This window comes from Microtus pennsylvanicus, chromosome X (genome assembly GCF_037038515.1).
Source record: "Microtus pennsylvanicus isolate mMicPen1 chromosome X, mMicPen1.hap1, whole genome shotgun sequence".
Classification (NCBI taxonomy): domain Eukaryota; kingdom Metazoa; phylum Chordata; class Mammalia; order Rodentia; family Cricetidae; genus Microtus; species Microtus pennsylvanicus.
This window is the reverse complement of record NC_134601.1, coordinates 135,948,567-136,020,655: the sequence shown is the minus strand read 5'-3', so window position 1 is coordinate 136,020,655 and position 72,089 is coordinate 135,948,567. Positions and strand designations below refer to the sequence as shown.

Below are 72,089 nucleotides of genomic sequence, written 5' to 3'. Positions count from 1 at the left end.
AAGCTGTCCTTTGGCCTCTACAACAAACACACACACACACACACACACACACACGTAGCATACACAAAAGTAGAGAATATCAAGTAGTAATTCAGGAGTAACTGATCTAGGTGCCTAGTTAGTATCATGAATTTTGTACCCTGCCTTTGCCTTTCTAAGTAGTATCCTACGTTTTTTTTTTTTTTTTTTTTTTTTTTGAGACAGGGTCTTAATTTGTAGTACAGGCATGCTAGAAACTCATGATGTAGCCCAGACAAGCTCACACTTCTGGTTAGCCTCATTCCTCAGCCTCCTGGGTGTTGGGATTATAGGTGTGAGCCATCAAGCCTGACTCTTATTAGTTTTTAACTGGGCTCTTTTTCCCTATGGCAACCATGATCTTATCTCCTAGGAGCTCGAAGGCATCACTGGGGAGACTTTTTCTTTCTCATTGTTTCTTTGGGCATTTCCTGGCTCGTACATTTTACTGATGTAGCTTGAATAATGTACTGAGTATGACCCAGCTCCTCTGGTCAGAGGGATACACGGGGTGCTCTAATTGACTAGGTCTGGGGCTGGAAGTGGCATGATCTTCATTAGAATCCCATGCTGGAGAATGGAGAAAGGTAATCTCCAAACAAAAATCTATGTTGGGAGAAAAAATAGATTCTGTCTCAGTTAGCTGAGACATGTAACAAACCATGCTAAAACTTCGAGGCTTGGAATGGTTCTTCTGACTTTAATTTGTGGAAGGAATTAGTCACAAGTTGGTGCTTCCTGGTCCACATGCTAAATGAGGAAATAACACGTACAGAGGTTCTGAGTCTGGAGAGCTCTTGCTGTCTGACAAACCAAGGTAAACCAGTGTCAGGGAGGATGAGGGCGGCAGGGAGAGCTTTGCAGCAAGTGACTCACAAGCAGGTCTTTACTGAAGAAATGGCTTCTACAGATCCATCTCTGACTTCCGGGTGGAGAACTGGGTGAGAGACTAGAGGGGCAAGGGCTGAAGTGAGAGGCGGGTTTCCCAGGCAAGGCAAGCAGACAGCCAGAAGGAGCAGAGATGGCATGAGGTGGGTGTGGTTGGGAGGCATTTTGAAGATGTGGCTGAGAGTTGCTTGGACCACTCTGGAGAGGGAGGAAGCCAAGCGAGGAGACTTCTGACATTGGGCCCTAGCACTACATCAAGGAATGCCTGCGAAGCTCATGGGCCATAGGACAATTGCACACTCCCAGGGGGCTAGTGGAAGCACTAATTACTTCATATTTGTCTGCATATTCTCAGATGAAAGAGGCTTTATAGTCCTCTAGTGATGCATGAAATTCTGAGCTGAAAGGGGCCATGTAGTGCAAATGAAGATGGGAATGGTGGTGTTGGGTGGACAGGGTCATTAGTCAATTACAAGGAGCTTGAATCCACCCAGTCAGTGTCTCTCGGAGAGTGGGCATGTCTGATGGCCACCAAGGGCCTATTAAATGACCAACCTCCACTCCAGCTGTGATGGGATCTTTTATTTCCTCCTGCCTAAGAGCCCTTTCCCTGAAGACCGCACCTGCCATCAGGTTAATGCCTTCAAAAAGGAAGGAGGAACAAAAGGGAAAGATTTCAGGGGTTCTGGGCAGACTCTCAGACTCATTAAAACTTCATTTCCACCTGAGGCAGCGTCAACATTATTCAGAGACTTGTGGGTGCTGGCGAGGAAAGATGAGGGACATAGAACGAAGGCCAGAGGCAGGCTGGGAGGCACAGAATTCTTCCTATGAAACAATTCCAGTGGCCTAAGACTAGATGTAAAGTTTCATCCTTGGATAGTTGATGCTTGCCCCTCTTTTTTATCCATACATTTTTTTTCAAGTTGCTCAGATAAAACGTCAAGGGGTGTATTAAATTGTTAGTTAGGGAACATCACCCCCTACAAACCCTGTTCATCAAAATGTTAGTACTTTCTCTAGGGGCCTTGCGTTCAGTTTGTCAACAAGCTGAAGCCGTTGAGCTGGGGCTCCGTGAGGCCCAGGAGCATGATTTAATTAATATCCTACCCATAATACCTTGCTGGGTTTATGCAAACAAAGCCCCGTCACTCCTCACCTTAAGATTTCCCCTCTCCTTGAAGCGAGCATTTATTTACCCACAGTTTGACCTCATGACGGTGCTCAGCAGATGTGCATCTTACTTATTTGCATTGTTTTGTGACAGTTGCAAAATTCATTAGTGGCTCAGGGATAAATCCTCAGTGGACTACCCCAGTGATAGGTGGAGAAAGAGGGCTGACACTAAGTAATCCTCCTCTTTGGTGAGATGTATGGGCATTGAGGATGAGCTAGTACCCCCTTCAAAGACTGTTTGCAACCGACTTGAAAGTTGGGTACTTGCTCATCCTCAACACCCATACTGACTCTTGGTTACCTGGAGTCAAATGGGACCTTGGATACTATTGAGAGCTTGGGATGATGGAAAGACCATAGTTCTGGGTAAGAACTAACTGGGCAATCAATGAACAGTGTACAAGTGTACAGCACTTCTGGGCAAGTGAATGCCTTCTAAGTGTGTTTTTGGCCCCGTGTCACTCCACACTGGAACCTCCCAGAGCACTGAATAACATGATGGCCCTATAATGGATCATGGTAGTGATGGAGAAGATGCTTTGGCTTCATGGGCTCTAGATGGGCCCTATGGCCATTTCTACCATCCATTCATAGAAGCCGTGTAAGCAAGTGAATTTCCTGTTAGGATAACTGGTCAACGGGTGAGCAACTAGAAGACAAAGAGTTACAGAAGGCTAATTTTGGACAGCCAGCCAGCATGCTATGTATTGTCCCCGAACCCATGTTCCTAAGGTCTACAAGCATTGGACCTTCTGTTCCAAAATGTCATGTCTGAGGCCAAATGAGGGGAAATGGAATTTTCCCGCTCAACGAGGAAGACTTGGCTTGGGATGGGGGTTAATGGTGTCTAAGCCCACCTTCTGTTTAGGTCAGCGTTCCTCGGGGCAACATAATTGCAAGTCATACAATACTCAGAATTGTTGTCTTGCTTTGTACAGAGCTAAAGATGGCTCTCCTTCCATGCCTCTCACTTTGCAGTGAGATGTGTCCATGTGAGAAACTCCCATCAGACCCGCGTGCTTGTTGTCACCTGTGCTGAAAATGAAAAGGTGGAATGGAGGAAGTGGGCTATGCTGACTGAGCAGTCGCACGATGAAATGTCTCTTCTCCTCATCATCATACTTGGGCTGCATGCCTACGGCGTGCAGGCTAGCTGTCAGGCCTAGAGGAGTCTGCAGGCTGTGTTCTGGAGCCAGGCGAGCATAGCAACCCAGTCCCACAATCGCGTGTCGTGGCTAGGCACCAGTGCCTCTTCGGAAGTAGTTTGTTCCAGACTAGAGAGTCTTGTCTGCAAGGGTGGGAGAAGATAGCCATTATTTAAAAAGCGCCTTGGACAAGGCCTCTGGTGCAGGGTACTATAGTCTGGATCTGGAATGTCTGCTAAAGACCTATGTGGTAAAGTTTGCTTCCTAGCCTACAACACTGTTGGGAGATTGTGGGACGTTTTGGATGTGGCCCTACTGAATGGTTTTAGGCCACCGGAGACATGTGAGCCTTGTCTTTTCTGCTCCATTCCTGGCTGCCATGGCATGATTCACTTCCTTACCACATGGTTCTGCCTCAATACAGGCCCAAATGAGGCCAAATGATCATGGGCTCAAAGCTATGAAATAGGGGCTAGAAATAGCTTTTTGGTGTGTGTGTGTGTGTGTGTTTTGAATGTACTTGCTAGTGTGTGTGTGTGTGTGTGTGTGTGTGTGTGTGTGTATGTGTGTACTTGCATGTGGAACCAGAGGTTGATACTGATACTGGCTGTCTTTCCTCAATTCATCTCTACATTTATTTTTTTTCTTGAGGGATTATCTCTTATGAACCTGAAAGTTATTGATTTTAACAGGCTGGCTGGCCAATGAGCCTCAGGAATCTGGCTCTCTCTGTTCTTCAAAACACTGGGGTTATAAGTATGTGCCACCGTGCTTGGCTTGTTGTTGTTTGCTTTGTTTTAAACATGGGTTCTGGGGATCTGAACTTAGGCTACAATGCGTGTACAGCAGGCACTTTACCCCGGCCCAAGCCTTTCTCCAATAGAAGCTGATTATCCTAGATATTCATGCCAGAGCTCTGTCCAGTACAAGGAAGAAAGCCAAGGCCGGGATGAGGGAGTGGAAAGATTTTGAAGTCCTGAACACATTGAGAGCAGAGGTGAGGATGCCTTGAGCATGCTCTGTCTCTGTTCTACCCACGACTTCCTGGAATGGAGGAAGGAAAGGAGGGAAGAAAGGAGGGAGAAAGGGAGGGAGGAAGGAAGATTGTTGGTTTTAGAAGGCTTATGGAGCAGGACTAAGATGTGGCACATGGCCTAGAGTCTTTGAAGGAGAAGATGACTTAAGCTTTCCCCTCAGCTTCTAGAGCTTCCCAGCTCCTTTGGGATTCTGATGGCTTCAAAATGTTTATCTCATGGACCACTCCAACTGCACACAATGGTCAATAGGCTTTTGAATTTCTACTCTCAATTTGCTTACTTTCCCACCAATATTTCCCATCCCAGCAAGTGGCAAATCCCTCTGCACAAGAGCTTGGCCTCAATACATCCCGTCCACCACTCCTCCCACCAAGAGTAAACCTGTTACTAAATTCTGCCAACTGTCCCACCACAAACACCTAGGTCATGCAGAGCCTGGCCACTGTTCTGTTTCCATGGATGCTGTCCTAACGCAAGCTCCCTTGGCCTGCCTCCCTTTCAGTGACTGAAGTCTTGCTTTTCCTAACAAGTATTCAAGTGCACTCCAGCCCACGCATCAATTAGAGGGAATTTTGCAAATCTCTCAATCATTTTCTCAATGCACGTAGAAGCAAATCTCAGCCCCAAGTCGCTCAGGATGTGTTAGCCCAGGGCCAGAGCTGTCTTCTGTCTGTGCTCCAAACGTCGCCACCTTAACATAGCCCAGGGAGTGAATACTAAAGGGGGTCCCCTGGCTGGAAACCTGGACGTGTTCTCCAATTCATATCATTTTGCTGGGCTTTGAGCTCATCAACCCTCACGATCACTTTTCATGGGAGGACAAGCATCTTTTCCTTTTGAGGCCAGATGGTGGGATGGCCAGCAGTCAAGCTACCAGGATCCCTGGTTTCTAAGAGACGTTTTAGCAATTGAATGAACTATCAGTGCTTGATTCGTTTACTTTACAGAGAAGGAGGAACCAATGAAAAAAAAAAACTACCCAAAAAAGAGTTCCCGAAGACATAAATATCAACTGCTGTCAGAAACAAGAGGAGACTTCCATACCACACTGCCTCCCAGGCTGCCAAGAGAGTGATGTAATCTGACCCACGAATTCCCCTCTGGAAGCTGCTCCAGCCTGTCTATCGGAGAATAAAAACAGCCACAGATTCAGTTGACATCTTCTTTTGCTCCCTAGCCTGTCGGAGCCAAGGTTGAATGGTGCCAATTTGCCCATGGTGGTTTTTATGATGTGGGCTGGGGTCATTGGGGACTGTTCTGAAACCATCAAATTCATTTCAATTAGAAGCGTAACTTAATGTCCAATTTTCAAACCAGATTCTCTGGGTAGAAGGAGGCTGTTTGGTTTGCTGAGCTGCTTCAGTCCTATGGGCAGTACCGACGGTGCCTGGCTCTACATCCTGCCTAGGGGGTTTCTTCAGGTTAATATGAGGTGCAAGTCAGGCTAAAGCAGGGATGAGGAAAGAAATGTGGAAAATGGAAGGGGGGGGGTCGCGTGAAATTTGAACCAGTACAGATCAATTCCAGAACACTGCCCAGGGATTCCTAAAAATGAACCCAGGGAAAAATAAATATATCTCATCCTTATTAACACTCCAAGCCTTAAATGAGGCCCGATGTTAATGCCAAAGCGATGTCTAAATGCCTCCTTCAAATTGCCACCCCACTTGCCCTATAAAACAACATGTACTTCTTTTTATTCTCCCCATGTTCAAAAAATTAAGGAAATTCCTTTTGCAGTCTAGGGCCAAGGAACAACCCTGGCCTGGCTTTGATTACTGAGAGCTGGAGACTTTTGAGTGAAGGCTGCAACCGGCTGCCAGCCTTGTTATTAGCAATAAGCATCAAGCTGCTCTCGGGAGAGCAGGGCCCTTTGGAGAACGTCAACCAGCAGCGGCCCCTCCCTTAAGGGCACCTGCAGTCACCACTGGAGGTGTGGGCCTGCCCAGAACACCATTTCCTCTTGGCTGAATCGGCAGTACTAATCAACAGAGAAATAAGCCCTTCTATTTATATAATATCTCCCCTCAAGCAGCCCAAATTGCCATGCTCCTGTTTAAGAGTCTACAAAGGCTCCCCATGGCCCCTCAGACCAAGTCCAAATGCCCAGGTTCATTGTTCCAGGTCTCATGACAACAGAGCCCACCTTGGCAATGTGGGAGCTTTCTTTCTTTCCTCCCTTTCATTTTGTAAAAACAGAGTTCCAGCCAGGGCATTCTTCCACAGCCCAAGAGGGTTATTATGGCAAGATTGGAAGGGCCTGCTGACTCCAAGGCCCGCTGCAATCCCAAGCTCTGCTCCCAACTTCAGCCCTGGCTGAGCACTCCCGAATCAGGACTCATTTCCCCTCACATTGGTAAAGGGGGGGGTGGGAGCATGAGCAGAGCAGGTGACATGACCCACCACGTCCTGCATGAATCTGAGATCATACAAGGCTTCGTCTCACTCGGAGCGAGTGTGCCTTGTTTGCTTTTCCCTTCATTGCCTCTGTTCCAGAGGCTAGGGAAGAATAGATTCAGTTCACCTAGCCTCCCTTATATCCAGACCAATCTGGATGGTTCTGACCAGTGAGGCTCAGGAAAGTCTAGCTGGAACAGGTGACTTTAGTGCCCTGGGTTCCTCGTCCACAGCCGCTTTGGAGTGCTGCAGCAGGTACGATGGGCAAATAGTGCGCTTCTGAAGCCCTTCATCCTGAAAGTGTCTGGACACAGTGCAAGCCGTGCCTTGCCCTTCTATCTGCTCCCAGGCTTCAGCAACAGTGCAGAGGCCCACCAGGCCAATAACAGCCAAAGCAGGCCTGTATTGCTCTCAATCCTTAGCTAATGGAGGACAAGGGGCATGTGTTCCCGCCACCTACTTTTAAGAGGTATTGTGTATTCATTTCAGGAAGCCAAGGTGTAATAAACCCCCTGTTGTTCAAGGCAGAAACCTCCTCGCCATGCACTCATAGTGATTTCTTCCTTTTCAACCTTCCTCCTTCCTCCCACACTCTTCTTCCAACTCTTCCTCTACCTCTACCCGCTGTTCCTCTACCTCTAGCTTCTCCTGTTCCTTCACCTCCCATGGCCCCTTTCACCTGCTTTCCTCTTCCTCTGTAGCCTCCACTCCCTCCTCTGCATTTTCCTTCTCTTCCTCTTCCTCCATCTTTCCCTTCTCTTCTCCATCTCTTCCCCTTAGACCTCCTGTTCGTTTTCCTCTGACACGGCCTCCTCTTCCAGCTCTGCTATCTCCTGCTTCTTTGCCACCTCTCTTACAAACGCTAGGCAAGTTCTTCAGCTGGGCTCCCACTTTCTGAGTACTCTCCTGAGACAGGGCTTCATTAGTCACTACAATATAGCTTAGGTAAGCCTTGAATTCAAAACCCTCCAGCTTCAGGTGCCTGAATAGCTGGAATGAAAGGCACATGCCACCATGTCTGGCTTTTGTCATGTTTCTTACTCTCTCTTACACGTCCAAAGTTAGCAACTAAACTCTCAGCATCCAAGTCCTTGGCTTGAACTCTACTTTTGGCGGGACTCAATCTCTAGTAGCTGACATAACTCATCTTCCCTCTTTCGTCTTAAATGCAGATGCCGATGTGATGGTCAGCGCTAAGCAACCTTCTTGGAATCAAAATGAGAGTAAGGCTACAGAGGTGTCAGAAATGCCACGTCTGGAGTCTTTGATTGGCTGACTCAATCAAAGTTTTCTGTCTGAGACTCCATGAAAGCAACCCCTGTTTATTCAAGCTGTTGCTCCTTGAGTTGACCACAGTCTTCACTGCTCCGTTGCACTCCAGCGTGCTAGCAATGCTGGCTCTCCGTGCCTTTGCTCATGTTGCTCTCTGCCTGGGTCTCCTTTCCCATTTCCTTCTGTTGCTCTCACTTGCCTGCTTCCAATAAACCAAACCGATACTCATTTTCTCCCCCAAACCATGTCAGTTTCCACTTGACGAGTCTTTAAAATATTTATATATAGAGAGAAAAAAGACAATCTTACATTGGTTATGAGGTAGCCCTGGAATGGCTCCAAATTAAGATTTTTTAAGGGGATCTCACTTAAATTGACACTTTTTTGAAAATAGAGGCTACATGTGTGTGTGTGTGTGTGTGTGTGTGTGTGTGTGTGTATACATGTGTCTTGTATAGATTTCCACACATGAACAAGGCCCCTGTGTAAATAGAGTGGGGGCAAAGAACACATGTTTTATTTAAGCAAATTCCCTTCATGCTAGGGAAGAGAGGTTATGTGACAACGATGGGAGAGAGTTGTATTCCTCCTGGGATGTTGGTCATGGGAACACTACTGAAAAAATGGACACTGTTTTTCACTGTGCTGTATCCCCAGGAGAGATGGAGACTTCGTGTGATGGGATGTGGCCCCATGCATAGTTTCCTCTTTTCTTCTGTCCCGAGCCATCTTTTCTGAATGCAACCCCTCTCTGGGTCATGTCTTCCAGTGTCAAACGCAGCTTTCTCTCAAGTGTCTGGATCCACACTGTTGGGGGCCTGCTCTGCATCTCCCCATGTACTTACTCAGCACAGTTCTCCTGTACAATGTGGCTTAGTGACTGGTCCATGACCCCAGTCCTAGATTATCACTCAACGCTTCCTGCCAAGGCTACAAAAATGATCTCTTAACTGCCCCTTCACAGTGTGCCATGCCCCCGTGAGCTGTCGAGAAGTTATCCCTGGAAACAGCACTGTGGAGCAAGACAACTCCTTGCTGGGACTCTTTTCTTACTTCCCTTCTCCCACCAGATACAACCTTTTTTGGTTTATTTAATTTTCTAGCCAACAGGAATACGCCACTGATGCATGAAAATCCCTTCTACTCACAGGTCTCCGCACGTGGGTTATAGGACCAGAGCTTCTCTTCCTGCCAAACTTGCCCTTCCCCCACAACATTCCACTCGACCTTTGACTGTTTTGCTCATCCTTCCAATATGGCACCCTGCCCCTGAGATGACACGCTTCTTCAGTTACATTAAGAGCCCCCACCCCTGCCTGCTTCCTGTGAGCATTGGGCACTTCTGCCGTAGTATCCATCAGGCAGGCTTTTGTCTTTTCCTCACTTCGGCATGGAGACAATCCTGCGGTGGGGTGCTTGACAATTTTGCAAACCTTACTACAGGGAGCTTTGGCTTGTGTTGCCTCTTTTACAATAGAAGCCATAGGCCATGGTTTCCCTGTGTTCCCTATGTGCTGTGTTTGCCTCATCCTTGGGCGTAGCTTACTGGGCTTCCATAAGTGTATGAGGAGACCGAGAGCCCCCTTTCTCAGAGGAGGAAGCTGAGAGCTGAGTGGATAGAGTCACCAGCCCAAATTCCCAAGACTACCCAAGACTAACAAGTGATAGAGTTGTGTCCTATCTTGGTCTGTCACCCTGACAGATGCATGCTGTGAGAACCAGACTGTTCTAGGAGTCATGGATGGGTTCTTATTTGCACAAGAGATGAAAGAGTGTCCGCTCTACAGAGGGAGCATTTTCCTGAGAACCAGCCTAGTTGGGCCATTTTACCAGCTCTGCATGCTGCTTTGCCAGCCATACCAACACTAGCAAGAGACTTCTCCGCACTGAGCTTGAAAATATACCTTGACAAGTTAAGGATCAAAATCACTCCAGTCGTCTCCAGCTGAGGAGGTACTAGGCATGAGTTCAGGTCTATAAAACTCTTCTGACAGGGAACAAAACAGACACCTTGTGTAAGACAGGGACAGAGGGCTGCCATGGAAAGACAGAGAGACAGGTGGTGGAAGGTGGGGCGGGTCATAGTGAGGAGAAAAAACCTGGCTGTGGAGACATGGGCCTGGGGACGCTGCGCCACAAATCTATTCCAAATCTTCACATTTTTCAAGAGCAGATTGATGGGCTGATGCTTTTAATGCGCAGTTGATAATTGCATATCTTAGTGGGGGTATGACACAGTGTTTGGGAGCTTCATACCCAGTGGATTGGTCAACTCAGGATATGCACTTATTTCCCATCGCAAATGCTTATCATTGCTTTGTGGTGAGCACATTCCAAGTCCTTCCTTCTGACTGTTTTGAATTATACAGTATGACACTGTTGACTGCAGCCACCCTTCGGTGTAATAAAACAGCAGAATGCATTTCTCCTGTCCAGCTGTGACTTTGCGGCCATTATGCAATCATTTGCCCTTCCCTCCCTCATCCCCTCCAAGGAGGATCCTGTCCTTGTACAAAGGAAGTTAAGGATTATTGCCTCCGCCAGTTAATTGTGAGTGTATTTTCTTCTGCACAAGAGTGCTAGATCATACAAATCTGTCGAAATACATTTAAAAGGACTCTTTTAATAACTACACAACAAAAATCCTAAGAGGTATGAAAGCCTTGTATTAGCAAATAGTGTCATATTTTTCATGATTGGTACCTATCATATTGGTATATCTTAAAACTGAGCAATCTCAGACTCAATAGAATAAGGGGCATGAGAAGGGGCCCCTGACCTTTTCTTGAGCATCTGGGAGGATTTCCTTGAAGAAGTGACATCAGTTGAGACAAATAGAGGGGAAAAATCCTAGAAAGTGACACTTTACTCTTCTTAGGAAGAGAGAAAGGCAAATAGTCAGAATTTCCTTTCTATAAAAAGCCGATTTATTTATGTTTAATTTCAGGCATATAGGTGTTTTGCCTGCATGTATGTGCACTATATTATGAAGTGTCCATAGAGGCCAGAAGGGGGCGGTAGATCCTCTGGAGCTGAACCTAGGTCCTCTGGAGAGCGGTGAGTGATCTTGACCACTGAGCCATCTCTCCAGTCCCATCTGCATTTCCTCCTATTGCCATGAAAACTTCCCCATATGAGATGTCCATGTAAGGTCAAGGTTAACTGTGCTTTGTTCAGTAATGGCCCTGCCTGTTAATCTGGGGATGAATAACACTGACCAGAGCAAGGAGAACCCAGTTTTGGGGTGGGGGGCAGGGGAAGTAGAAAACTAGTTCCTCCAGCTTATAATGTCTCGATGCTACTGTGACCTCTTGACCTCCATATAAGATTTTGACTTTTTGCCGGGCAGTGGTGGCGCATGCCTTTAATCCCAGCACTCGGGAGGCAGAGGCAGGCGAATCTCTGGGAGTTCGAGGCCAGCCTGGTCTACAGAGCTAGTTCCAGGACAGGCTCCAAAGCCACAGAGAAACCCTGTCTCAAAAAACCAAAAAAAAAAAAAGATTTTGACTTTTGACTTTTCATATCCTAAGCATTCTTTGACCTTGGGAACCTATTTGTGCATGCTTGCAACCTCAAAAAATATTACTAGAGATTTTGAAAATGCTTTTGTGATGAGATTTTATTTGTGCTGTAACAAATAAAGCTTGCTTCAAGATCAGAGTGCAGAGCTAGCTACACTAGTTAGCCGTAGAGAACATGCAGCACTGGCTCACACCTTTAATCCCAGCACTCTGGAGACAGAGGCAGGTGGATCTCTGTGAGTGCAAGGCCACCCTGGGCTACATGAAATTGAATCAGTCTAAAAGAGAAAGGGAGCTCACACCTTTTTTCTTAGCCTTGGAATCATATAGCTTTAATCCCAGCACTAGGGAGATGGAGACAGGAAGGGATATGGCTGGGTGGAGAGAGGGAACATAAGTTGGGAGGAGGCAGGAGCTCAGAACATTCAGTGTGAGGATTCATAGAGACAGGATCTTGTAGCCTTGATTCTGAGGATTTTTGGAGAGGTAAAAACTAGTGGTTGGCCACCCTGATTCTCAGATCTTTCAGCTTTCACCCCCTAATATCTAACTTCATATTTTTATTGCTAGGATCAATTAGAAATCATGCTACATTGCTTCCTTGTCAAAGCAAAAGAAGCTACTCACTGTCACAGCTGAAATCTGAAATACCTTCCAAGGCTGATGGGTTTGAACATGTGGGCCCCAGTTGGTGACTCTGGTTTAGGAAGTTGTGGGGTATGGCTGGCTGGTTGAGTTGGTTCCACATGGATGGGCATTTTGGAGATAAAGCCTTGCTCTATTTTCATATAGTTCTGAATCTTCTTCATCACAATATGAATACAACTGTTTCATCCTGTCACCACCATGGGTAGAGTCATCTCCACAGTCATGCATTTCCTGCCATGATGAACCTAAATTCCCAGAAACCATGAGCCTCCCAAAACCTTTCCTTCCTTAAGTTTCTTCTGTCGGGTATTTTGTCACAGTCCAAAGAGTAACTAAATATATTGATCTTGCGTCTTCTCAGAAAGGAATCAGTAAGAGCCTCTGGAGGCTTCAGTCTTCTTCCAACTAGAAAGGGGACAAAGGTGAGATAAACAAAATGTCATCTTTATAATAAATAAAAATCAACGGGCTAAGTAAGCTATAATCACCCAGAAGCAGTGGTGTTGGTATTTCTCCATTCTTGCTCCTGGAAGATATGGCTAACTCATCGTGGGTCTGTCTCCTTTTATGCTGGACATCTCATCACACTGGTATCAGGCAGGCCTTGCTAAACAGAGCAGAGAACCGGAATCATAGCCAAAAACTTGGCCAACGGGTCAAGCATTGCTTTCAGCCAGCCACGTGGCCATGAAGAGTAATTGAATTTCTCTGAGCCTCAGCTTGCTGGTTTGGAAAAGGAGGGGATAGTTCCTATGCTGTCTTAATCCTTTTCTGACTCTCATCTTCTAGTCTGAAAAGCAAGGAGCAGTGAGTGTGGAAATCCATGTGGGCCTAGAAATCCCAGCAGCAGATTGACGGTCTATCATGTATTCATCGTGCCTCTAAGTACCCTGCAAAGAAACAGAGAAAGGTAAACTTGGACACTCAGGAGACTGTGGTCAGGTTTGGAAGGTGATGCTTGTGTTTATGAAAGAATGAGGAAAATGAGAAAGTCCCATACAGAGAGAGAGAATGAGAATTGACAGCGCAAAAGTTTATCTTGGGCTTGATGGAGTTGTATCTGTCTGCTACTGCCATAAGAATGCTGCGTAACAAAATCTCTACAGTGTCGTGGTGACCTATAACAATATGCTTTTCTTTTCTTTCCCAAGTGTGTAAGTTTCAGTGACTGTGGGCTGGACATGTGTGCCTGCATTTACTGTCATCCATGGGACTTTGCTCATTGTCGCTAGCCTTAATCATGTGTCCGAGGGTTGGCTTTTTGTCAGCCCATCTAGAAGGGTTTTGCTTGGTGTGACCCGGGTGCTTTGCCTCTGCTCTTTTCATCACTCTCTTTCTGGTTTTCTATAGCCTGCTGTCATGATAATAGATTTAGCGGAAGCACACAGACAGAGACACAAGAGTGCTTATTGCTGGCATTACACAGCTGGTTCTCATGGAAAAAGGCAGCCATTTTCAGAGTGCGCTCTGGTAACTCGAAGCTGTGCTGCCCTGGAGCTGCGTGATTATTTTCTTCACATGCCAACTCGCTGAGCCTCCTCTGTACATGACGGGCAATCTGCACAGGTGGTTAAGATGCTAAACTCCAGAACTTTCGAGCATCATAAGACAGTTTAAGGAGTCAATGGAGGAGGATACTTGGCCTTTTCGGCTCTGAGCCTGCATGAGATGGGACTGAATGGACAGATCCTTAAGTCCATTGCTTTCTGATTTTTTTGAACGGGCACACAGTGATCTTTCCAGTCCAAGTTTAAGCAGCAGCATCTTTTGCTGAGTGTTGTTGATCCCTACCCCCACTCCTTGCCCACTCGTGCTTCCCAACCTTTCGTGCTGCCTTTAGCTCTGAAGTCCTGCTTTGCCTGGCCGCTGGGCTTTCAGCTTGGTTTTGTCTTACCCAGTGCAATGTTTCGAGCATCAGGTCAAGATCACAATGGCTTTGGCTTCCCTAGAGACTCCTAAAGAGCCTTTGAATCATGCTCTGGATGTACGGGGAGACACATACCCTGAGGGTGAGCTGGGGTAAACAGCAGAGAGATAAGTCATCGGGAGTGATGGGCATTTGGTGTCCACCTACTGTCAGATGGCTCCAAATGCAGGGTTTTCTGCAGTGTCCTTGAAGGTTTGCGGTGTGACTGAGTTGTGTACTCTGTGTCTCTATCCTTGATTTGCCTTCCTTCTCTTCCCCCTCATCCTCCCAGAGCTGACTTGGGAGCATCTCCTCTCTACAGCACTAGCAAGGAAGTTGACCACAGCCTCAGCTTCCTTGGAATCCCCAGCAGTGGCACCAATTAAATGTGACTTTGACTGTTGGATTCTTCCAGCACACAAACGCAGAGAACGGGATCCAGATCTACTGAGACATTTTATCACGCAGTCCTTCCTTGACCTCAAATATGCAGACAATTTTGGTGAAATTGCATTTGGGATTTCAAATGAGTTTCCTGCTAGGCTGTACCAGGAAGGAACAAACACCAGGAAGAGAACACTGGCGGATTAAATGTGTCAGGGAGCCTGAGCTCAGGCCTTTGGCCTGAAGACCAACTTAGGACAAAAGCAAGAGTCAGAATGAAGATTTTTGTTTTGGCATCTCCCTCTCTGACTTCCTTTGGGCTCTCTGTTCATCTTCCTGCTCACAGAGGCCCTTTTCAGCATACGTCTTAAATTCAGGCAGAGGACACAGCCACAAATGTGCGGTAATCCTGGGTTTGAGCGAATGTCCATCAGAACTCCAGGCATAGCTGTTACCCAGGACTTCCCACTCCACAGAGTGCATCAGTTACTTTTCTGGTAATGGGCTGAAACATCTAAGCAAAAGGAAGTTAGAAAGTTAGCCTTAGGTTTCTAGAGGGCACACAGTCCATCATGGTAGGGAAGGAGGGCTGGCAGCATGGACGTAAGGGCAGCCTGGCAATGAGGAGGGAGACAGGGATGGAGGGAGGGAGAGAGGGAGGGAGGGAGGGAGGGAGGGAGGGAGGGAGAGAAAGAGAGAGAGACAGAGACAGACAGAGGCAGAGAGAGACGCAGAGAGATTATAAACAGGAAATGGAGCCATACCATAACATACTGTAAAACTCTGCCAGGATGTGCTTTCTCAAGCTAGGCTCTACCTTCTAAAGGTTACACGACCCTATCACACAGTGCCACCACCTGGGGACCAAGTTCACACCCATGAGCCCACAGGGACATTTTATATTCAAACCACAATAGTAGTAGACCTTCGAAAACAAGATTATCTCCCTAAAGACACGAATATATAGTACAGCAGTTCAGTCACCCTAATAGTAGGAAATTGAGATCCTCTGGGGTGAGCGTTTGCTTAAGTGACACTACATGGGTGGCTCATCTGTTCCTCGCCCCCTTCCGGTTTGTTCTATGGCAAGCCAGAGGCTCTTGATTCACCAGAAATTGAAAGGTAACATTTTTTGGCCAAGCTCATTCAGCTAACTAGTATCAGAACTTAGACCATCACTTCCTCTTCTACCACTCCCCTAGGATAAAATGAAGAAGCAAACATTGAGTAGCCCTGTGGAATACTTCTTTACCCTGTGTTAACTTGTTTCGCTGTGATAGAGTTAATAAAGAAGCTGACTGGCCAATAGCTGGACAGGTAGAGGTTAGGTAAGACTTACAAGAGAAAGAGAGAGAGAGAGAGAGAGAGAGAGAGAGAGAGAGAGAGAGAGAGAGAGAAATGGTACCAAGCCAAGTAGTAGAGAGCGGATAAAAAAAATATGGGTTAATTTAAAATGTAAGAGTCAGCTAGTAACAACCCTGAGCTATCAGACAAGCATCTATAATTAATAATAAGTTTCTGAATCATTATTTGTGAGTGGCTGCCAAGACACAGAAAAACTCTGCCTACATAGCCCCTCTCCGTATATACAATAGAAGTTCTCTGCAATCTGTTGGATTAAGAAAATCAGCAAATATAGATCAAAAGCACAGGTGGGCCGAGAGTGGCTTTTGCATCTTCTTCCTGGACCAAGTCCATGATTCCAAAGGGTATGGCTCTGGTTCCAGCGGTAACATCTGAGCAGTGTCTCATCCCCAGGCAGAGAGGAGAGAAACTCCTGGAAGCAATAGACTTGCTTCTGTGTGAGGGGGTCCTCAGTTTGCAGAACCAGGAACAAAGCAGCTGTGTGCATGGGGCTGCTTCATTTGCCAGTATGCTGAGAAGTCCAGGAAAATCCCTTTGGCTTCTCTGGGCCTCAGCTTCCCCCTCCCCCCCAAAAAACAGCACGAAAAGAAAAGAAAAATAAACATGGAGGTAAGGCTTTCCTAACCAACCTAACACCATTGCTATGAGGAGTTGCCAAGAAAGTTCTAAATTTAAGCACTACACAAATCCAAGATGCCAAGGGAAACTATGACCTTTTTGCTCGCCAACTCACTCAGTGCCTCAGTGGAAGAGGACTATAGGGGTTGGCAGTTGTCCCTGTAACAGATGTAACCATGGAATCAGTGACTTAAAACAACACACATCTAGTTTGACAGTTCGAGGAGGCAGGCACTGAAAACCAGTCTCTCTAAGGTTCCAGCTAAGGTCCATGGAGACCTGATTCTCTGTGGAGGCTCTAAAAGGTGCAGGCCCCACTGACTGGCCTTTCCCAGCTTCCAGAGGCCACCTGCACGGCGTGCTGCATGGCCCTTCTTTATGGCTCCCTCTCAGTTTCCAATATCATATCTCCTATTGTAGATACCAGGCCAGGGTGCTCCCCCCATTCCTAAGATTGCTAATTTCTTCTACCTGCAGTGTTCCTTTTGTTATGGAGAGTAACACAATTCTAGACTCTGGGGATTAAGACATAGAAGTCTCTCTCTCTCTGTTTCTCTCTCTGTCTCTCTGTCTCTCTCTGTCTTTCTTTCTTTCTGTCTGTCTGTCTCTCTCTCTCTCTCTCTCTCTCTCTCTCTCTCTCTCTGTGTGTGTGTGTGTGTGTGTGTGTGTGCTAGCTATTCATTGTACCACCTCTAGAATGTGTCCCGGGCCAGCCTGCCAGTATCCTTACAACATCCCTATGGGATCAGACATGTTTGCACATGTCTGTTGAGAACCTTGCCGTCTGTCAGCACCTGCCTTTCCACCCGCAGGCTTTGGTTGCTGTACTCCGGGGGAATCAGCACGTTAACCCTGGGAGGAGCCTTCTCTGATGCCTGATAGGACCCAGGAAGTCAATGCCTCGGCTGTCCTGACCCTTGAGTGGGGTAACTGGAGCTCCTTCTATTCTATCTCCCAGAACTCCTCAGAGGGACAGGCAGCCATCAGTTAGTACCTGACCTGTCCTGTCCTGTTTATCTTCTACTACAATCCCTCTGGGTGGTTTCTAGAAAGAGATCACACACACACACACACACACACATACACCACACAATACTGGCACTCAAATCCTTACTTGTAACGCTTCTTGCTAATATTTCTTCTTATAAAATAGTATTTTATGTATATGGGTATTTGGCCTGTATGTATGTCTGTGTAGTGTACCCCATAGGTATAAAGGTTAGAAGAGGGTTCTGATACCCCAGAACTGTCACAGAGAGTTGTGAACTGCCCTGTGGATGCTGGGAATCAATCTTGGGTCCTCTATAAGAGAATCCAGGCTCTTAACTTCTGCGCTATCTCCTCAGACTCTTGATACTAGCGTTTACAGACCTTGTATGGGTTATCTTCCTGCTAGAACAGTCCTTTTTGTCTTGCACCCACCTATCTACCTCTCCAAGGCTTCCTCTTCTCTAGTGCCTTCCATTTGTGCATAAGCTTCTTCTCTTCCTGCCCATTTGAAGAGGTCTCAAGAGATAGCTGAGGTACCAGATAATTGGGAGAGATAGTACATCATACAGATGAAAGCGGGTGCTCGAGAGATGGCTGGGTGGTTAAGAGCACTGACTGCTCTTCCAGAGGACCCGGGTTCACTTCCCAGCACCCACATGGCAGCTCACAACTGTCTGAAGATCTAGTTCTTGGGGATCTGACACCTTCACACCAATGCACATAAAATAAAGTTAAATAAACCATAAACATATTTTTTAAAAAAACAGATGAAAGCGGAGCATTCTGAAGAAGCTAGAATATGTGTGGTGAAGCTTCCTTCACAAGTGATTAACTGAGTCCTGACATGTCTAAATCTCAATAGAAGGATAGTACTAGAACCTTCCTCCTAGGCTCAGAGTGAGTGACAGACCTTAGCCCAGATGGCCTTCTGAGAACAGTGCCTGGCCTACCGCAAGAAACACCTCAAAATAATAGCCATTAGTGATCTCTTTAGCAAGTTAGGAAGCAGTATGGTCAAAACATTTCAGATAACTTTTTCATTGGTGGGATGTGAGGGGTTGTCAAGAAAAGGTTTCTCTATGTAGCCCTGACTGTCTGGGAACTCACTGTATAGACCAGGTTAGCCTCAAACTCATTGAGATCTGCCTGCCTCTGTCTCTGTCTCCCGAGTGCTGGGAGTATAGTTATGCACCACCACTGCCCAGTGTGTTTCAAGTACTCTTTTCATTTTCTGGTAAAACTTGGGTGAAAACAGCTGGTTTTGTTGCCAGCTCAGCCACATTTTTCTGCCGTAGATTGTCAGCTATTCGAAAGCAGAGACCTGTCTGTGCTATCTCAGTCCAGCCTCAATACCTCCAGCAGACAGTTGGCATTTGATAGTGTTGTTAAACCTTCTAAAGGTGGGACAGAGAAAGCAACCACATCTAAAATATGATGTGTAAGTGGGGGTGCAGGGACTCCACAGGAAGAGGCAGGCAGCTTCTCCAGTAGTTCTGTACAAAGCTCATCTGATACCTCACAGGGCAGGTGAAGTGGGCCGGCCTGGAGGTTTCCAGCAGCTGGGAAGCCCTGGGCAGCACTTATAGCCGATTTTGCTTTCTGGAGCTGTGATAGACAGAGATGTACTGCCGGGATTCTTCTTCAAGGAAGGCCTTTGCTACCCAGCTGGGAGGAGCATGGTCTACAGACAGCCTACAGCTGTCAGCTCCTCTGGCGAGGCACCTCTGCTGCTGAGAGCTTTCTGGCCCCTGGTCATGCCTTCTTCTGGGGTGGTCTTGGTTCTGCATCTCTCTCTCTCTCTCTCTCTCTCTCTCTCTCTCTCTCTCTCTCTCTCTCTCTCTCTCTCTCTGTGTGTGTGTGTGTGTGTGTGTGGTGTGTGTGTGGTGTGTGTGTGGTGTGTGTGTGTGTGGTGTGTGTATGCGTGCACGCGCGCATGTGAAGGCTCAGCTATTTCTGCCTAATACAAGGCTTTTACCAGGCAATCCAACTGCAGAATACCATGGTGGGTATTAGATAGCAGTTTCTTGCCTTCCCCTATCCGTACTGGCAGCCCCCACCTCTGTCCACCTCTATCCACCTCTGTCCTCTGTGCTTTGTCCTCTCCTACCCACAGGTGTGCCTGTCCAACAATCCTATATCATAGACTCCACCTCTGCTTCCCAAAGGCACAATCTTGGGACAGGAACAAAGATTTCACCTCTTTCCAAATTTGAGTGAATACTGAGGCTCTCTTTAAAGTTCAAGAACTATGTTGCCTTTTTCCTTTCTGGGAGTTTAGTACCTTGGGAGTAGGTTATGGATCCTTATTGCAGCCTGGAATGTTTGGAGCTCTTTGTCCTATTGCCCAGAGAAACAAGGGCTGTTTGATTTCCAGCTCCACGTAGGATAGTAAGTTTTAAAAGTCTCATTAATACAGGCTGTTCTTCTCTGGAATTTGTGATGATTCAGAGAGATGCCCAATGAGCATTTGTTTATTTTCACGTGATGAGGGAGGAGGAGTTTGCCAAGCAGAGTGCATCGCAAGATGCTAAAGGAATTCTTCTACAACTTTACTGAGGGGGAAACTTCCCATCACTTTTGACACAGCTTACAGGGCCCAGATTCACACAGTATTCTTATCAGTTCATTCACACCAAAAGTAGCAGTCTTTTCGCGCAACCCATTCGTGGTCTCTTTGGCACATCTCTCCAGACTTGTCTGTCCTTTGACACCTACCAAATTCCTAGTCCCTGAAGCTCCTTGCCCTTTCCCGGCCCTGCTGGCATCCCTAGCTTCTCCTGATCCCTGTCCACCATGCTTCCTTCTCTCTCTCGCTCATCATCTTGTTTCACAAACTCTGTCTCTGTTTTCTCAACCTCTGCTTCCTGAAGGCATGGCCTTCAGACAGGGGAGCACGTGCTAGGTTCCATAGGCTCTATCAAGAAGAAGGCAACAGAGTCTCAACAGGTTTATAGTAGCCACCCACATTATATCATATCTGCATCAAGCTGCAAGGTAGCTCATTGGTAGAGCACTTGCCTGGCAAGCCCTAGATTTGATCCCTAACACCACAGAAAAGGAAAAGCAACACTTCCTAAAGACAGCCAAAGGAATCACCGGCTCAAAGAGTCACATGCTTATTGTGACACTCTCCATAATACCCAAGATATGGAATCAGGCTGAGTGCCCATCAGTGTTGAAATGGGCAATGAAAATGAGGCGCTTTTGGCAATTGATGATGGCTGCGGTAGAAGGGAGAATCCGTGTTCTTTAGAAATTGTGACCTAGAAGCTGTTCCAGTACCTACACCCGTGCACATGTAGGCAGCACTAAGTGGATTCAGTATATTAAAAAAATAGAGAGTCCATGAAGTTGGTGGAGTCAAGGAGAGACTTGGGAGTAATGGGAAAGGAAGGAAGACAGGAATATTTGTTCAAAACACATATGCATGTATGAAATTCTCAACCACAGAAAATGTCATCTAATGTAATTTTCATGAACCAGATAAGGTTGGAGATCGTCATACTAAACTAAATAACCAGACTCTAGAAGAGAGCTGTCATTGCATTTTCTCAGTGGCCCAACCTAGATTTTACACACACAGGCAGGCCATGAAGTACAAACCGTTTGCTGTGGGGCAAGGGGGCTGAGGGTACTTGACCAATGCTTGAACAAAAATGCCAATCCCAAACCTACCATATTATACAATGAACACACACCAACAACAGATGCTTTCTGGGAGACTGAGGCAGGAGGACTGCCATGAATCTGAGGCCAGCCAGGACGGTAATCCAGTAAGACTCTGCCTCAGAAAAAGCAAGCAAGAATAAAAAGCAATCTAAACATTTAGCCCCAGCCTCCAGCTTGGTATATGCTAATTATACAGTAAGTCCTTGTCGAATGGGAGAATTTGAAATTGGCTTGACAGCCTGCGGTCACTGGTCACCCAGAGCTGGTGCCATTTACTCCCTGGAGCCCCGGCAGGTAATTGGCTCACTCCATGGTGCTGCCGGAGTTACCCTCCACCCCCAACAGCTAGCTGACATCACAGAGGAAATTCTCACCTGCCACGATCTGCTGTGATCTCAAGCTTTCAGAGAAAGGGCCCCCTTTAAAATGGCAACCATGACCTTGGCTCTTTGTGATTCCTGGGGACAGAGTTGGCTGGGTTTCTGGCCTGCGGCTCAGCCTGCAGGCACCCCGAACTTCCAGACAATTACAGTTCCCCTGGAATTGCCCTCCGTCCTGATTGCTATTGGTTAATTACAGAAATCTAGGCTCCAGACTCTATTACCCTCCCATATGTCACATCCGATGTCACTAACGAGTTCTCAGCAGCACAGGATTTGGGGATGTGCGCGGCAGTGTTGTTAAATTTGATGCCCTACTATAGCCGGCATGCTTCTCTCTACAGAGAGGGGTTCCCTTTCTCCCTTGTGACTTTTCAGCCGTGGCAGGGCAAAGCTTGAGCTCTGCCAGCTGCAATTCTGGAAATTTCAGTGTCACCCATGAGGCTTTTACCTTGGTGGTGCTGCCTCCAACTTTTTCTTCTGTTAGCAGCTTCTTCTTATCCAAAAGCCTGAAACACTTCTTAAGCTCTCTCACTAGTATTGGGAGTGGAGGAGGGGACTGGCAATCCTCTCTCATTAGCAAAGCAGACTACGGAAACAGGCCTAGGGAGACTTGTCCTGCCAAAATTGAGTTTATTGCCTTTTGTTCATTTCAACAGGATCCTGACACCAATCTAGGAGCTCTGGAGACAGTAGACAGACAGAAACTTGAGTGCTGTTGTCATGCTGGACAAGCAAAACAAAACCCCAATCCCAATTGCAGGAGTATACACTTCATTCGGCGGACACTCACTGAGTCACTTAAGGTAAAGACAAGCCACTGTGGCATAAAGTCCCCTTTAATGCTGCGACTCACCAAACATACTTCATTTGTTCTACCTGTGACAATCCTGAGGTCAGTAGCTCAGCTCTATAGATGATTATTCTGGAATCTAGGATCCGCTTTTCTGCTCTACCATCTGCTAAAGAATTGCACTCATTATAAGGTCAAAGCCAGACTAGGACCGCGCTTGTCTTCTAGCTTGTAGTAAATAAGGTAAAGGAGAAAAGCAACTCCAAAAGCAAGTGTGTCAATGCACACACACGCACGCACGCACGCACACACACACACACACACACACACACACACACACACACACACCACATCCTACCAGTAAAAGTTAATGCATGACCACATCTACCTGCAGAGAAGGGTGGGAATTGTCACCTTAGTGACATATGTCCAGATTAAAAAAAAAAAAAAAGACAGGTTTGGAGAAACATTCACTGGTCTCCCCTAACTTTCTACTATATGCTAGTGACTTTTGTGCCTACAGCAGAGATCAAGAAGTTGGGGTGCTGACCTCAGAGAGCTTACATTCCAGCAGGCAGGAGAAGAGTTAATGAGCTTCTGTAGCATGGAGCAGGATGGAATCCAGATCTGACCCCAGGGCAGGTGCTCCTAAGCCTTGTGCTCCAGGAGTCCCAGACTTCAAAGCTGTGTCCTTGCCAAAGCTCTTAGGCTTAACATTGGCCAAAGATTTGTGCCAAGCTCAGGATAAAATCCAGATTCTGTGAGTGGCACCCTGGGAGAACTGGCCCCTGCCTGCCTACATAGCTTACGTTTGTGAGCAGATTCCTTTCAAGTTCTTGGCTTCAGTCATGACGGACTACTTAGGGTTTCCGGAAAAAAAGATTATGCTTTCATCTTTCTGTGCCTTTGGCCCCAAATTGTCCCTTGGCTTATAATACCGGCACGACCCCTAAATGTTGTCTGACCTACTCTTTCCATTCCTTCATCTCAACCCACTGCGTTCGCTTGGCTCCGTTCATACCTGGTGCATGTCTGGGAGGCCACAGACGACGTCCTTGAAAAGGCTCAGGCTTGGGAACCAGGCAGAAGCGCACTATGCTCAAACTTCACCTGCTCTGGCTGTGTGACTTTGGAAGGGTATGTACCGTCTCTACCTGGAGAGAATGCATGAGGAGAGGAACTGGGTTAAAGTGGGCTCAGTCGTTGGTGCCTGGAACAGAATGGATGCTCAACAAAGGGTAGTACCTGTGTTGCTATTGTATGACTCTAGCCCCTAAGAGATGCGGTTTCTCCAGTATGGACCTCACTTTGGGGTTCCAGGCTTTGGAACTAAGGGTTTGCCCCATATGTGTCTGTTAAATGAGCAAATGTGTTGATTATGTTGATTTGTATGAAGATGCAAATAAGTTACTTTCATAGGACCTCTTTTGGGGCACCTGGGTTCTGTTCCCAACACTCATATCCAGTGGTTCACGATATTCTGTAACTCCAGCTCCAAGAGATTCAATTCTCTCTCTCTCTCTCTCTCTCTCTCTCTCTCTCTCTCTCTCTCTCTCTCTCTCTCTCTCTCTCATAGCATGAGTAATAAAAACCCAGAGACAGACAGATATTGGGGTTCAAGCTGAAGATCAGAAAAGCAAAACCACTAGAGAAGTCTTATCTCTACCAAGACTGGGTGACTGCAGACTGAGCCTTGAGCCTTTGTCTCCTCCCATTTTATATTCCCCTTTAGTGCTGGGATTAACGGTGTGTGATTTCCTAGTTCTTGGATTAACAGTGTGAGCTGCCACCACCTGGATCTGTTTCTGCGTTGATCTTGTGTAGACCAGATCCGTCTGTCTCTGTCTCCCAAATCCTGGGATAAATGGTGTGTGAGACCGCTGCATGGCCTCTAGTGGCTTACCCTCTGATCTTCAGGCATGTTTTATTTATTAAGACAGAAATAAAACTATCACCTCTCCCTCTCCCTCTCCCTCTCTCTCTCTCTCTCTCTCTCTCTCTCTCTCTCTCTCTCTCTCTCTCTCTCTCTCTCATACATACACACACAGAGAAAAAATTTAAATTTTAAAGGAGCAGCTGGAGAGATAGCTCAGCTGGAAAAGAACCCACAGCTTTTCTAGAGGACCTGAGTTTACTTCTTAGCACATTCGGTGGCTCACAGTCAGCAGCTCCAGGGGATCCAGCACCCTCTTCTGGACTCTGCAAGCATACCACACACACACACACACACACACTCACACACACACACTCACACACACACACTAACTTGTACATGAATGCAAACAAAAATAATCTTAAAAATGTAATTTAAAAGGACTATATAAAGACTAAAATGTTTAATCCAAATAAATGATTTTCTGGTAGAAATTTAAATAAGCAGTTAGAACAAAGACTCCTAGTTAGTGTGACTCTCAGCAATAGGCTAGCTACCCCTTCCAACTATTGCTAAGTTGTATTCTATTCATGCGACTAACATTTATCTCTAAAATTATTCTGTCTTCTTCCCCACCAGGGATGTTCCTAGCTGTTTGGCATCCTGCCCCAATGAAAGGGAAGAAATATGCCAGAATAATTAATGTATATGAAACTTACAAATGTTGGGACCGGGGGCAAGGTCAGTTTGGGGCGGGGGAGTTAGAAGGTGTGGAAGTCTGTTGCCTCTGTCCTTCAGGAGCTATGTGGCTTTGGCCAAGCCCCCTCCAGTCTGTGAGCTTTACTTTACCCTTCTACAGGTGAAAATGGTTCATTGAGGATGCTGATATCAAAAACCCAAGAGACACCTTTTCTCCAGAAATGAGACAAGTCGTGATATGAGAGAGCATCCACACCTTGGTCCATTTCTCAATTCATTCTTGGATTAGAAAGCCCCGCAGTGCTAATACTGCTCCAAAGACTGTGTCCTTCCAAAGTCTAGACCCCTCCCTGCCTGGCCTTTCGGCCGTCTCCCCTCAGCTGCCTCTGTCTAAGCTCATACTTGGCTGGCTTCTCTGACTCCAGCCCTGCCTCATCAGCCTGTTCCCTACTGTCACAAACTGTCACCCCCTCCCCTACTCCTCTTTGTTCAGGCCCATATCAGTCTTGCTAATTATGATGCAGCCCAAACACCTCCGTCATTCTGGCATTTTCATTGATTCAAATTAAGAGTCAGACATAATTAATGCAAACTGTCCCCTCGTCCTCACCCTCTGACTGATGGATTTTCAGTGTCAAAACATTAACCTTTAGGTTTGGGACCTTGATGCATTCAAAGCCCATAAGCACCTGATAAGCAAGCAAACTATGGAACCTATCCCTAAATCAGCACTTTCTCACTCCTCAGTCTTTATTTGTCTATGCAAAAAGGTATTTATTTGAGGAAAGAAAAGAAACTTGTGCTCACAAAGACACATACGCAGAGAATCCAACTGTCCCTTCTTATGGCAAAGGTGGAATTGGAAAGCTGTTTAGTTGCTATTCCTGATAACAACAGGATTGGAGGCAGAAATGCATTGAGGCAGTGTGAAGAACCCCATTAGGAACTATGCCAAGCCCAAGAAGTAGAAAGCATGCCTCTGAGTGTGACTGCGGTGTACCAGTTATCCATCGCTCTGTGGCCAAGCACCTCAACATCTGTGGCTTCAAAAATAGCAGGCATTTATTTGCTCCTGATTATGCAATTCAAGCGATATTTGATGCAGAAGGCTTGTCTCTGCTACACATCACAGTTTCTGGGACAATTTATCAAGGAGGGTTGTGGGGAGGAGCCATTTCCAAGATGGTGTCCCCATGTGCTTGCAAGATGGTGCTCCTGTTCCATTAGCTGGGGCTGTGGTTGAGAGCCCTTGTGCTAGTCCATGTGGCTTGGGCTTCTTCCAGAAGGTTCTGGGAGGGAGTGTCCAGTAGTCAGTGTATAAGAAGAAAAGCACTGATATGTAGATGGGAAAGCTGTATATAAGGACGCTTCTGCTCAGGTCTTGCTTGCTAGTGTTAAGCCTACTGAACATGGTCAATCCCAAAGTTGGTGAGAGAGGATTCCTTAAAGAAGTAAATGCTAATAAAGTGTGGCTTATTGGGCAGGGGGGATAGGGAACAGTCTACCACAGGTGGAAACCCAGCACGAGATAGTAACATGAGTTTTCTTTAAGTACAACCACTACACAGTTTTTTAAATGTGGATGATCTTTTGTTGCAATTTTTATTTAATAACATATTTTATCAAGGGAGGAAAAAAAGTAAGATTGCATTAGTTTCTTTTAGCTTTATTGTTTACAGTGTGAAGGAGTCTGGTAGCTCTGGAGATCTCCAAGCTCCATTTTGATTCAAATGTGCCATGACACTTAAACACAATGACTCTATGCTTTTCTTTCAAATTCTTACATTCTCACTCCCACTCAGTGATATCTTCCTCATGCTTCAGCCTCAAGATATGATGGAGCTTTAACATGCTGGGTAGTTGGATTGAAAACAGACACCTCTTGATGTACGGACCCAGAGAACTGGAAGGAGGCCACATCATCATCTGATCCAGTCCCTCACTCGAGAGATGGGAAGACTGAGGATCTTTCCTTGAACAGAAGCTGGGTCTAGGCCACCTTAAAACAGAGAAAAAAGATGAGACCCCTAAGTTCAACTGTTCTTTGGGGCTGATCAAAGTCTGAACTCTCCTATAAAGCCAAGGAAATTACACAAAATCAAAGAGAGAAAATACGATACTGTAACAATTAGTAATACAAACCAAAAAGCTGGAAAGGGAGTACAAGAAGCTGGTAAATGTCATCTTGAATACTCATCCCAAAGACACACATGTTTCCAGTGAGCAAGAGCATCATTCCCCTAAGGCTCCAGGACCAAATTCACTCTCCTTAGTAAGTCCAGCTAGCTGTTCATTGAACCCAGATCTGAATGGGAACCTATTTGCTACTGGAATAAATCCATTGATGCCACTAATAAGGACAGGTTTAATAGTAAACCTGGCCCCCAAACCATGTCTGTATTTGGAGTACTAGAGTAAAAGTTTGGTCCCAGGGTGCTCTTGGAACCTGAGCACCAGTTCTCCTAGTGGGTCGGTTTTTCAGCAGCTAGTAAGAAGTTTAGCTAGAAAAATCTCCCCTTCAGATGGGCCCTGCAGACACCAGATTCATCTGCTCAGCAGCAGCCCCATGACCTATATTCGCCACTTGCTCTTGTTCTATATCCAGACCAGTGTGGGATGAGTTGCGGCCCTCTCATTCCTGCCAGGATGGAAGAACTGTAGCTTGGTGTGTGATTCTTTAAAATGACCAAGTAGAGGTATCACTTTTGGCTGAAATTTCTGTAGCTATTGCTCTCTCTGACCAATTTACCAAGCGCTTGGCCAGTATCTCTCACCTTAACTTGAGATGACTATTGGCTTCAGGAAAGATATTGAGCCAAGTGCTAGGACTCCATCAGGAAGCAAGCTTCACAGAGGAGGTAGACTAGGCATCAACAGATTCATAAGTCATGCTCAATCCATTCTTGCATGGATCCATAAATCCTTAAATCCATCTATCTGCTCACCCACTCACTCATCTGTCTGTCCATTCAATTATACAAACACACAATCATTCACCCATCTGTTCGTCACTGCACCCAGTCAACCATCCTTTGAATTTGTACTTAGTGGGTGATAACTAAATTTAAAATATTCCATCTAAGAACTTGACAGCAAGCTTATAATCCAATAGCTGTCACCAGGCCAGATAAAGCTTAGTTTTACATAGAGTTCACAGGTAGCATATGTGATCGGAAGAGGATGAGTTGCTAAGCACAGGATTCAGATATCGTGAACTGGCATTTAAAAGAAGGCCAAGGTGAAAGGGCTCAAAATAAGTGTTCCGGGTTTGGCCAAACTCACCTGTAACTTCCTTCCTTTGTATTCTCTTCCATAACCTCGCAATGTCGAATATGTCCATTTTACAACTGAGACATCTGGGATCCAGAAAGTCAAGCGACTTTAAACAAGACCAAATTGTTTATCCATAGTGGAAGGGGAGCTAGAGATTAGGATGGTTTAGACCCAAAGGCACTCTTGTCCATTGTAACCTACTGCTTTCTATAGACAAAAGCTGAGTCCATTGTTTTTCCTGCTTCATGCTCTAGCCCTTGGAGGGCCCAGCATTTGTAAATGTAGAGATAGGTGTGTAGGAATAGGCCCCGGTATCCTCAGGATATATTCCACCTCAACTGTAGAGATTAGCTCTTTGCTGTTTGAAATGGTCTATGGACCAGTAGGGTCTGCATCACCCAGGGACAAGTTAGAGGTTTCTAATTCTGTGTTTTTCTCAGAGTTCTTGAAAATTTACCTGAATTTTAACAGGATCTTCGAGTGCCTCACATGCCCATAGAAACTCAAGGATCCCCGGTTTTGAAGTCATGCATGGAGCTGTCAATTTTAACCAACATAAAGTAGTACACCGAAAGAAGAACTGTCTGAGCTTTGTGGACTTTATCCTTGGTTTCTACTACTTGTTAATATGATCTTACATATGCCTTCTCCGGAACGTACCCTGCATTGACATGTGTAGCTGGCAGCAGTGTTCATCTGTTGTGGAATAGTAGGCTTAAGTTGGACACAGACAAGACATGCTGTCGATGGGGAGCAGAAGGCCAGAAGGCTAATCCATGGCAGGGACATTTGGAGCTCTTCTCAGAAAGAGCGCCTGGCAGAGCCTGTGGGTGGAGCACACTGGATCCCTAAATAAGGAACCTCCCTTGATCATCTCTGCTCTGTCCCGGTAACCTTAGGGACATTGTTGGCATGGCAGCAGGCTTTAAACCCTCTTATATGTAGCTTTGGGCTCCACTAGCCCCTGGTCATCAGGAAGCATCTCTCAGGAAGAAGGCAAATGTGCTCTGAAGATCCACCATCCCCCAGATTCATTTCCACCTTCTGGGCCTAACTTGGCCCCACTCAGTATGACTGTATAGAATAGCAGAACTTCCTCCCTTCCTTCCTAAGGGCCCTAGCATGTTATCTTTACAGCCATACCACAGTTGCAGAGAGCAACTGTCCACGTGGCTTTCTCCCTCACTCCCCATGGCTTAAGACTTTCTCCTGGGCTTCGGCATCTCACTGGGTTTACGAGCATATCTGGTTCACTTGCTATTATTATCTTGTATGCCTTCTAGTGTTCCCTCTCCATTTCCTCTCCACACTCCATTCCTCTTCACCCTGTATTTTATTTGCAGAAACTGTTGTTTTCCCTAATGGCGGACCACAGGGAGGAGTCTCGCCAGGCTGATCCCAGGGCACATAGGCACAGAGACGCTCAGCAGCTCAGCTAACTGTTGCATGAGCTGTTTGCACATCCAGGTGAGTGTTCTGGGAAGCCTGTGGTTGGAGAAGCTTGCTTGGGAGAGTCGTACAGAAGGAGGCTCCAGGAAGCTGCTGGAGGGAAGGAAGGTAGCCCTGCTCCCTACAGTGGCCAAAGGAACACAGCTTTCCAAGAGGCCCAGCCTTGGAGGTTTCCCTCATTCACTGGTTTCCCTCCTTGCCCTGAGGACCTGGGCTACAGCTTGTGTCTGTTATTCCTGTCAGGAATGAGTTAGTGCCGCCACTAAGTTTGGATGGTAAAGAAATAGGTAATTTCTAATGAAATGTTTTCATTGGATCAAGGAGTTCTGAGGAATCCTCTGTCTCCTTCACATCACTGAATTCCTGGCAGGGTCTAGCACTCCCAAGTTCTGCCTCTTCTCCTTCAGTTTCCCCTCTTGACTCTTTGCATCCCCTCTAGGTCTTTCTTAGTCTTTCTCTTCATCATTCTTTTCATTCTACTCTTCTGTTCTGTGTCTGTCTTTGCTCACTTTGTTGGTATCTATTTGTCTGTGTGTGTGTCTTATTTTGTTGGGCCTAAATTACCTCAGGGCCTGTACCTTGAGGCCTACAGGACAGAAAAAAAAAAGTTCGAGTTCAGGGCCTAGACTTTGAGGCCTGTAGAACAGAGAAAAGCCTGGCTGGAGTTTGAGTGAGAAGGAGACAGCAAAAACTAGGTAAATGCCCCTCCAGCCAGAGGGAGGTTTCAGCTGCCTCTCATTGGCTGGAGGTACCCTTACATCACAGAGTGTCTCTTAACGCGGGTGCTCACAGTAATAAACTGAGTTCCTGCTTTGACTGGACTCCCTATCGTGTCTGATTGTCCTGCATCATGGGGCTGCAGAATGGGCTGATAGTGCACCCACCTTTCCCTAGGGAATAAAGAGGCTCAAGAAAGCCTAGCGTTATTTCATCTCTCTGCATGCTGTTGCCTCTTTTTGCTTCTTTTGTTTGTCTCTGCCTGTGCCCTACTATGTGTGTATGTGTGTTGGTTGGTTGTCTATGTGTTCTGGTTGGTTGTATGTGTGTCTGTGTGTCTTTGTTCCTGTCTGATTTATATTTTGCTCTATGTAAATCTTCCCCTTCTCCCTTTCTCTTTCCTCTCTGAGATTCAGTCCCCTTTTCAGTCTCTGGTCATGTGTATTCTGTTATTGTTGCTGTTTTGTTTTGCTTTTCCTGTTGTTGTGATAAAACACTCTCACAAAAGCAACTTAAGGAAGAGGTTCATTGAGTTAACACGGTGGCAGGGAAGTCACATTGGCAGGTGCTCCGACTGGCTATGCTGCATCTACAGTCAAGAAGCATAGAGACAGGAGAACATACGCAGCTCTCCTCCAGGTTATACAGTCCGCTTTGCCCTGCCTGGAGAACGGTCCTGCCCACAATTAAGATTTTTGTACACATCAATTAGCATAATCAGGATAATCCCTCACAAGCACAACCAGAGGCATCTCCCAGGTGGTTCCAGATTTTTGCCAAGTTGACAGTCAACACCATTCATCACATCAGAATCTTCCTGCGTCCCTGTATCTGCACTTTGCCTCCTAACATTGTTCTCACTCTGCCACTTCGGTTCCCGAACTGCCAGCTCCCAGTGAGTGGCTCTGGAGCCTTCCTCATGGTTTTTCTGTGGGCAGATCTGCTGCTCATTCTTGCTCTGCTGTATCTATCCCCCTAGCACTGGCAACGGCTGTCAAGTTGGGTGGTCAATGGTGTGTGTGGCAATTCAGCATGGAAGCCCAATTCCAATCGTGAGAGCAGTGACCACAAGCATACATGTTATATATTCATGGTTAGCTATGAACATGCTTGCACACACGCATTTTGGTTGACATGCTGACAGATTACTCTGATCAGCCTCCAGGACTGCTGGCAATGCCACAGTAGACTTAGAAGAAGACGCTGCTACTGCTTCTGGTCATATGCAGAGAATGATTTTAAAAGGATTAAAAAAAAACTTCACCATCTCCACCCAGTTCCCAAAGAACATTCTAGCTCCATGTCTCCCTGTGGGCTTGGTCAAGTCCATTAAGCCTTCTTCCTAGAATCTAGGCAGCTTGTTCATTCTCTTTTTTTTCTCTCCCTCCTCCCCCTTCCACATACTTCTATTTAATTTTCTTCTTTTGCTGATGCTCAAACCCTGCTGCCTCTCTCCTTGGATCTCTTCTTTTTCATCTTTATCCCTGGGCAACTCATCATGTCTGTGTTTCTTGCCCCCACAGGCCCCAGCAGCCTGCTTTAGACCTTGTAATTGTCTCTCCAATTGTGCTAGAATCTTTGGCAGTTCCTCACCTCACGAATTCATCAGCACACTGAAAGACCATGGATTTAGGAGGGAGAGGCTCCCTAGTGAAAGCCATTCCCACACCTTGCAATGCAGTTACCTGGCTTGGGAGGAAATTCCCAGGAAGACTGCCCCACAGCACAAGAGGTGGCATCCTGTTTCTGCCATGACATGCTGCAGAATTCAGAGTGCTTTGAAATCTATTAGGTGGATTAGTTACTCTCTCTTGGCTTTTTGCTTTTGGTTCTGTCGCTGGCTGCTGCCTCTTCCTTTTCTTCCTCCTTCTCCCTCCCCCATTCTCCTCCTCCTTGCTCTCCTCCTCTTCTCATGCTGAACTCAAAAAGCTTCTGTGCTGGTTCCTTGTTGGATAGTAAGTAGAGAAGAAGCAAGTTCCCTAGAAAGTAATAAAATCATTGTTCATCTCCTCAAATATTCAGGAGTCATACCTATGGATTAACACCATCCCATCGTGCTAGCTGTGGCATCCAATAGCCCATTTCTCCTTGGGCATGAACAAACTCGGGTTTGGATCTTACACGCTGTGTGACCTTGGATAAATTCTCAACGTGCAGGGTGGATTTCTGAGCTCCTCGCTGGAGGAGAGGGCAAAAGAACAGTCTTCCCAAGATGCCCGTGGGAATGAAATGAGGCACTCAAAAGATGAGCCAGGTTGGGGGCTCAGTAAATAGTAAGAGTGCTGCTTTGTTTTGTGGTCTTTTGTAACAGAGACATCTAATCCAAGCTCTGCTTATCGGATTGGAGGACTTGTGCAAATCTCTTAAATGCAGGAGACTTCCATTTCCTCCTGAGAAGAATAGCTCTTGATTTCTGAGTTCTTTTCTGCCTCTCAAATGCAGCTCTCTCACTGCAAGGCCAGCTAAGAGGTGCATGGATGGTAGCTTACTCCTGTGGACAACTGCAGGCAATGCCAGGGGGTTCTGTGGGGGCCACTGGGAGCGTGCTTCAGAGTTGCCTCACCCGGAGACTTAGCAAGTTAGGCTTTGAGCGACTCTTTTAGTTTGTTTTCGGTTACTACAACAAAATCTCAGAGTCTTGGTAATTTCAAACGGAAGGGGATGTGTTTGGGCTCTCAGTCATGGAGCCTAAGTAGCACCAGGATCTTCTTGCTACATAATTTCCCGAGAGGAGAGCAGAGAGGCAAAATAGGCACATATGGAGGAGCACACGGAAGAGGGAGAGCAGGGAGACAAAGGAGAGTAAATCATCAGCCGAATAGATTGACAAGCACTGGGAATTCTGCTTTCCTTCCCAGTCTGTGCTGTCACAAGAACAGTTTCACTCCTGGAGGATCATTCCTGGAGGATCTTTCCTAGTCTGCTGATTGACTGGAATCCCACTGTCTTCTCCACCGTTTCTGTGCAGGGTACCGAGCTTCAGCATGAGTTTCGGTGTGAATAAACTGCATCAGAACATAGCAGGCACCACTTTCCTGTCTGACACTGGTTGAGAGCTATTTCCTCTGCCCACTTAAATTGTTTAGGCACCAAGCCACAGATCTCTCTAGGATGAAAGTCCCTGCCTCACCTCATTTGTGAGAGTATACTTAGGGGCTGGGGAGGTCAGAGGGCTCAGCATGGATGGTGCTTGCTGTAAATTGAGTTTAAGGTCCGCAGAATCCACCTGAAAAGCTGGGCGTATCAGCATATGCCTTTAATCGCAGCTCTGGGGAGACAAAGACAGGAGGATCCCAGAGGTTTTCTAACCAGCACAGTCTTCAGGCTCCCACGCAGCTGGAAACAGCAGTCTGTGCTTGGGGCCTCTGAGTCTCATTGGTTCTGAGCAGCAGGCACTCAAGGGGAGCTTGAAGGAAAGGCTTCAGTGTGAGTGCAGGCAGGCAGCTCCAGTTGTCACCTCCTAGGGGCTCTGGGGCAGTAGAAGCAGGCACTGCTGGGATCTAAAGGGCATGCACCTCACACTCTACCTTCTGCGTGGAATTTGACTGGTGTTCCTGTTCATCCCCCAACACCTAGATGGTGATAGTGCCTCTCCCAAATGAACAAACCCCAGCACTCATCTCCTGCCTACAGCATAATCTAGACACCTTTGCCCGTGAAGCACACAGGCAGCTGAGCCCTTATTCTAGCCAGTAGCATTTTCCCAACCTTGGTTCTTGTTTATCAAGGCTTGGCAAAAGGATAGGTGGAGAGGAGAGGAGAGGAAGGAGAGAGAGAGAGAGGAGAGAGAGGAGAGAGAGAGAGAGAGAGAGAGAGAGAGAGAGAGAGAGAGAGAGAGAAGGAAGGAAGGAAGGAAGGAAGGAAGGAAGGAAGGAAGGAAGGAAGGAAGGAAGGAAGGAAGGAAACACCAGGAGGAGACAGAGGAAGGATACAGAAGCATATAGCCCTAAAGGCTTGAGGAAGGATTCGCCTCCCTCGATTTAACGTCAGGGCTGAGAAGGAGGACAGGCATAGTTATCTTCTTGGCTCTTTGACAGAAGTCTTTCAGCTATATCTGATTCCTGTACCCCAAGGACATCTGAGAACGAGCCGGAGATGGTGGCTGCTGCATAGCTGTAATAAGGACACTTGTGTATTTGGACAGAGGCAGAGGAAGCATGAAGTGTAGCCCTCTGGGTGTGCTCTATTGATAGATCTCAATCGAAAACAGAAAATGGCCCTAGCCACAAGGATGTCACCAATACCAAGACAGCCATGGAACTGAGGAGCATAGGACAATTCAATGCCTCTCTTGACAGAGAGCAGAGGAGGCTGCCATCATATCCCTCTGTTTCAAGCCTGCATTTGAGCAAAGAAAACTTTACTCTCCTTCTTAGTCTACTGATGGAGCAGGAGAGGGTCTCTTCTGAGAGTCAGGGGCCAATCCCGGGGCTAGACACACAAATATGTGGCTGACTGTGCCTGGGCCCCCATCCTCGAGACCTGCCTTAGTTTGCTTGGGTTATTGTGCTAAACACTAAACAAAAGTAACTTGGGGAGGAAAGGGTTACAGTTTGGAGTCTAACCTGAAGGGAGAGGACAGGAACTAAAGGATAGACTATGGAGGAGCACTGCTTACTGGCTTCCTCCCTCTAGCTTGCTCCGATTGCTTTCTTATACAACTCAGAGCCACTTGCCAAGTGGTGATACCACCCAGAGTGGCTTACAGAGTTGCCTGAAGGCCAGTCTAATGGAGGTGAGTTTTTTGTTTGTATTGCTAGACTATGAAGTCTTTGACACAACAGTGCTGTTTTAAGAGGCCTTAGTGAGAGATGGTCTACCTCTGGAAAAACTTTTAACAGGGTCAGGTTGAGACATTTTAGAAGTCACAGAGAGCCTGCAGTCCGTTGGTAACCAACTGCTGGACATAACAGTTTTGGCAATAGCTGGAGGCTAGGGTGGGTAGGCCATAGCTACCTTGGACATATTGGGAGCCAGTGGTTTTCTAATTGATTGGAGGAAGTAGGGGTCTCTGATGGGGATGTTCTGGAACTGACAGGAAAATGCCTGGATAGCTTACCTTTCCATTCCAGCCTTGATGGCCCAATATATAAAATATAAGAGAAATATCTCACTTCAGTGTAGGCAGAGACTGCAGTCATTTCACGGCTGCTCAGACCTGAATAATCACATAGAAATTATATTAATTACAACACTGCTTGACTAATGACTCAGACATATTTCTACCTAGTTCTTGCATCTTGAATTAACCCACTTCTGTTATTCTGTGTATCACCATGAGGCTGTGGCTTATCGGTAAAGGTTCTGGGCATCTGTATCCTTCAACAGGTACATGGCCTCTCCCTGACTCTGCCTACCTTCTTTCTACATCTCTGTTTACATTTTCTGCCTGGCTTTGCTCTGCTAAGCCATTGGCCAAAACAGCTTTATTCATTAATCAATAAAAGCATCACATATACAGAAGGACATCCCACATCACCTCCCCTTTTTTGTCTAATTAAAAAGGAAGGTTTTAACTTTAACATAACAAAATTACATAAAACAAACAGGTATCATGCAAGAATTACAGTTATGATATTTCATTGTGGGTCTAAAGTTTCATATCTATCTTTTATCACAACTAAGGAAAACTGTAAGTGTAATTATCTGTCTTCAACTCAAGCAAAAACCCCAGAAGGATATAATATTACCTATGTAAACAGGAAGTTCATTGTAAGCAACTTCCAAATCTCTAGAATTGACAGAGGCATCTTGCTGCCTGGATAATCACCCAAAGTTCTTCTGTAATGTTGGGGCATCCATCTTCAGCCTACAGACTCATAGTGTCTGACAGACAGACTTTTCCATGAAGCAGGAAATTTGAATATTTGTTTTGCCTTATAATGACAAAGTTATCAGTTGCTTTCTTCTGTGTCCTACAGAATGTCTGGCAGACCCTTTCATGAAACAGGAACCCTGAAGGATCATCTTGCCTTCTTTAGGCAAGTTCAGCAGCCATTTTTCTGTGAGTCCTGCTTGCCCAGTTCATACAGCATATCCTCAAGCAGTCCAGACAAGAGCAGTTTCTTGCCCAAATGGCTAGCAAACTCCATAAGGAGCCTCTTCAATGCCCATCATCCTCTTGAAGTAATTGGTGCTGCCAGAAGCAGACATGTCTTACTGTTGAGTAAAAGTCTAAGTTTTTAAAACCTTTTAAATCCCATGTTCTGTAGGTCTTTGAAAGATCTAAAAAAATACCTAATGCAATTATGAGACACGTGGATGTCCTAACTACTCTCTAGATCTTCTTTCTGGAGATTCAGAGGTGGGGGGAGAGAACAGAGGGCTAGTTCTTTTACTACAGGGAAGACAGTGGGACCTGGCCTTGAGTAGCATTGCCTCTGCTCTGATGTACCTTTAAGAGGGTCTTTAGAAGGATGTGCCAGGTCACTGTGCCTTTTTGTGTTTTTTTAGACACAAATGACTCATGGCTTCTTACCGTTGAAAGAAAGCAGGGCACTGGCTCCTGACTGTTCTTCCAGGAAGGAGCATTCTCATTTTCATGTCAGGTGCAGGGTGGAGACGGGTGTTTAGACAAAGGCTGTTTCCCTTTGCTCCTTGGTAACAGAACCATAGTTTGTTCAGTGGCAATGTATGCAGGCTCCAGGGATAGATCGTACTTACACCAAGGCAACTAGAGTAATTCTGCTTTCCTTCACAATTGACTGATACCTTGTACCATAGTTCTGAGCAAATAGATATAAGAAAATCATGGCAGAGGGATACTGAGAAGTACTAGCTTCTATAAAACAGAGACCCAAAGAAAAAGATGCCCTGTTTTCCCTTGGTTGTTTCCAGTTTGGTATGTTAACATGTTTGGGTGCTATCTGAGGCTTGCGATCATGAGGTAGCAAACCTAAGGACAGAGGTATTAGGCTGAGGATTATGTAATTGGAAAGTCATCACTGGGTTTCTTAAGCAGTTCAGTGGACCTGATAACTGTCCACCTTTAGATTATATGCAAAATAGAAATAGGCAAATTCATGGTAAAGGCCACTGTTAGGTAGGCTTTTCTGTTGTACTGAAATATATCCTGACTGCTACTCCATACTAGTGATGGAGATTGGGAAACAGAAGAGTGAATAAAATGAGCATGCATACAATGAACTCCAGCAGGTGGTGAAGACAAGTTATTACCTGCTGGATGGAGCACTAGACTTCCCTGACATTTCCCCCTTTTGTATATATATTTGTGAACCAATGGTTTTTGTGTGAGTGTCCGGAGATGCTGGTTTTGGACTTGACTTGACTGTGGCATTATTCTCCTTCTCTCTATATAGAGGAAACAAAACAGACTGAAGTCGACTCAAAGTCTTCTGACATTCAGTTGGCATTGGTTCGGGACAAAGATCTTTGTTTTGCCTCTGAAAACCTTCATGTCTTAAAATCTATAAGATTATGAAACTCATTTTAAAATAAAATATCTTTAATATGAGCCAACTATTTACAGGAGTGGGAAGAGAAATGAGAGTTGAGTTTGAAAAGATTTGTTTATTAAGAAATTTGAATAAATTTATATTACATCTATATAATTTTAATTGATCCTTGGATCCTTTGTGGAGAATTTAGAGCTTTCTCATCTAGCAGAGTTTGTGTTGAGGAACACAGAACTAGATGGACCTTTCAGCTTTCTTCCAGCACTAACATTCGGATTCCACGTAGGTAGTGTGTGTGAGTGCTTTATCTATACAAAGAACCAAAATGTTGGCCTCAGCTGGCAGTGCTCTCATCTTGGGGATCTCACATCAAGAATTAAGATGGCATCCTGTCCTGGCTTCATGATTGTTGTCGAAGGCCGCCCACTGACTTTCTGGGTCGTGGGGGGCTAGTTGCCAATGCATGTGTCACTCATGACCCTGGATGAGGACCAGAACACATCGTTCTTTGCAAATATAACAGAAAACCCCAATTTAAGAATCCTGTGAGATCCTGGCTCATATTAAACCTCTTTTCTGTGGCCTTTTCATTCTGGTTTCAGTAGAGCAGGCTGAATGGCTGAGAGTCCAATTGTCCAGGAATAGAGAACTATTTAGCAAGTTCTGCTATGGTCCTAGTGCCACATGGAGACATAGCACCGTTTTTAAGGATGTCTGTGTAGCCATAGTCCAGAGCAGTTGTTATTATAATAGGCAAATCCCAGGTTCTTTTGGACAGGAGGAAAGCAGCTGACACATAAATACACAGACATAATTATTTTCCTCTGGAGTGGGACTGCTCTCTGATTTGATTAAAGCAGACATGATTAGCCCATCTCAATGACTGTTGAGGCTTCTCCCTTTCAGTGTGGCCTCGGAGAGCCTCTTAGATTGAATTGTCTTGACATAAAACCACAGCTGAGCTTTGGAAATGGAGCCCAGCGTCCCCAATGTATTTCAGTGAAAGCCTAGGAGTAGCTTTTTAAATATAGAAAGCCAAGAATTTAGCACATCATGATTTCTTACCACAGGGCCAGCCATCTGCAGGCAACAATCTGGAGTCCCACTGGATGACCTGCATCCTTAACCCCGAACAGCTACTCTCTAGAGAAGGTGTCAGCTTTGCTCTTATGGAGGCTGGCAAAGGTTCTGGAATTATCCTTCAAAGCTTTGTGTGAGGGTAGCTTGGCACCCAGTGTACTAGGGTAGGGGTGGCGGTTTCTAAAGAGATGATTAAGTAATGGGAAAAGCCCTCTCTGAAAGGGTTAATATAGCTTTCAAAAGACTGTGCTAATTCACTCACAAATGGATTAGTACAAAAGAGCGAGCTTAACCTTCCTGGGTCTCTTCCTTCCTTGCTCTTACACACCCATTGGGCATGTGGCCATTTTCTTTTCCACTTCTCCGCTGTGTTGTGACACAGCCAAGAGGGTCCTTGCCAAACATCTGCCAAGCTGTTTGGACTTTCCAGCCACCTGAATCACGAGCCAAGCAAACTTCTTTTCTTTATGCATTACTCACGGACTCCAATTTTGTTCTAGCAACACGATAAAACTAAGACATCTGGTCTGGCTCTCACTGAGGATATGGAGCAAATGGACAAGGCTGGCTGAATACACCTACGAGGGCTGTCTTAGAGGCAAAGGGAGCTGAATAAGAAATAGAAGCGGTCTCAAAGGACACTGTGAGCAACAGAAGGTCAGCAGAGCACTCTCCCATGAAGGAAAAGACTGTCTGATACTGAAGCTAAAGCCAATGAGAAGAAAAGGAGATGGGAGAAAGGAGGCGGGTTTCCCCCAAGGTTCACACAAAACCTTGATTACAAGGTCTATAAACCACTAGACTCCTCTTTTTCATTAAAAAAAAATTAGAGTCAAGTGGACCGGATATGGTTCCAAAAGTCTAGCTCCATTTGCAGGAAGATAGGCAGAAAAGTAAACCCTAGAATTTTCAAGAAGGTCAACTAAATCAAGAAATAAAACAGTTGGGCACAGAGATTGAGAAACACAGTGATGATAATAGAAAGGTTGGAGAGGTGCAGAGTGCTCTGGCATTTCTGAACCCTCATCAGCTCTCAAAAGCATACAATACTGCTTTAACGTGATCTCAGCCACGGAGTACTACAGAATGGATAACCCCAACTCAGATCTGAGTCCTGTATGCTTATGAATGCAATCTAAGACGGCATTAGCTTGGTCACAAATGGTGTATCTTAGTGCAAAGAATCGGATTGCCACAAGTTTCCATGGGTTTGGTAGGTTGAACAGTTACTTTTATCCTCTCTAAATTTGCAGAGGGTGGCAGAGGGTACATGTGCCATTGTGTGTGTGTGTTTATAGATGTCAGAGGACAACTTTATGGTGAAATTGACTCTTCTACTATGTGGGTTTCAGGGATCTAATCTAGGTCATCAAGTTGGTGGGAAGCATCTTTACCTTCTTAGCCAGCTCACCATTCTCTGTTTACTTTGTTTTGCTTTATTTTGTACAGCACTTGGCATAGGGCCTATGCCACTGAGCTACACCTCTAGCCTCAAATATTGTTAATGATTACACTCACTGCAGGTATAAGGAAATATTCAGGCTCACCAAGAGGGTAAGTGGCAGAGCTGGGAATGGAACAAACCATCTGAATTTAAGGCTTACAGGCTGAGTACCACCCATACCAAGAGTTATTCATTCATCTCTTTATCCCCCTGCCTCCATCTCTAGCCTTTCTCTGTTTTCCTTTCATAATGTTTATTCATCAGCATATCTGTTCATTTAGGTTCATTTATTCAGTATTTATCAGGCTTTATTTTATATTACAATGTTTTAGATTCTTGAGATAACAACAACAACAGAACAAAACTTACGCTTCCCCAGGCTTTAAGGGCAAAGGAAACACCTGAAAATTAGTATCTGAGCCAAATTACTCCCATAAATATTCTCTCCATAGAATCAGAATTTCCTGATCCCCATAAATATTCTCTCCATAGAATCAGAATTCCCTGATCCCCATAAATATTCTCTCCAGTGAACCAGAACCGATAGTGTGTGTGTGTGTGTGTGTGTGTGTGTGTGTGTGTATGTGTGTGTAGATTAGAAAGTCGTGCACAAAGAGGTAGAGATAGAAACAGAGATGGGTTGGTTTATTGAGTGACTAGGGAGGTTGAAAATCCCCAGATGCAGAAGGTAGGTTGGCAAGCTGGAAACCCACAAACTAGCTCATGTTCTGGAAAGAATTTCCTCTTGCTTGGTCATTGTTTTGTTCTATGTTCTACCCTGGATGAAGCCCATATATATGAGAGATGGAATCCTGCTTTAGATAGAGTCTACCTTCTCAAATGTTTATCCAGTCCCCCCAAACACCTCCACATATTATATGAACCTATCAGCATTGGCTAGAATCAATTCTCTCAATATTTAAGTTATAATAGTGCATTATTCCTGGAAATAAGGTTGCAGAATCACAAAGTGATTCAGGTGTTTCTAGGAATACTCAGAGAAAGTCTTGACTGTGTCTTGGAACACAAAGAATCAGATTCATAACCTTGGCATCTTGGTAGAAGGATATCACCAGAAACTACTGGAAGAGAGACTGGCCTTTGTTCTAATGTCTCACAAAAGACATGGTTTCCCTGAGAGCTGTGGATACACCCACAGTTCCACCACAAAGTGTTTATTTCTTGGCAGTTTCAACTCTGAACTCCTAGGGTACCAAACGTGCCTTGAGTTCTGTGATGATGACGACAAACAGAGAAAGACAGGTCCAAACTTGGGGATTGTTTCTCCCTTGGGTCTTGGACAGCTCCACTTGCTGCCAGCTCACATACTCCTGTCATGATCGGCTTTCCTCATGTGGGTCTTTATCCAAATGGACTGAAGGATTCATTTAAAACATATGACCAAGAACATCAAAAAGCATGCTAGCCATATGGCAAGCCTTTCTTTGACACTTGTTATCTGCCCTTGAATACACTTATTTCACAAGTTCTCCCCTTTCTGCAAACTTACATTTCCTCCAGTCCTTACCTGCAAGTGTATGCCTTTATCTTGTTCTTTGTTAAGAAAGTGGCAATAATAACAGGGATGACTATATTTTTTAAACATTTTATCAATGAATTTATTTGCCTTATTTTACTTCAGGGCCAGTACCAAGTTACACTGGACACCCCAATGATTCATCTTGTTCGTCCTTGAAAAAACATTTGACACAGTTAGTATTTTCCTGTTTTTTTTTTTAAAATTGCTTCTGCAGAGTAAAGGAAACAAGTATCAGAGTGAAGAGACAGCCTGCAGAATGAAAGAAAAATCTTTGTCAGCATGTGTCTGACGGAGTTAATACAATACTTAGAATATATTAAAACTAAAAACATTAGATACCCCAAATCATATCATGAAATCAATAAATAGGCAAAGGAATTGGAAGACAGGTCTCAGATTAAGATATACAAATTGCCAATAAACATATGAAGAATGATCAAGGAAGTTTTCATGTTAGAGAAATAGACATCAAAACTACTCGGAGATTCCATCATCCTCCGGTCAGAATGGCCATCATCAAGGAAACAAGCAGGAAGTGGCAGTAAAGGTGTGGAGGAAAAGAAACCCATATACACTGCTAGGTGCGAAGTCATTTAGTGCAGCCCGTATGGTAATCAGCATGGAGAATCTTCTAAAGCTCAAAGCGGAGCTAACATACAAATCCAGCTGTACTTGTCCTTGGTTTCTATCTGGAGGACTTTAAGTCCTTGGACCACAGAGATGCTTGTGTGTCAGTGTTTATTGCTGTACTAGTAACAATAGGGAAGACATGCTACCAGCCCAGATAGTCTTCAACAGAAGAGTGCATAAATAACATTATAATTTTATTCAACTGAGTTTCGTTTAGTTATTCACAAAAAGGAAACTATGTCATCTGTAGGAAAATAGAATTGGCGTTCATTGTGTTAAACAAATAAGTTGGCTTCATAAAGATAAGTGTCACTCTTCTCTCTGATATGTGGACTCTACACTTAAACACGCATATGAGATATGAGGGCAGAGGGAGGCCACTTTAGGGAAAGATGACAAGTGGCGGGGTATGAGAAAGGACAATGGTGCTGAGTATGAACTAAGTGCACAGCAGACGTGGATGTGAGATGCACGCTATTGTACAATGGCGCTGAGCTAACAATACTAATAGAAAACCTTTCACCTTCCTGCTGCCATGCCCCCATGTTTTTCTGTCACTTCTGCACAAGTTCTATAAAGAAAACCTCAATGTTTAGTCTCTCATAGTCTTCTAAATTTATTTATACCCATACTTCTTAGGCGATGTCATCTAGGTTCACAATATAGTTCAGAGTTTTTATCAACAATGCAACTGAGACTTTTCTCCTTGCAGCAGGCTTACTAGCTACATCCTAGCGGTACTTCTTTAGGTCCTTTAGAAGCAGATTGAATTCTACATGTAGGAAGTTTTTTTGGGGGGAAGAAATACTGATGAAGTGTAACATGCAACCCAGGGGGTGGAATCAGGCAAGATGGGCTTCCAGACTGCAAAGGGGACCTGATGACATGGAAGGGGTGAAGGGGGAGAAGGGGAAGTGAGTTGAAAGAGTCTCAGGGTGCAGCACAGTTTAAAATGTTGATGGCCCAGTTGTAGTCGGAGGTCTGTGTTGATGTCTGTGGCTCCTGTTACCACCAAAGACAGTGTCTGTAGCACTAGGGAAAACTGGCCATGCCCCTCACCAACTGCAGCATGCAGGAGAACAGGCCCTGCACCTCGCCTGGGCAACACAATAGATATGACCCTCTTGGGATTGGCAAGGGTGCAGGTGAGTTGGCTCTCAAGGGGTGAGAGCAGGAAAGTTGCCCCCTCCCTCATATGCCATATGGTGGCACGGGTGAAGGAATTATGTCCTCCCTACTCCTCGCCACCTGCAAGAAAGGAGAGCTGGCCTTGAGAAAATAAGAATGGAAAAGCTGGCCCTCCCCCTTACCTGTGCAAAGCAGTAAAGCTAAAGCTGGCTTTGGTGATGTGAGCACGGGAGAGCTGAACTTAACGGAATGAGAGCAGAAAATCTGACCCTGCTCCTTGTGGCCTGCCACCCTGGGAGAACCAGCCCACGCAGTGATGAAGAGCTTGCCTGGATGGTAATGATTAGGGAAAGTTGGCAGGCTGATTAACCCAGCTACCACCTAGGCCCACAACCAAAAATATGAGTTAGCCCACCACAAAATCTATGAACTGCTGGAACATGTGAAGGGGCCAGGCCTACAGATCCAAAGCTACAGGATCTCCATGACACAAGTCAACAATAGGATCTCCAAAGGGAGCCAGAGGGAGGGTCCAGCATTGATAGTATATAAACTTCCTCAGATAGTATAGTATGGCCTCGAACCAGACCAGTGACTTATTACAATGAACACTTGCATTGGAAGGATTACAAGGACAGATGTTGGAAGGGGGAGATTAGTAGAATCTGGGTGTATGATGTAAAATCCACAAAAAAAACCATTAAAAACTTAAAAAAATAAAGAAAATGTTCATGCCCATGTAACATGGAGGTCCTGCTTGTTGGGGGTTTCTGTCCTGCCCAGTTCCTGCAACCAGCAAGTCCCAAAGAAAATCACACAGAGGTCTCCATAGGTTATAAACTGATTGGCCCATTAGCTCAGGCTTCATATTAGCTCTTATAACTTATATTATCCCATTATTCTAGTATACATTAGCCACGTGGCTCAGTACCTTTTTCAGTGGGGCAGGTTACATCCTGCTTCTTTGGTGTCTGGACAGGACTGGGGAGAGAGCTTCCTTCTTCCCAGAATACTTCTGTTCTCCTTGCCCCACCTCTACTTCCTGTCTGGTTGTCCCACCTATACTCCCTGCTTGGCTACTGGCCAATCAGCATTTATTTAAAATGTAATTGACAGAATACAGAATTGTCCCGTACCATGCCCATGCTAGGGAGTCCCTTACCCAAAGTTACCTATTGGAGGATTCCCCGTATCTTGTAGGAATGAGACTGTGGTGCCATCAGGGTCTGGGAGCAGACTTTTGGTAGTGTGGTCTCATTGTGTAGTGTAGAAACTTATCTCATAAATCTATTTGCTTCCTAGTGTCACATTTTCATGACCTCGATATTAGTTAATGCTTGCTTTTCCCATCTGGCAGACACACCAAACTTAAGAACAATAGGACTCTATTGTTCATGTCATGTAGGTATTCTTAGGTTTGTTCTACCTTGGCAAATGTTTTCACTTTCCTCCAGATGTTAAATGCAAGAGCATAGAACTCATTCTAGAATTTGCTCTATACTGCCTACAGGCAATCCACTAGTGAGTCCCTTACTGCAAGAAGCTCAAATCCATTTCCTTTTCTCCGTTTCCACCATCAACATCTAATCCCAAGCCTCCTTGTTCTCATGGATCCTCCTCATTGGCATATCCACTGTCACTCTTGTCAACTTCTAGCTACCTTTGTGTCACCTAAAGTATCCTTCAAAATGTCACTTAGAACACTTTCTGTCCAGCAACCTTTCACTGTAAACCTTCTGAAACCTGAGCACATTAGCATGCCCTGCCCATCCCTTTTCATCTCATTATATAGAAGCACTATGAGAACAGAGACCTTGTCTGTTTAATATAATGTCCCTGCTGCCCAACATAGACCTAGAAATGATAGTAGGAGCATATTGCCTGTTTGTTGACCACGAAGTGGGTGAATCTCTTTTTTCACAAGGCCTCAGAACTGAGCTAGTATGTGCTATTGGTAGCTATGCTATTCTTGTAACACTTAATGGTGTCTTTGCCAAATTGTGATTTGTTCTTATTTTTGGGGACCAAGAAATTCAGAGGTAGTCGGCCAGTGGAGGCATGTCAGGGGTTCCAAAATGCCATGGTGTCCAGAAGAGGCTCCTGTGTGTTTCCTTGAGTGTTCCCAAGCTTCCTAGTGGATGTTTTCCATCCAGATGCGTTTTTAGATGCACTTTTTTTTTTGTGCGTATGGTCACCACACGGCTGCTTTGTCATCAATACAGCTAGTATCTGCACTCTAGGTATGCCAAAGAGCTGTAGTGGCTTGACTTTCTCAGGATTCAGATTCTTCAAAGAAGATGAGGTAGAAGGGGGGTTCTCTTAATATGAAGATTCATAGAACGGAGGGGAAGAAGTGTGATTCAGAAGAATGGGAAGTAGGGCAATGAAGCCATCCCAACATCATTTGAAATTAGAGTTTGAGTTGTCAGCAATATATATATTCCATGCTGACATGTCACTGGAGGCCAGGAAGAAGGTGATTTCTCTAGTGGAAGCAACCACATAGGTGTTAACACCAAAAGGCTGTCGGTCAGCAGAATTCTCAACAGTTGAGGCAACAAACTATTCATCCCTAAACCTCAGCATCTCAGAGGCACCATGCAGGCATTCCTGAAGACCTCACATACCAAGATTTCCTTGTATCTTAATGATCAGAGCCATGCCATGCAGCTGTCTTTAGCTACAAGACAGCTGGGATGTGTGTATTTTAGCTGGGCATATTGCCACACAGAATAAAACAAAGGTTCCATTAATAAGAAAAAGAGGTAGAATATTTAGGGCATTTAGGCAGGCCACCAGCAGCCTTTGGCAGATCTCCTATTCTTCACTTCCTTGTCTCTTTTCTCTCAACTCTCCTAGTGCCTTAGCATTAAAATAAATTAAACAAGCAAACAAAGCAAACACATAAACAAAACAAACATGAATAAACCTCCTTCTTCCTTCATTAGCCAATAAACAAAAGCTTATGAAAATCTCATTACAAAAGCACATGCAAATTCATGCCTATAGAGCTTGAGCAGAAGATGGCTACCACCATGCTAAGCATATTTTGGTTTTCACTGGGCCTAAAAGAGCCATTGTAGACAATGTAGACCCTACCCACCGGAAACTCACAAATAGAATAAGGAAATAGGACTACTATTAAATAGCCTGATGTAAAAGACCTAGCTGGGAGAGAGGGCTCTAAACAAAGGGAACTAGAGAGGATATGCACTCTGATCTGTGGCAAAGATTCATGGAAGGCCAGACAACAAGAAAGTTTTGGAGACATCATATTGCAGTGTTGTAAAAGGAGCAGCGGGGCCACTTCCCGCTGCCCGAGAGGAGTCCAGGCCCTTTGTTCTGTCCTGCCCGGCTTCCGGCCACCCAGCTAACTATGCCTGAAATAATCACAAGGAAATTTGTATTAATTAGATTACTGCCTGGCCCATTAGTTCTAACCTCTTATTGGCTAACTCTTACATATTCGTTTAACCTATCTCCATTAATGTGTATCGCCACGTGACTGTGACTTACCGGCATGAGTCTAACCAGCGTTCATCTCGGAAAGGAGAGCCATGGTGTTTACTACATTGCCTTCTTCATCCCAGAATTCTGTTCTGTCTACCAAGCCCATCTAAGGCCTGCCCTATCCAAAGCCAAGGCAGTTTTCTTTATTCAACCAATGAAAGCAACACATAGAAAGAAGACCTTCCTACACCATTGCAGTGAAAACAGTAGGGATTGTCTAGGAGCTGGATGGGCAGGGAGATAGTGGCTCTGAGCTTGAGGACTGAGCATTGAGCAGTCAAAATCTAAGTATGAGGGAGGCAGCTTGAGTTACAAGGCCAGGTAATTGCAGGAAATGTGTGTGTGTGTGTGTGTGTGTGTGTGTGTGTGTGTGTGTGTATCTGGCAAAGAAGCCATAGTCCTTTAAGTGGCTTTTGGTTCTTGTTGCGCAGCCTAGAGGTACTCTGCTCAGCAGGCCTCCACACTGAGGTAAATATGGCCTCTGACAGGACTGCTGGAGAGAGATAAAGTAAGGAGGCCTGGAGCCAGTGGCAGGTGAGCAAGGCGTACAAATGAATTTTCATAAGCAGTCCTTTCAGAATGGTCTGGACAGGAGATGGAGAAGAGTGCTCAGTGGAGAACATCAATGGTGCCTGCGCAGAAAGCTGCTCTAATAGCGTGAAAGCTGCAGCAGTTGGAGGTACTTACAGCAGGCCTGGCAGGGCAGAAATGGCAGTGTGTCTGAGTCACAGCTGGCGCATTGACCAAAGGCACCACCGCTGCTTCTCTAAGTTCCCTTTCCGCATCTTTCTCATGGGATACAGGATAGCCTGTCGCCTGCGTCTTCGATAACTACTTCTCGTCTTCGTCCTTTCCTGGAATTATGGGCTTTCTTCCCCTTGTTCAGGGAGGATGCATCCTCAGAGGAAGTAGGTCCCACTCCCATGCTCACAAGGTGGACACCTAATGATTACTGTGTGTTAACTGCCTGGCTCCATTCCCTTTACTGGTGATATGGGCATATGGTTTAATTCTGACCAATGCTATGACAGGACAGATTTAGACATTAGAAGTGATGAGTAAAGATTTGAAGCCTCTCATATCTTCTGTTTGACTTTGTGTTGTCTGCAGATGAATTTCAGTCTTGCCACCGTGAGACAATCTTGCCTAGGACAAGACAATAAATACACTAAGAACACACAGGGAAAGATGGAAGGAAATGAGACATGGACAGCAGGTGTGACCCACTGATTTACCAACCCCAGCATACTTCCAAGTTAACACTCATTATTAAATCAGAAAATGATTAAATAAGAAAAATCTCTTGTCATTTGCATAAAACACATGGGGATTTTCTGTTATTTGCAGCTACAGCAAATCCAGTTTGTAAAGAAATCCTAACAAATTAGGGTCAAACACAATGACACCAGAAAGTGCCAACATGAATGGCCAATACACTAGGTCAGGGTTCCTGTTATAAATTTCTATTTTCACACACGCACACACACACGCACACAGGCACGCACACACTGGAGATTCATTTTGTTATAATATCTTTTGTAATTCCACTATGCATGTAAAAAAAATTGAACATTTTCCAGTCTTTGGCTCTGTCTGGGGGTCACCACCAATCTGGGCATTTAGCCAGCCAATTCAGTATTTGACCTGCTCCCTAATAACTTCCAACTGTTGGCCCAGAAGTACCCCCAAAGCATGCATCCCAGCCAGAGCTTACAGTGTGCGGCTTGGAACAGAAAGACAGAGCCTTCGATTTTTGGCCTAAGAGTTATTCTTCCAGGAAAGGATCAAGGCATCTTAAAAAGTAATGTGCCTTTGTAGACAATGACGTTTAAGAAAATTAGGATTTGCTTTGCTTAGCGATTGGTTTCATGTCCATATTAGGGATCTCCAAAAGCAGCCCCGAATTTACAAGTTCGAGAATCTTGTATTGCTTGTCCAACTTGGAAATTAGTGCATGGACTCCAGATGAAACAATTGGACAACACAAAAGCAATGCACAGTATAAATATTCTTATTTCCTAACTACTTGTCAGCTATTTCCAGTGAGTAAATATTTACGCATTTTCTTCTCCCCCTGCGGAAAGCAGTGCTCACATATATGGACATAAATATTTTGGTGTATGTAAATATTTACTTGCACGAGCAATATATTTCTTTTTCCAGTCTCCCTCATAAGTTCTTTAATAACAGAACAATTCCTGCTTACAAATAAGTTCTGATCTTGCAGTCCTCCTGGAGTGTTGTGTAGAAGAGAGGCATTTTATGAGGATGGTAGATTGCTGCTCAGCCAGAATGGCTGGGCTCTAGTTAGAACCTGGCATCCTGCTAGCTGTGCAACCCAGAGCCAGCTGTTTAGTCTTTCTGAGCCCTGAATTTTTCATCTGTAAGTGAGGACAATAGCAGCATCTACCGTGTAGTGTTGCTGAGAAGATGCAATAATTTTGTGTATATAAAGTGCTTCGGACACAATCTAGCATATTGTCAACCTTAATAAATAATATTAAAATATTTTACTGTTGTCAGTCACTGGAAATAAGTATATTACCCTTTTCTAGATGGTATTGTGGATACATCTTAATTTTATCTAAGTATCCCTTTTGTATCATTCAAAAAATTCAAACGCTAACAATACAAGCAAATTGCTTTAGACTGGCTTTTGATTATTTTCTACCCTCCGCTGGTGAGTGGCTATCATTTTCAAGTATTTACTTTGTGCTAGGCATTTTGTGCTTCCAAAGATAATGTTGTATTTTGTCATTACAGTAACCTTATAAGGGAAATAATATTTGTGTCTTCATCTCTCAACTTGAAATTGAGGCTCAATGCAAATAATTAATGTGTCCTCAGATAATAATATGGATGGTAGAGTTGAGATTTGAACTCAGATATCTTACATGTGAAAAGCCCTAAATCACTCTGCCATTGTGGTGTTTCCAATGTTTTCACAGAAACAACCCATGCAGGCAAGGGTCAGTCAATCAGCCTCTCCCCGTTCCCCGCTACATTTTCCTCCCCTTCCCTGTCATGAAAACAGATTAAACTCCATTCTACCTTCTGTTCCACAGGGTTAATACGCCATTGACAAACTAACATGCCCCATCTTAAGCCTTATGAGTGCTATATTGTAAAATGTGGCTGATTGGATAGTGTGGAGCACACCACGCCCCACTGTAGGAATCGTAGCCTGGATTTTTTTACTACTTTTGTCGAGGTATAGAGGTTTCCTGCTCTGTCTCTAGCATTGCATCCATGCTGCCCAAGTCCTCCAGGTGGTAAGTTGAGTTGAAACCTTGCGTTACAAGTACGTGGTTCCTGTTCTCGGGACACCCCCAGAGATAGCCTCAGAATGGCTTTCCTTGTTACATGAGGCTATCGCATGCTTCAGCCATACTGTTTCCTGTTTAGAACCTTCTCTTGTGCTTGATTGCCAGGCCTCTCACAATCATTAGACAAAGGTCAATGGTATTTTTCAATCCCCCAGGATCCTGCAACATGTTCTCTATATAGTTATAACCTAGAGATCGGAGAGCTTTGGTTTTCCCTGCTTATCCTATCACATAGATTCATAGAAGACTGATAACTAGACTGGAGGCCACTTGCTGCCTGCAGTAATGGCCTGTGTACCTGGCCATGTCGACTGCCTCAGGCAGAGGTGCCTCTCTCCTCTTCCAAACAAACCCCTCAGCGCATTGTCAGAAGCCTTGTTCTAAAGACATCTTCAAAATGCAGTTTTTAGCTTGTTAATATCTCCAAGTAGAATTGGAGAAAAGTGAACCCAATTACCCAACCCAATTCTCTCACACAGAACTGCTCTGAATCATATTTACCAAGTTTTAGGTGAAAGCCACACCTTATTCTCTTGGGCTCTCTCTGTTAGATGAAACCCCATGTTCCAGTTTGTGAACCAATTAGAAACGATGACTGATTGCTTCAGGAAGGATTTTGGAGCACCTACTGCCATGAAGTCAGCATGGAAAACACAAAACGAAGGCTTGGTTCAAGCTTATGAAAAGTGTTCAGCCCTTGCAGACAAAGGAGTGGGAATGCAAATGATGGGACCGAGAGAGAGAGACGGCAAAACAGATGTTTAGTATTCTGTGGGAGCTGAGAGGAGCCTCAGAGAGGGAAGTTTCTAACCGTGCTAAGAGAACTGTATTAGTTACTTTCTGTGACAAAAATGCCTACCAGAAGCAGCTTCAGGAGGAGAGGCTATGTTGCCTTACAGTTTCAGAGTATGCATCGCACATGGTGGAGTGGTTGGTCTGTGATGATTGCAGCTTACGGCACATTCACATCGTGATGACACAGGAGGAAGCAGAGAACAAAGCTGGAAGCGGGGCTGGGCCATAATCCTCAGGCCTTCTTCTAGTGGCCCATTTCTGCCATCTAAGCCCTAGCTTCTAAGGTTCCACAACCTCCCCAAATAGCACCGTCAGTTGGGGACCCAGTGTTCAAACATGATCGTATGGGGTCATTTTATATTCCAACAGTGACAAGGATGATAGAGAGGTAGGCGGAGGAACAAAGAGATTACGTTTAAGGCTGGCATGAAACCTGAAGGACAATGTGTCTACTGCTGCCTAACACATCACCCCAAATGTAATGACTTAAAACAGCACTTTATTTGCTAATCCTTCTCCAGTCAGGGCTGAGATCAGCTGGCTAACTCTTCTGTTGGCCTTTCTGGTAATCCCTCTTGTGGCTAAATTCAGCTGGCTCTTTGGCTGGAGACTGGATTCAGCTGAGCTTTTCTCTCTCCCAGTGGTCTTGCAGTCTCTGCAGCCCCACATAGTTATGCTGTGTGTTCAGTCTAGCACGGCAGCCAGACTCCTTAAATGGTGACTCAGGAGCTCCAGAACACATGAGCAGAAGCTGTCAGGCGGTCTTCTGTGTTAGGCCTGTCCAATTGCCACTGTCACTGCAATCTGTTGACTAAACATAGCTGTGCAATCAGCCCCGATTTAAAGGGAGGGGATGTGTCAAGAGCCCGACTGTCAGGAGGCTGGGTTCACTGGGGCAGACATATGGTGGAGAAGCTGAATGAAACTGGGAGAGGCACTGGGTAAAAGAAGACATAGAAGCAAAGGGGCAGAAGCATGTCAACCCCTGGCTTTGGGGAAAGCGTTAGGTGCTTTAGCCCTGTAGATGGGTGGGTTGCATGGGTACATGCGCAGGCAACAGTGAGACTTTTCTGTGCTAACTTTTCTGACTATGGTCTCCTTGCGGTCCTTTTTTTTTGACTCATTTTTTTTTTTGTTGACTTTCCATCTGGAAGTGCTCCCGTGTGAGCCAGCTCTTCTTTGATGTGTTAAGTTTTGGTCATTGTGATAAGAGATATTTGAGGTAATCAGCTCAAAATGAGGAAAGTTTTGTTCTGGGAGACTATTTCAGATAGACATGGCCAATCTGTGGATCCACAGCCACATGTGCCCCAAGACAGCCATGAATGTTGCCCAACACATTTGTAGATGACACCTTACCACAGTGTCAAAAGGTTAGACCACCCCTCACCCCAGTTTTAGAGATTTCAGACAATGATCGCTGAGTCTCCTTGCTTTGGGACTGTGGCAAGACAGAGAGAGCAGTATGGGGAGGGAGCAGCATGTGTTAAAACAGAGCTCACGGAAGTTGATGCGCAGGTGTGGGATGGAGGTTGCAGTGACAGTATCTCCTTGAAGGACAAGACCTCAACGACATCACTTCCTACCACTGGAACCCTATCCTAAAGGTTCCAGCACTACCCAGTAGCACCAGAGACTAGTGACCAAGCCACCAACAGATGAGCCTTGAGGAGACACTGAAGGTCCAAACTCTAACAACTGACCATACGGACCTAAAGGTTATGTCGGTGTTACTGTCTGGTCACCAAGGCCATTTTCTGTTTTGCCTGGTAGCTAAGGTGGCCTGCCCTTCTCAGCTTCTTTTGCAGCTAAGTGTGGCCATGACAGTTAAGTTCTAGTGTAGTGGCGGTATACAGTAGACCAGACTTTGTCCACGTTCTGATGTTTGTGCATCCACACACATTTTTATTCCTCTCCAGTTGACTGAACACAGAGAACTCCAGTAGGAATTTTGTGCTGACGATGACAATGGTGCCCGATAGAAGACATCTGGCAGATGGGTCCAAAACAATTGGCTTCATGGTGACTGCTTGTCACATAGGAATGAAACCATTCATTAGAAGCCCAGGGCTGTGACGGTCAGTAAGTTACAGCAGCCAGCATTACTTTAACTACCAGAATTAGGAAGTGAGGAGGCAGAGAACTTATTTGCATCACCCTGAGGAGCTAGGAGATGTGTGAGGGAAGAGGTTGAGAAGACAGGAGATCAGTAACCGAGGCTTAAGGAGGGCCATCCAAATATGGGAAGAATTCTTGAATGAGGTCATGAGAATCTTCCTTTCCACGAAGCCAGATTTTCCCAGAGGAACATCTGGAATCGGCAGCAGGTGGACTCATTGACATATTCCCATCTGAAACTGTACTGTACTTTTAGTTTTTTCAGGGGCCTTGTCAGCTTCTAGCTGTGAACACCCTCCCTGAGAGCGTATCGACAGGAAAGCAATGTGGTAGCTTTTTGGACAAGTTCAAGGACCAGGATTTTATATTAACATAAAAACATGGCATATTTGGTTCTCTGTTGTCATTCGCTTCCTCAAACAATCCCTCAGAGTTTCAGGGACAGAACCTTTGTGTTTTCCTGAGTGGAAAAACAGAGACTGAGTTGACAGGCAAGATCTTACAGTTAAGTGCAGGTGACCTCATTCTAGGTCATTTGTAAAGCAAATTTACAGAACTTGTTGAGGTCACATTCATATTCTATAGACACACACTGATTCAAAGTTTCTGACTGGACAGCTCTGGAGAGCACTGCATCTCTTTTCCTTCAAGAACCTGTGCCTCTTAGCTTGCCCACTTGAGGGCTAATGCAAGGAAGTATATAGGTCAGGGGCAACCCACCTGCAATGGGGGACAAGATAAGAGTAAATAGTCTACTTGCCTTTCGTCCTTCAGAGGCTTTCAAAGAGAACAAATGCCTGAGCCCTAGCAAATGCCTACAGCTCCTTAATGCACCCCAAATTGACTCTCCTCCCTTACCTTGGCTCAGTCTCCAGGCAACCTCACCTCCGCTTTGCAGGAGCATCCGTCAAGGCCGGGTAGCTGCAGTTGTGTCTAGCTTCAGCCTGTCTCAGGTTGTTGCCTTGGATGAAGGAGAGTAAAAAGCATGGGAGGAGGGAACAGCTATTTTTCTTTTGCCCTCTCTGCACTGGCCTCAGACAACCTGTCCTAGCAGTGAGCAAGGTTAATGGCCATGTGATGATGCTCTTACCAGACATGGCCTGTCTGCCCTGTCGCAGGCAGTTGGTGGCCCTTGACAGTTTGGACTCTCCTATGCACTGGTGACTTTGCTCGGCTGCCCAGCTGGCACCAGGAATGACAATGAGCAGCTTTGGTTCCAAACAGCAGCAGATGCTGCCAGCACACCAACTTCTGCCAGCGATTCAGGGGTGGGGACTCGGGCAGGAGAGTGCAATCACTTGCTCCGGCTGCCACAGTCCTCAGCGTCCCCTGTATCCTCTAGTCACTAGGGAGCCTGGGGTGATAGAGATGTTAGCTTAGCAGTAACTACTTGTTGAGACAAGTTTAGCATGGCCTGGTGCCATGGGGAAGAGCAGGGGGACCTTCACCAGATGCCAAAGGACCCAGAGGCCCAGGTCTGATATGCTGAACCATGGTGGCCAGTTATGCAAAAATGCCACCTGTGGGCTCCCTCTCTGACCAGCTGTGTTTATTTGTTCTCAAATTCATTCATCCACCCCTATAGCGATGGTCCGTATGTGTTTGGCATTGTGTTATGAACTGGTCCTGTAACAAAGAACAATGGAATATTTCTCCCTCTCTTTTGAACTTATAATATGGAACAGAGATAGACCTTGATCAAGTCTTTGGTTTTTTTGGGTTTTTGTTTTGTTTTGTTTTGTTTTTTTTTTTATTTTTTTGAGAAAGTTCTCAATGTAGCCTTAGGTGGCTTGGAACTTGCTGTGTAGATTAGGGTGCTTCAAACTCAGAGATCTGCCTGCTTCTGCCTCCCAAGTACTGGGATTAAGGTGTGCACCTCCCATACCTGGCTTGATTAAGCCTTAAACGTTTGTAGTTACATGGAAGCAGCTGCCTTTCCTTTTAATCTAGCCGAATCCCAAAACTGTATTAAAACACAGTGTTGTGGAGCCTTCTGACTTGTAATTCTATAACTTGGGAGGGAAAGGCAGGAGGATCAAGGTTTTAGGGATATCCTCAAGTACACAATGAATTCAAGGCTAGCCTGGGCTAAATGAGACCCCATTACAAAACAAAACAAAGTCAAGCAAAAGAGAATGTCCTGTAGTCTGTTAAAAGTTCCAGAGTTATGAAGACATAGCCTGCACTCATCAATAAGAATACACCATGCAGCCGGGCAGTGGTGGCGCACACCTTTAATCCCAGCACTTGGGAGGCAGAGGCAGATGGTTCTCTGTGAGTTTGAGACCAGCCTGGTCTACAAGAGCTAGTTCCAGGACAGGCTACAAAGCTACAGAGAAACCCTGTCTCAAAAAACAAAACAAAACAAAAAAGCACCATGCAGAAATCCTATCAGCGATCTAATGTTCAGCAGTTTGTCTCTGTAGGCCAAGGAGACATGGGTCAAGCTGTGGAGACTCATAGACAGGCTGGGAGGTGGACGCGGCTCTTTGCTTCCCTAAATTCACTGTATGACAGTCTGGCACTCCCAAGTACAAGCAGGCAGAGAAGTGTGGTGTGGGGCACCTAAACCCTCCACCGTCTTCTGCCTTCTGCGCGCTTCTTGCCTGAGCTGCTGTGAATGGGAGTGCCGGGGTTGGGGGTTGGTCTTCCTGCTTGTTTAGGAAAAGGCCACATCCCAGCTTCAGTCATTGTTGGTCTCCAGGGCTACTCCAGCTCTGGTTCTTGCAGATACTATTTGGAGCAGCTCCCAAGCCATTAAAGCCTTCCTCCTGGGGAACTCCCCAGCTGTGGGAGAGGAGGGAGAGAGGAGGGGAACAGCCAGTTCAGATTCACTTCAAAGCAGAAGTGGAACAATCCCCGTTACATTATTAATCCCCGGAGCCATGTAAAGTTTCATCTGTTTTCTCTCAACTAGTTTTTACAAGCTATATTTCCTAAAAGCGGCAAGACCTACAACCAAATGGTATCTTGCACATGTGTGTGAAACTCTTGGGATAACCCCTGCAGGGCTGAGAATGGGGCAACAGGTTCTAATCTTGCTTTTGACACAACAAGCCATGTGTGTGAAAATCGGCGAGCCATATCTCCTCTCTGGGTTGCTGTATCTGTATTGGTTAGCCATGGCATGTAAAAATCGTACTCAAAGTATCAACAATATTCAGCGGTAACAAATGGTCCCACACATCTGGTGGGTGGCCGAGATGGGGCTGACAGAGCACGGGCTTCCTTCAGACCTTTGGCTTCAGATCAGGGGCTTGGCTGAAGCAATTCTGTTCCACCCGTGCCTCTTCATACTCCTTTTTAGACCAATCGGCCAGGCAGGTGTTGTGGCTTAGATATCCAGTCCTGTCCTAAATCCACATGCTCGACACCACATCTCCTAAGCATCAGTACTAGGAGCTGGGGGCCCTCTGGGGAGTGTGGAGCTTACAAGGCCTTGCTTTAGTGAGAAGTGACTCTTATTGCTCTCAAAAGTGCTCATGGGAGTCATCGCACTGTTTTCTGCTATTCTGCCATACGAGGACAGCCTGCCTCTCTTGCCTTCCTTTCTTCTGACAGAAACACACAGAGTTTCCATCTTGGACTTCTCAATTTTCAGAGCTACCAGAGAACTAGATCCCTATTTTCCTAAAAGAGCCGGCCTCAGGTGTTCTGTTATATCAACACAAATGGTCTAAGACAACTGTCCTCTATTAATATCAGAGGTACCATGGAAAAGGGGAAAGGCCCGAGGCCCCACCAACAGTGGAAGGAAGTTTCACGTCACACCTCACCTTAAAGGCAAGGAAATATACTCCACCTGTGATGTGACGTCACCACGAAGTGGGGTGAAGGATGTGGTACCATGATGCAATTGGCTATAGCCTCCTCACCTATAACACAAAGAAGTCACCAGGTCACAAGTTCCTTAAGCCAGGTGCCTCCTGGCTTAAGTATTCTGTAAGGACAAAAATTAACCTGGAAGCAGAGAAGCAGAAAACATGCCAGCAAATGACAGCAAGCAAGAATCGGTCTGTTCTGCCTTTGTAAAGTGTCTCTGACCGGAAGAGCCAATGACAAAGAGGCAGTTGGTGAAAACTGCTCACCTTCCCCATGTAGGGCAACCACTTTGCACAGGCTCAGCATATGTGGACGCTGAGATGAAAAAAATGTAGGCGAGCCTTGCTCTGAGTCCCCACGCCTGTCCCGCCTCCCTTGTGCCAAGAAGGTGAGTGGACCCGAAGCAGAGGGCGAATGCTCCGCACTTCTCTCTGTGTGCATGTTTTCTGCTTTGGAGGCAAAAGGAGCTGCTTCCTGCCAGAGAATATGCAATTAAAAAAAAACCAAATTATATCAGCAGGACTCTCTTTGCTGGAAGTGTGAACTTGATAGAAATCAGAAATGCAAATGGTATTCAAGTGCGGTTAAAACTTCCGCTTTCCAAAAGGGGGGAAATTAATTGCTTTTATACTTACCGTAGTGATAAGCCGGAGGCACATGCTATACACAGGGAACAGCATCCAGAAACCTTCCGAAAGGAGGAGGGAAACTCGGCAATAAATCTCCCCTAGAATGCCTCACGTTCCTCGCTGCAGATGTGCACGGCGTGTCATTTTCTCGCCGTGCAGTTCAGGGACCTGCCAAAGAGTTTCAATTTCAACTAAATGCTGTGTGGAAGGCAGGCTTGGGAAGGTTTGGGAGAATATGCACACATGACAGAAGAAGAGGGCAGTCGCCATACCCCTTCTCTGCTGGGGAAACGTGCTAGTTTAAGGGTGTTAGTTGCCAGGATATCTGAAGCTGGTCTACTTTCTAGAATACATGTTCTTGCAAGAATGCTTCACATCCCCGGATGTGAGCCACTTACCCCCCCCCCCCCCATAGGTAGGTCTTGTAGGAAATGGCCAGGGATACAGAACTGCAGGCCTCTCACAAAGGCAGAGACAGATTGTCCTGGGGCAGTCCATGTTTGGTTTTGTTACTCTGATATGGAGTTTGCTAAGTAGGCAACACCACCGGCTCTCCAAAGTGTCTCATGGCATACATATATTTGAACAAGCTGTTTGCGACTATCTATGGAGAGTGAAGACACACGCTCCCCTTGATCTAGCTATGCTGCTCCCACGTCTCTGCTCAGCCGAAATGCATGCCCAGGTTTGCTAAGAGAGCACATACAAAAATAGTCATAATAGTAAAAAAAGAAAAAAGAAAACCCTGGAAACAATTCAAACGCCTATCTGCAGTAGAAGAGATAAATAAGGCATGTCACCGTCACACAATGGAACAGTATCAGCAATGGGAACCAACAACCTCCAATTAGGTGCAACGATACAGATGACTCTCACAGTCTTGATCAAGAGCAGTCAGACGTGAAAGAGTAGGTACTCTCTGACTGCACCGATGCCATGTTCTGAATCCAGGGAAATTAGCATTATACGGTTGGAAAGCAGAACGTGGGCTACTGTTGGCCAGAAGCCAGTGACGGGGAGAGAATGCAAGGCGATTTCTGGGCCCACACTGCTCGCCGATTGAGTCTGAAGTGTCCCTCAAAGGCCTCCGTTAGGAATGCTTGGTTCACAGCTGGTAGTGCTAATTTGCAGATGCTCTAGAAACTTTAGGTGGTGAGGCCTAGCTAGAAGAAGCAGGTCACCGGTGACACGCCTTTGGAGCTTACGCCAGGTCCCCAGTCCCTCTCTCCGTCTCTGCTGTGAGGGAAAGCAGTTCCTCTGCCGCATACTCCTGCAGTTATACTCTTCCAGTATACGTGGCCATGCAACCATGGCCAGGACCTCTTGAAACTGTAGGACAAAATAAGCACTTTGCCTTTATGCTATTTATAGCGAGTGTTTTGTCATTGCAAAGAGAGAGTGGGTCTGCTCCGAGTTCTTGGTCTACGTGCTGTGAGGTCAGATTGTTGAGTTTGTGAAATCTTATGAAACCGTGTGTGTGTGGCCTATGCGCTTTTCTGACAGTTCCTCTCAATCTGGTAAAAAGACAAAGCGATACGGCCATAAAGCACCTCTCAGCCTCAACAACTCCAGTTAGTTCCCTCTCCCATTCTTGGCTTTGTTTCTGTTTGATACCTTCACTTGGGTAGAAGGAGGAACATCAGTGTTCAATTCCTGTGTGCACGCTTCTTCCTCTCCTAAAATGACCGCCATTCGGTGAGCTCTCGAGGGTAGTTTTGATGGTTAACACAAAGTGCTTGCCCACTGCGAATGAAGCCCTGGGGTCAGTCCCCAGCACCAAAAAAAAAAAAAAGAAATGGAAATAAGAATCATTTTCTCTTTGTCTCTGTCTGTCTCTGTCTGTCTCTGTCTCTGTCTCTGTCTCTCTCTCTCTCTCTCTCTCTCTCTGCATACCCCCACTCTCCCAAAGGACATACAGCAAGAAGCAACCATCTGTGAATCAGGAAAAGTGTCCTCACCAAGAACCTGACCAAATTCTCACTGGTCTTGGCTATCCAAACTCTAGAAGCATGAGAAAAAAATATTTCTTCTTTAGAATTCCACTCTGAGATCATTTTCTACAGTGACCTGAACTAAGAAGATGCTCGCCCAGCTGAGGGTGGTCCATCTTGAAAGTCAGTCCTCATAGAGCTATGCAGACACTGGCTGGCTCTGGCTCTCTTCAAGTTACAATAAGTCTGCTTTCAGGTACAAAGCCCAAACCAAAGCTGTCTTGTCAGGCCCTGACTTTGGTTTAGAACCGGTTTGGTTACAAGAAGCTTTCAGAATGCCTTCAGTTTTCTTCCCGATTTGAGTTCTTCAGAAACTTAATGGTGGTTTACACATCAAAGTGGACCAACTTGGGCTCAGAACCATTCTGTAGTCTTTCTTTCCCTTGGCCCATACACACTTTTTCTTTCATAACCATCACAGCAAGGCTGTCTGTCACATCTGTGAATCCATTCAGTTGACATTCTGCCATCCCCCTCATGGACCTGTGCACAGTTTTGCTTACCTCAATAAAAACCCATAAACCCCTCAAGGCAGTATGTGGGTCTGACTCGAAGGCCTGGCCTTTTCCATCCTTGCTCTTGTTACAGTTGTTTTTCCTTCTTCTGTCCTTGGTTCTGTTCTACCATGCAGTGTTGTCTCTAATATGTACTAGGTAACTCTTCTCTCCAGCTCTGCTATGTTCATTCAAATACCCATCAGTTTTAGAGCTACACCCCGTTTCATTCTAAGGGCGAATGAACATAACACCATTAATAATCTATCAGTCAGACAATCTCAGCAGAGGGCCATGCTATAACTAGAAACTTTTAGAATTCATTCTCTCAGATTCCATGCCCTTTTTCATTAAAAAAAAAGACAATTTCACGTGGATATGAAATCTTTGAAAGCCAGCCTTATAGAAGGATGGAGGAGACAGACAGTGAAGGTTAGGAGAAGGATGTGGGAAATAAAAAGATGTTGATCAAAGGGTACAAAGTTTTAGTCAAACTGAAGGAATAGCTTATGGTGGTCTGTCACGTTGCATCGTGACTCCAGCTAATAAAAACATTGTTATAATTTCAAAATTATTAAAAGAGATGTTTGACATTCTCATCACAAAAGATGTTAAGTTGGAGAGGTGATACATATGTTAATTAGCTTGATCTACTCTTTTTATAGTATAGATGTAGATCAAAACATCACATTGTATCCCATAAACATACAAGATTATCTGTCATTTAATAATAAATAATAAAATGAGATACTTTATCAAGGCTTAAGGCTATCAATGTTTAAAGTTCTATTTCAGAGACAGAAATAGTCCTAAATATCGATATATTAACTAAATATCCATCAAACATTTGATTTTTAGTCCTGGACACTCACCTGGACTACATTTCCCAGCCGTTCTTGGGGTAAAGTATGGCCATTGAATTGACTTGTGGCTGATTAAACATAGTCAAATATATGCAAAGTACTTTTAGGGTTGGCTGATACTTACTTCCTACATGGTCTTTGGATCTCATTCTTCCATTGCTCATCCCTGCTGGTTGGAAGTTAACATATAGAGTGATGTTGGAAGACTAAATATTCTCACCACGCTGCCCACTAAAGATACCAGGGAAGCCTTAAACAAAACTCTATGCCCATATCCCATGCTCAGTCAATGAAATTAGAATTTCTACTGTTAAAGAGACAGAGCTACCTATTGGTTTTGAACTCTCAATGACTATGTAAAGCTAAGTCTCTTCTTCTGCCACATTATGGTTTGAATTTGAAAAGCCTCCCACAGGCTCATATGTTCAATGTTTGTTCCCCAACTGGTTGGTGATGTTACTTTGGGACATTCTGGAAACTTTGGGAGCTAAGCTCTTGCTGGAGGAGCTAAGTCATTAGGGGTTTTTGAAGGTTATACCAGGCCCCTAGTACCTTTTGCCATTTCTGCCTTCTGACTGGCATGAGTTGAAGAGTCCCTTCCGCCACACATTCATGCCATCATGAAGTTCTTCCCAACTGCCTGGGGTCAAGCAACCATGAACTCAATCATTTTGAAACTGTGAGCCCAACATTATCCTTCTTCTCTTGTTTCCTCAGATACTTTGGTTGAAGTTGTGCAAAGTGACAAACACTGGTCCTAAACTGGACTTTTCCTGAAAAAGAAATACAATTTCACTCTTTGATACTAGAGTAAGCTTTTCCTGAACTAATACCTGGATGGCTCTGTTCCTGCCAATAGAATATCATATCCTAACTAGGTCCTGACTGACTAGAGACTGTTTTTTTTTTTGTTTAAACCGAAAAAGGGGAAATGATGGAGGAAGGTCATTGGTTAAATAAAAAGAAACTGCTTGGCTCTCATTGGTTAGGAGATAGGGGGGAGGAGTAAACAGAACAGAACGCTGGGAGGAAGAGGAAGTGAGCTCAGACTCGACAGCTCTCCTCTCGGGAGCAGACGCCTCAGAGAGAGACGCCATGCCCCGCTCCCGGGCAGACACACGCGATGAAGCTCCGACCTAGAATCTTCCCGGTAAGACTGGTGCTTACAGATTATTAGAGATGGGTTGATCGATATATCAGAATTAGCCAGTAAGGGCTAGAGCTAGAGGGCCAAGCAGTGATTCAATGAATACAGTTTGTGTGTTGTTATTTCGGGGCAAAAGCTAGCCGAGCAGGCGGTTGGGGTGTTGGGGACGCAGCCCCGCCACCCTTATTACAATAGACTATCATATCCTAACTAGGTCCTGACTGACTAGAGACTGTTAGTAGGAAGTGAGTAATGAGGTTGACTATGGGACAAGGAATGGATAGGTTTCTCTATCTGAGCATCTAGAAAGTGCTTGGGGATGTAGGTTCAGGAAAAGAAAGGGAGATGGTGGTGTGGTGAAGGAAGGAGAATGCAGAAGAGCAGCTCAAAGACCTTGCCAGTCTGATCTGAGAGAGCAGGCGGGAGTGCGTGCCATGGGGAGTTGGTTTGGGTGCCTGATACACAAGCTCAGCTTAGATCTGGAATCCTCTTGACTTCGGACTCTGATCACTTGGATTGTAGTGTCTTCCAGTTGGATAACAAAACTTTGGACTTCCGTGGTCCCTGCTCCTCCATGTGGAGATATGTTTCACTTAAGTAATGGAATTTGCCTTGCTACAAAGGTTTTGTATTTTTGTGAGTTAAAAAACAATCACTGTTACAAGCTAATTACAAAGGAAGCCTATGAATTGGATGCTCTTGGCTTAGCTGATTGCTTCCAATTCACAAAAGCCATCAGCTTCTTTTTCTGTCTTCTTCCTTTTATCTCCAGCACCCTTCTTCTTACCTTCCCCTTCCCAGGAATGTCTCCCTTTCTTTCTCCTCACCTTCTTCCCCCAAATCTCCTTGACTTTTTCCTCCCTGTTCCTTTCCCTATCCTTTTTTCTATCCACATTTCCTTTCTCTTGTCTCTCCCCTTCTCTTAACTGGTCCTCTTCCCCTTCCTCTACTGCTCAAGAGTAGCTTTCTACTCCCATCATACCTCTAGAAATTGTGAGCATCCAAGCTATGGGGTGATTGGGGTTTTGCTCATCATCCATTTGTTTAACATTGGTAGCATAGTGTAGAAGACCAGGCATGGGCTATAAGTGGGAGCACAGAAGAAAATAAGATGATATTTGTGGTGGAAATGCTGCCTTGTCGAGGATGGAAGCAGAGAGGAATGCTGTCAGCATCCAGAGATGTAGATGGTGGAATCTTTAAGAGGTAGCAGCTGCTTCGTGTCTAGCAGAGAGCGGCTGATATCCCCAGGGAGCAGATGTTTGTGTCTTGTGAGGAAATTGTTGCTGAAGCCAGACATTTTAGTTTTGTGGCTCTGAGATGCCCTGTGCTGTAGAGAGGGCTCAACAAAGACTGTCTACCATTCAAGGCCAGAGAGGAAGAACCTAATGTTCTCAAGGGGAAGCAAGGTAAATGTCTACTGGAAGCAAGCAATCACAGAGGAGAGTGGAGGTTGTGACTCCGAGTCTTCTATTTTAGGGGCTGGATGGTTTTAGAGTGTGCTGATGGCCTGAGGACATAATCAGACTTAGGAAGCAAACAAGGATCCAGTGTTGGTCCATGAAGAGGAACAGAGGGGACTGGAACACTGAGCTAAGTTGGACACTTCACTTGGCCCGGCCCTCTGAAACTTCAGGTGTGTCTTGGGGACATTGCCTACTTATGCGTTTGTCTGCCGTAACTGATGTTTTCAAAGTGAGTTTAGGGGCTAAACACAGCTCAGTCATGAAAGTGCTTGCTGCACAAGCATAAAGAACTGAGTTCAGGTCCCTAGCATCCATGTAAAAAGCTTGGAATGTCAGTTCCATGTCTGCAGTCCTTGTGTTGGGGCAGTTTCGGAGCTCTCTGGCCTGCTAGCCAAATGAAATCAGTGACTCAGGGTTCAATGAGAAACTTTGTCTCAAAAAATTCATCTAGAGACTGACTGAGGAATTCACCTAACAGTGACATCAGTTCTCCAGAGACATGCACACGCACCTACATGTACAGGTGCACATAAACACACAAACATGCTAGAGAACACATCCACTCCCCACACATACATAATAAAATGTACTGAGGAATTTGAGCTATCTGTAGTCTTAGACCACCACAAGTGAAATACCTGAGGTGTTTTCCTGGTCCCCACAGCATGTCTTAGACTAGGCAATCCTAGAATTTTCCTTTCTTCTGGATGATATTATTGATTACGCACACACACACACACACACACACACACACACACACACACACAAACACACACCTGTAGCGAAAGCACATATAAAGAAAGATGCTTAGTTCATGGACGGTTAGCTCAGAGAATTAGTTCAGAGCAAGCAGCACTTAGGTGAAGACCTCTGAAGCCCCAAGGCCTCCTTCATGCCCTTCTACTCCCAGCCCTTCCATGAACTCTGCAATCCTTTCCCAACACCACATTTTCCCTTTGTCTGCTTCTGAACCGTGCGCATCAATAGACGCCTGTGGACTCTTTGATATCTGCCTTCCTTTACTCGGCATGCTACGTGTGAGATAGGGTCGTGCTGTGTCTCCTTCTCTATGCCTTGTGTATGTATGCATCCTGGTCCTCCTCTCTCCTTTGCTTTTTCAGTGGAGAGTGCTTGCTTCTGCTTTGGCTGCTCCAAAGCCGAATATTCTGAAATGCGTTTCTTGGAGCATTTGAGAACTGTTTGGGGAGTGATTGGAAGCAGACCATGACTGAAAGAGAGCTCCCTGGATTTGCAGGCTCCTTCACCAACTGACCGCAGATGATGTTTTGACTTATTATGGGATAAAGGCAGATAGGAAAGGGAAGTAGCAGGTGCTAGAGAAGATAGGTTGCAAGACAGAAGACTTGCAGTCAAAGTAAGCTGAGCATTGGCAGAGACATCCTTCAGGCTAGCTGTCAAATAATATATTTTGTCCTCCACTGTGCCGGCCTATAAATAAGGAAAGGCTGCATTCTATACATATATGAAATTGTCAAAGAGCAAAGATGATGGCAAGCAGAAAGGGCCCCCAGAAACAGTGTCAAGAGGAGTCATTTGCTCTGCTTCCTTCAGAGAAATTTATGGAACTCTGCTTTGAAGTTCGCCTTGTGTGAAGTAACCCTGGCCCCACTTCCATGTTTCTTGTTGAGTCATGGCTATAGTCCACCCACTCAGCCATTTGAGGTGCAGTTTGCTCCTCACAGCTCAGACACCTCTCTCCCTCTTCCTGTGATTACTCATACATTGCTACATGGTGACCCACTCACTGCCTTTGCTCTAAGCTCTTCAGCTCTTTTCTCGCATCCATTTGTTCATTCCTTTAATAAGTGCTTATGCTAGGCGCTCAGGGAAAGAACTGGCACTAGCTTTCTGGCCAGGACCTAAGAGGAAACTTTGGCCCTGAGATGCCATTCTATTCCCCACTATACATTGTGGTTCTAATGCAAACGTCCCTTCTGGAAGGCTCCCCAGCCATTCCCTTTCTCCACTCTGGGGTTCTTCTTTGAAAACCAGGGCAGTGACATCCCATTTTAGAAGCAGTGATGCCCACAGTGCTGGACCACTGACACATCCCTCCTGGTAGTAGTAGCTGGCCTAGCTTTCCTCTTTCATCCATCAGTAGAAGAAGAAATCTTTAAGCCACTCCAGAAGAAGGAAGGTGAGTGTTCTATTCTTTGTTGTTCCCCTTCCAGGCCTTCCAGTATTGTGTCTGAATGCTGAAAACTCAAGTAGGGCCAATGAGAGAGGAGGGAGGGGTTCTAACGGTCTTCTACTCCTATCGATGCAGTTCAGACTCTGACATAGGGCCAGTCTACCCAGAACCTGGCTGTGGTGGGGGGCATTGTTCCTCATGTGAATGTCAGGGGTTAAAAGGACAGAAGGCAGACCAGCACAAATGTGTGCAGGAAATGGTTTGCATGAGCTGATCTGTGGGTGTGGAGGAAGGGTAGTAAAAAAGGATGGCAGTCTCTGGCATTCCCTTTTTCTCTGTGTGCCAACCCTGACTCCATGCCCTGCCTAACCAACTCTGCCTCAGTCTCCGCTGGGAAAGCCCTCTCTCACCTCATATGCTTCCGGTAGAAGGAAACAACGAGAGCTTGGGTGTTAGTTGCTCCTCTCCATAACCCATAGTTGGGAGGAAGCTTAAAGGGAAGAATTATTTTGGATCACAGTTTGAGAGGGTTCAGTCCATGCTCACCCGGCTCCATTGCTTCTGGGTGAGGGGAAGCAGAGCAGAAGGGTGGAGAGACATGGAGAAGCATGCATCCTCGTTTTATGGTTGCACCTCCAGTTGGGAAGCAAGCCCCCCAATCCATAGGCCCTTTTCAGAGGTTCATATCATATCCCTAGCTGTGTGTGAATGCTGAGTGCCTATGTGTTCATGAGCGTGCCTGCGCTGGTGTTTCCTCAGAAGGACTGAGTAGTAAAGGAGGTGAAATCCTGCATCCAAATCCCTTCTTTCTCTGAGGTAAACTGCTGTCCGGAGAAGAGATGGGAACTGTATAGTCGCCTAAGTCCTTCCAATAGTAGTGTTCAACCTTGCTTGTTAAAATTATCTGGAAGAGCTTTTAGGAAGTCAGGTAGTTTGGGGATTGTCATTGTGGATCTCAGCTTCATTCATGGAGAGTCAAGGCTGAGGATCAAGGACCATGAGGCTGAAGCCCAGGGTGCCTCCTGGTCATGGAGACACAGAATCATGAGCTGGATTCAAAGTGTCACAGTCCCCCTCCCAACCAAAACTACTACCACCGATCCCTACTCGCCTGACTCCTGGAGCCCAGTGGTAATTCCGGACGGCTCTAAGATGCCCATTACTGTGCCTCAGCCAGAAGGCATATTTTGGAGGGTGTGACAGCCCTGGGAGTAAGGGAGATAGCAACATGGGATGTGGAACTAGAGGCAGAAGGGTATTAGATACTTCTTTTGAACTGGTTCCATAAGGAAAGACACAGCACACAGGGTTAGGGTTGAGGGGAGGGCAGCAAGTACATTTACTGCAGCTCACCCATGGACAAAAGCTCATTGCATCTGTCTCATTTTTCGTGACAAGAAGATAGATTCATCAGCAGAATGAAGAACTTCAAAGGCAGTGGCCCTCCTGTTCTTTTAGGCTGGACATGGAAACAGGCTCGGACTAGTTGTCCAATGTTCCCTTCTTTGCTCCCTTGCCTGCCACCTTTCTTTGCTCTTATCTGATCTGTTTCCTCTCACATCCCTGCTCCCGGACTCTGGACAGTGCACACAGGCTGTGCACCGTGGAACACCCCCTCCTCCCAGTCCCAGCCCTCCCCACCTCCTCCTGCACATCTCATCTTTTTTCTTAATTTCCTGCAAGTTCTCATCCCTGGCTGCCTCGAGAGAGAAGAAACCTGGCCCTGTAGGTTCTGACCCACATCCATCACCCTTGGCAGGGTGGGGCAGGGCCAAGGCCAGGTGTCTACTTCTCATGAGAGGCAAGGGGCCCCCTTTCCAAGCGAGCTGCCCTAAAGGGTTCACAAGCCCCCAATCTCTTGCTTACCACAGTTTTGCCTTGCCAGACGGAAATTGTTCTCTAGGTTCACCCAAAGGCCAGAGCCGCTGTTTCATAAATAAGCTTAGCTCGACTTTTGTGTATTTCCTTTAACTTGGCAGGCCCCGCTCCCCCAGTACCATTTTGCTGGCACTTCATAAATACCTCCTTATGGCACCCTTCCACAGCTCACAGCATCAAGCGCTTTTGCAAAAGCAAACTTCAGGCCTCCCCATCACCACCCCATATCAATCCTATGCTATGTGCAGTGGCCACTTCTGTGGAAAAGAAAATGGAAGCTTGGGCAAGAGGTTTGCAGCAGAATCGGGTTTGAATTGAGGTCTGTGTGTCCCCTCCCCCGTGTTCTTAGATCTTTGCTCTCATGGAGCTCTCCCAGCCCCTGCCATTCATCCGTTCCTTGCAGCATCAAGGTTTGCATTTACCCTAGTGGCGTGCTTGGCTGGGGTGCCTGCCTTCCCTCTTGGACCTCACCTCTTATCTCACAGCACTGCCTGACCCAGCACAGCCTGGGCACCTGCGATGCTGTACCATGGCCACCTGTTAGCATTCTCGAAGGCTCTGCCCTACATTCCACAGGCAGAGATCTGGGCATGCAGCATCTCCCCCTTTCTCCCTGCATTCGGATACCCACTTGATATAGGCTACAATATCCCACTTAGTTACACACCGGCTCCCATTTAGTTACCCACCAGCCATTGGCCACAGCATTCCCCTCCAGCCTGAGCAGGGCCTTAACAAAATCACCTCATCAACAATGCAAGACCTAGTGGCTACTGGCCTCTTCTCCATCTCCGGCCTCCACCCCCTTCCTCCTCCTCCCTCAGCCCTCAGGGACCACAAGGAGGAAATTGTCCTGTAATCGCATTTTACATGCACGTGGATCGAGTCGCTTCTCTCATCTGGTTATCTTTGGAAACACTGGGAGGGAAGAGGATATTAAAGAAATCCTCCTCTGCTCCATCTTGGGGTGGGGGGGAATGCAGCACATTTTGAGTCACTACCTTATCTTTAAAGAAACCCGACATGGAAAAGGCAGGGCGATACGATCAATGACTTCACCGGCTTGTTCTCTGAAGTTGTTTTAAGCTTTCCCTTCCCCCTACAGGCCCCTTCATTTCCTGTTTTCTGTCTCTAATGGCAAGGAATACACAGGCTCTCAGAGCTAAGTGAGCCTTGGTGGGGGATGGGGGCGGGGTTCAACGCAGGAAGCTGACCAGAGAGGAAGCTTTTAAGGTCCAAACTGGAATCTTGCTGCAAGTCAGGAAATCTTTTGAATTCTCGTTTTATTTTTACCTTCACTCTGTGGTCAGTGGCTCTGGATGCTTTGTGGTCTCTGAAGAGTTGCTGATTGGGAAGACTAAAGGTTTCAAGTGTGAAGGAAAGGAAGACTTTGGGATTTCATAACAGGAATTTTCAACCGCTTCTTTCAAGATGCTCCAAATGCCTCCCAGACGTTCCTGCATCAATTCTTGCCTCCTCCCACGGTGAAGGCCATGGAACTGGTACCATCTGAATCATTCCATGCAGGGGGAAAACAGAGACGCCCACTTGTTCCTGCTTACCCAGCAAGTGGGCACAACATTGTGACAGTTGTTTGCCCAGGCCCAACCAGATTTGGGTGGTGTATGTGTGTGTGCGTGCCACCCAAACATTTGTGTGAGTACATGCATAAGCTATGGGTCATATTTACAATGTCTAGGGTAAGAAAACCCACCAACCTTTGGCTCCAGTTGCCTCTGTGGAGGGGGAGTTTCTGAGTTCTAGTTTGTGCTCCATCTTTTCTGTTAGGAGAAGGGTCTTTGGGTGGGCTCTTATTGGTTGCCATGGTAATAGTGCCAGCCATTCTCTTGTCAGTCAGAGAGTGGCATCCTGTGCAGGGGCATCACACAGAGATGTTTTCATCTGGCAAGCTTATTTGAGGGGCTGAGCACATGGTGCCTTCCCTGAAAACCAATTCTCTCGGGTCCCAAGCTCTTTCTAAACCCTCAACTGGCCTTCTTAGCTCTCATCTTTGCTACATGTGTGTGGGGCCTGAGCACACAGACAGACCTTAGGCTAGAGCGCGAAACTGCCACCTGCTGCTGAAGGGTGGACTTCTCTGGTGTGCATCTGAGGCCAAAGTGTAAGCCCTGTTGCCTGAAAGACAGACATTGGACAGGACTGGTCCTTGTTCTATAGACCGTAGTAGGTATTACTGTGTTCTACTCCTAGGCTTTTGCCCTTCCCACTTTAGTGAAATGTAAGAAGACCAAGAGCAGTGGCCAAGAGGCCAAAAGGGCCACAAACCAAAAATGACTGGGCTATATAAGAATCAGAGAAGCAAGGGGAAGTTTAGGTTAGGGGGCAGGCATGCCAGTCAAGAGGACTCTGTAATAGTTAGGGACTGAGAGATGCTGGGAGGACCCTGTGGCCAGCATCTGTTTTGATATGTTAATAGGCACCCCAGTTAGCTATTTGAGACATAACAGTGAGTGACTGCCTTTTGCTGTAGTTTGGATGAGTGCCCCTCAAGGTCGGTCCATAAGTAAAAGCTTGCTTCCCAGGGTGGAGATATTGGGAGGTTCTGTATACCTTTAAGAGGTGAAGCCTAAAGTGGGGTTTTATGTTATTGGGATCATGCCCTCAAAGGGCATGCCAATCTCTTAATCTAGCCCCTTGATTCTCGGCTGGAGACATGAGCACCTCATTGGACAGATCAACCTGCTATGATGTGATGTGTCTGTTTCCCTCACTGATGGCCAAAGCAATGGGGCTGCCTAACTTTAGACACAAACATCTATAGTAAGAGTGGGTCCTTTGTTCTGTCCGGCCTAGCTCCCAGCCACCTGGCCATCTTAACCTCCGAAATAATCACACAGAAATTGTATCAGTTAAATTACTACTTGGCCCATAAGCTCTAGCCTCTTATTGGCTAACTCTGACATCTTGATTCAACCCATTTCTATTAATGTGTATCGTCAATTGACTGTGGTTTACTGGCATAAGTCTAACCAGCGTCCTTCTCGGGCAGGAGAATCATAGCGTCTGCCACACTGCCCTTCTTCCCAGCATCCAGTTCAGTTTACTCCACCTATCTAAGTTCTGCCCTATCAAAAGGCCAAGGCAGTTTCTTTATTCAACCAATGAAAGCAACACAAATACAGAAGGACCTCCTATACCATTTCCCCTTTTCTGTTTAAATAAAAAACATAGTAAAATTACATATAACAAAACAGTTATCAAGCAAGAACTACAGCTACAATATTTATATCTATTTTGTATTTTATCATAACAATGGGAAACTATAACCATCTATTCTTCAAATCCATCAAAGACTCCAGAAGGATATAATATTACCTAAGTAAACAAGAAGTAAGTAACTTCCAAGACCCTAGAAATGACAGAGACATCTCGCTGCCTGGACAGCCACCTAAAGTTTTTCTGTGCCATTGGGGCATCCATCTTCAGCCTTCAGGCCCATAGTATCCAGCAGACTTTTCCATGAAGCAGGAAATTTCAAAAACAGTTCAGTCACTTTCTTTTGTATCCTGCAGAATGTCCTGCAGACTCTTTCATGAAACAGCAACCCCAAAGGACCATCTTACCTTTAGGCAAATTTAGCAGTCCACTCTCTAGGTTCTTCCTGTCCAGTTTATGCAACAGTTCAGGCAAGAGCAGTTTCTTGCTCAAATGGCTATCAAACTCCATAAGGAGCCTCTTCGATGCCCGTCTTCTTCAGAAGTAGCTTGGTGCTGCCAGGAGTAGACATGTCTCATTGTCATGAAAAGCCCTAAGTTATTAAAACATTTTAATGCCATATTTTGTAGTTTCTTAAAGATATGAAGAATGCCTGTCTAACTGAAATATATCTCTATATATGTAGAAAATCTTAACTAACTACAAGCTTGACTATTATCGATGATTATCCATTAACAAGCTCTATTTCCTAATTATACATTACAGTTTTAAATGAAATGCACAATCACAATACCTTAATCAAGAGCAGAAATATACATATAACAAAATTGACCTTAAATTTATATCAACCAAGCAAAATTTATATCAATGTAAATTATTCATATCTATATCGTATCCCCCTGTAAATGTGAAAGAACATTTATAAACAATATTTGGGAATATGGGTGCAGTTTTTTCTCTCCAAACTGCTTGGTGCTCTATAGGGGCGCTGTTAATCAGGTCTTTTATGATGTATCCTATGTGCGAGGTTCATCTTAGTCTACAGTTGAGTGAAGTAATTTTTGAGGGTGTTGATGGCGACCTTCAGGAGGGTGTGGTCTATCATACCATATTGGTCTAGAAGCAATCCACAGGGTCTTATCTTCTGTGAAAACAGAAGAAGAACCCTTTTTCCAAAGCACCATATCCTTAGACCCAAATTCTGAAGTCAAGATACCTTTATAATATCCATGCTGGTTTAGCTTGGCAGCCCATATAATGAGATGT

The 72,089-nt window shown here is 45.5% G+C and overlaps 1 long non-coding RNA gene across 1 annotated transcript; it reads right to left on the bottom strand.

Annotated features, from left to right (window-relative positions):
* Window positions 1-26,384: 26,384 nt before the first annotated feature.
* LOC142841812 (uncharacterized) lies at window positions 26,385-54,136 on the bottom strand. The gene is made up of 3 exons (XR_012909095.1): window positions 54,063-54,136; window positions 35,278-35,376; window positions 26,385-26,778 (listed from the first exon to the last, which is right to left on the bottom strand). It is a non-coding gene; the product is annotated as an uncharacterized LOC142841812 (long non-coding RNA).
* Between the last annotated feature and the right edge of the window lie 17,953 nt (window positions 54,137-72,089).